Here is a 66,352-nt window from a genome sequence, read left to right on the forward strand (position 1 = left end):
TTTTCTTTACTGTACGGAACTGTGCTGTCCAAACTTGTGAACCCAACTGTGGTTTGTGACTACTATTTCAAGGCACAAGGTAATGTTTCTTAAACTTACAGAAGGCAGAAACATTTCTCCAAAACGAAATTTAAGTATTGATATTAGTTGGCAGGGGTCTTTACTTCAACATTATTGTGTTTTGATGTATTTCTAATACCTTTTAAGACTTTTTCTGGTAGATGTTTTCTAAGCCTCCTTTTCCAGAAAATCAAAGCACTTGCTTATTCCTCATTTCTAGGATGGAAAATGGTTGAAAAAAAAGATAGACTTCACTTTCATTTGACACCCAATTTGACATGCTCCTATGAACTTTACATGTTGGTGTTCATGGGTTCTTTTACATGGAAATTACCTTATTCTTCTCATGGATGCCAGTCTACACAAGGAAAAATGAATGGTACAACAAGCAAAAATGTATACGAAACATAAATGAACAATTTATAAATGCCTTATCTTGTGTTTTGAGTGTGAATGACCCACAAAGATCAAATCATCTCTTTAATCTGTTCTGTTTAGCAGCTGTAAAGTTGATATTTATCCTATTAAAGGTGCTTCATTCATCTCTGAATGTTCTCTGAACATTATACAGTACCAGTCAAAAGTTTGGACACACACTCATTCAAGGGTTTTTCTTAATTTTTATGTAGAATAATAGTGAAGACATCAAACTATGACATAACACATATGGAATCATGTAGTAACCAAAAAAGTGTTAAACAAATCAAAATATATTTGAGATTCTTCAAATAGCCAACCTTTGCCTTTATGACAGCTTTGCACATTCTTGCCATTCTCTCAACCAGCTTCACTTGGAATGCTTTTCCAACAGTCTTGAATGAGTTCCCACATATGCTGAGCACTTGCTGGTTGCTTTTCCTTCACTCTGCCGTCCAACTCATCCCAAACCATCTCAATTGTGTTGAGGTCGGGGGATTGTGGAGGCCAGGTCATCTGATGCAGCACTCCATCACTCTCCTTCTTGGTAAAATAGCCCTTACACAGCATGGAGGTGTGTTGGGTCATTGTCCTGTTGAAAAACAAATGAGAGTCCCACTAAGCGCAAACCAGATGAGATGGCGTATCACTGCAAATGCTGTGGTAGCCATGCTGGTTAAGTGTGCCTTGAATTCTAAATAAATCACAGACAGTGTCACCAGAAAGCACCCCCACACCATAACACCTCCTGCTTTACGGTGGGAAATACACATGCGGAGATCATCCGTTCACCCACATCGCGTCTCACAAAGACACGGCAGTTGGAACCAAAAATCTCCAATTTGGACTCCAGACCAAAGGACAAATTTCCACAGGTGTCTTCTTCTTATTGGTGTCCTTTAGTAGTGGTTTCTTTGCAGCAATTCGACCATGAAGGCCTGATTCACACAGTTCCCTCTGAACAGTTGATGTTGAGATGTGTCTGTGACTTGAACTCTGTGAAGTATTTATTTGGGCTGCAATGTCTGAGGCTGGTAACTCTAATGAACTTATCCTCTGCAGCAGAGGTAACTCTGGGTCTTCAATTCCTGTTGCGGTCCTCATGAGAGCCAGTTTCATCATAGTGCTTGATGGTTTTTGCGACTGCACTTGAAGAAGCTTTCAAAGTTCTTGAAATGTTCCGTATTTACTGACCTTCATGTCTTAAAGTAATGATGGACTGTCGTTTCTCTTTGCTTATTTGAGCTGTCCTTGCCATAATTTACCAAATAGGGCTATCTTCTGTATACCCCCCTACCTTGTCACAACACAACTGATTGGCTCAAATGCATTAAGAAGGAAAGAAATTCCTCAAAATAACTTTTAAGAAGGAACAACTGTTAATTGAAATGCATTCCAGGTGACTACCTCATGAAGCTGGTTGAGAGAATGCCAAGAATGTGCAAAGCTGTCATAAAGGCAAAGGTTGGCTATTTGAAGAATCTCAAATATAAAATATTTGGTTTGTTTAACACTTTTTTGGTTACTACATGATTCCATATGTGTTATTTCATAGTTTTGATGTCTTCACTATTATTCTACAATGTAGAAAATAGTAAAAATAAAGAAAAAACCTTGAATGAGTAGGTGTGTCCAAACTTTTGATTGGTAGTGTATGTTGAGTATAACATTATTATTATTCAGGGAAAAACATGCTTAAGATATTTACAGCACTCATACAATGTTGATCGAATAAATGCTAATCAATGTATTTAAATTCAAATAATATCTAGCTCAAAATTACATGACTTAAAGTAAACCTGCAAATAAACATTTTGTAGCATTTTCAATAAACATCACCCAAAGAAATCAAGATAATTTCCATATGACCTGTACTAAAAAGCTGTTTTGGTACATTTTGTCACAATGACAATGATGATATATCATGAAAAATAAAATATCTGTTTTGAAATATTTTACAAGCTTAGAGACTTTGTACATAAACCAATGTGAACATTGCTGTGTCAATATTTAAACACTGTACAGAACATTATCAGTATTGCATTATTCATTATATGATGATCTCAGATTTTGTAATAAATGCATTTGGAAACACTTCATTTGTGAGTTGAATGGTGTTCACTCATGAGATTAATGTGTTCAGACAGTACCAAATGTCTTTCAGGCCTCTGCTCTAAAATTCACAGTCTCAGCAGTTACACAAGCTACACTAGAACCAACCATTTTGTGGCCCCATCAGGATCAAACTTCCTTCCATTTGAGAAACGTTAGTGGAGAAGGGAACACCCTGCAAGCTGTAGACAACAAGCCACTGGATGCCTCAAGAGTTCTGACAATGTCTACAATGTGATCTCTCACACAAATCCTTATGAGTGATATGTCAAAAAAATATATATATAATAGATTTTTATCTACCATCACTATTTATGTACGACCATGCCATCCCAGAATATGTGTTATTTTACTGAAAACAGATCACCAAATGGTAGACCTAGTATATGTGCATATAATCAGGAAGCTACTCCTTACTCCCATGTGCTGGCGGGGGTTGTTTGGATATCACATTCCCTCCTCAAAATTAGAGAAATCTGGATATGCTGCGAGGAAGCATTAGATGGAAATGGATGGGGAGAGGCTGATGTAATGTTAGAGCAGAGGTCTGGCTGGCAGAGATGTGATAAAAGCATATTCCTCCTGCAGCGCTACCATGACATAAATGATCTGACACATGGCTGGTCATGTGACACAAGGCAAGCCTCAGGAGAACACTGGACTGTCAAGAGAACCGCTTACTGGGAGAGAGAGAGAGATGGGGAGGAGGGAGAAGAGAGAGAGAGAGAAGCATGATTAAAATATGCTGCTGTGTGTTGTTCATTTCACAATCTAAAAGTGGACCTATAATTTGGGCTGTATCATTATGGCACAACTAACAGTCTGACAACAGTGTTTGTATGTCTCTGTTTGCATACTGTATGTACCCAGCGCTTTGACTCCGTGGCCACCAGAATGACAGCACTGTTCATTTCCCCAGGCACTCTGGACATTGACAGCCCATCTGTGGTTCATCTAATTATGTGTTGAGATGAAAACAGGAACTCCTTTTTGTGTTAAGGAAAGCTCTACAGCTACTGGCTAATTGCATCCTTAAACTGCCCCTGCAGACATCTCTGCCACCCAACCAGCTCTAAACCATTTTTTCCCTTTCAGCTGAAAGGTAGTCATTAATGAGAGGGTGTTCTCAGCTCATGGTTAAAGTTCCTACTGCCTAATTGCAAATCTCAAATAGTTGGCACCAAGTATGCTGCCGGATAAAGATGAGAAATCCAATTATGGTAATATTTTTCAGTTGAGGCACTGTCGTGGGGTAACTTGACAGGTTGTATATTTTTCCAGTAACAACGAGCAACTCCATGGTAAACAAGGTGCTACTTTAAATGTTTTTTAACCTGCCAAGTGATTCACAGACAACTTTTAGGCTTAAAAGAAATACACACATGGGAATATTTATATCTTTGGTAGCAAAAGCTATTATGTTTTGGTTCCTTTTGATGTTTTTCATTTTCATGGTATATTGGTGTGCTGGTGAGGGACAGAAACACAGAGTCCTTGTAGACATCTTAGCAACACTGTGTTTGGTGAGGTGGCTACACTTTTATGGAAAAAGAGATGATGTAGCCTGCTTGCTCTCGCTGTGTGACTAGCCAGTCTGAGGTTAGTGAACTTACCCATTCACAACGCTTACATAAATAAAAAATGTTTGACCATCTTGAAATTGTATTAGGCATTGGATATGATTTTAAGCTTGTCTTCTACCAAAAGACAAAGGTTGAAAAGCAGATTGACTATAGCAAGTGCTTAAAAAGTGCATTACTCCATTGCAATTGTCATGTTTATAGCAACTCTGGCGATTAGGCAGGCTGGCATTAATCCCGCCTGTTACTCTCTAGAGCGAAGGTTTCTGATGCAAGGTGCCTGAGGGAAGCTCCTTTCACTACCACCCAGGTAAATAGGACCCAAACAATTAACAGGAAGAACAGTGTCAGCTACTGATAACGCTCTTGGAACAACCTCAACAAAACAACCTCCCTGTCAAATATCACCATTCATTCCTTTATTTACTTTTAAAATGACACAAAGAAAGATGCTTTGCTTTAAACAAACACATTTACATTTTCCAGTAAACAAAAGGAGAGACCTTCATGCATTTGTTATTCACAGAGAGATTTGAAGATGTTTACGACACGTGCATGGAGCCAGCCAGTGTTCTTCAGTCACAGTTTGGAGAGCTGTCATGGGTTTGTTCTCTATACAGGTGGGCAGTGTCTGTCTGAAGATGGGGTGATTCACCATACAGGCCATTCAACAATCAGAGGCTCCATTGATAAAGACAAAGATCGATTCACTATAAGAAAAATATTCATCCACCCTCAGCATAACATACAAAACTGCACAATGGATTTGAGGGAGAACCTTTAAACAATCACTGTATTCTATGAATACTGAAGCATTGCCTTCCCACTGGGCACAAACTAGTTGAATCAACGTTGTTTCAATGTAATTTGTCAACGCATTGTGATGTGGAATCTACGTCAAAAATACATAGGATTTGAAAAAAGGTAATCAACGTAAACGGTTGTTTTGAGGGTGAAATTTCAACCACAGGATTATGTCATCATGGTAACCAAATTCCAACATAGACAAACCTTGTATAAAATATGTTGAATTTGCACCTTTAAAACAATGTCAGATCTTCAACTTTAAATCCAGTATCAGATTATTTTTTTTGCTGGGCAGCACCCTTTACTGGAGAACGGACCTATCTACAGCAACCCTTTGGTCTCCCATCCAGGGTTTTAACCAAGCCCAGCCCATGACATTAGTCACTGACTATTACCAATATGCTATCGTGAGAATGATTCTTGAGAGATCTTCAATTTAAAACTAAATAGATTAAATGTTGCTATCGAAGTCATTCCTAAAGGTAGGTTTAACAGAGACAAATTCAATATACAATATATAAAATATAAAAATATATATAAAAAATATATAAAATATACAAAAAAAATACTTTACCACTCATATAACATCCATGATGCTATTGAGGCTCATATAGCATTTGCAAAGTCATCAACAGCTATTGTTTCAATTCAACCCAGAATTCAACTAACAATAGACAATACAATAGGCCTAGGGTTTCAACCCCTGATTTCAAATGTAATGATATTTAGTGACATTGAATTGTGTTTGGTTGTCAACGCAACCAAATATCAACATTTGAAGGAGATAGGTCTTCTTAAAGCCAGACTAAGTCAGTGGCACAGATGGAACTATCCAAGCAGAAGGTCCATCTTCTTCAAATGTTGATATTGGGTTGCATTGACAACCAAACACAATTCAATATCACTTTTGAAAAACAATAAATAGCCTATTAACTTGTCGACAACTTAACAAATTATATGTTGTATTCACGTCTCCAACTCAACCAAAAAGAAAAGCCTTCTAATATTAATCTCTCACTCAGTGGCCACTTTCCCCCAGACATTCCTTAAGCCAATGTCCATTAGTGTACTATGGGATCAAAGCCTATGGTTCAACTTCATTTATGTAACTACTTCTCACAACAACTTGGCTCACAATGGATGGCCGTCAATATAAATACGTCCTAACGCAGCAGTATAGTGTATTGGTTCCTGGTTCCTATCTCTGTCTCCAGGTACCTAACTGGCTCTTGGTGTGTGATCTCAGTCTGGGTCACAACAGGGCAGTATTGTTCTCTTGATCTCAGACCTCTGCTCCACTCACACACCCCTCCACTCTCATATGAACACAACATGGAAATCAGGTCTTTGAAAACAAGGCCGCCAGCGAGGTGATTTTCTAGGGCACACTGAGAACCTTACCATCGTTACGTGAAGTCTGCTATGTTTTCCCCCTCTATGTTTATGGTGCTTATGAATTGTTAATTGGTCATAAACAATGTCCACTTGTGGCCCGGGTCTCTTTTTGGCCCTGGCAGGAGTACAGAGAACAGAGTCAGAGATCGCTCAGGGGGAACACTCTCAAACAATACCAAACAGGTCTTGTTGGGGTAAAATACATCTCTCTCAAGGTTTAGAAACAGAACATCAGGAGGTGTAAACTCATATGCCCTCAATGGGCATTAATATTTCACCAAGATGCTGAGGTAAAAATGCTGCTCTGCTACTGATGTCTGAAAGCTATGCCATAAAATATGTTTCTGAAAAAATGACCTGCTGACATTCTTCTCCATGTACGTATTGTATGTGGATTGATGATGAGGCTAGGGAACAGAAATATATGCACTTGAGCTAATTATCTAGCTTATTTTGGTTGTGATCCATTTTATATTTCTGAACCATCAATTCGTTTTTACTGACACAAGAATCATTGTTTGAGTGAGAAAAAGTGATGAGCATTGATTGCTGCTTAAATTCGGAAAGTAGCCAATAGCATTCATATATAGAAGACACAGAAGGGAAAGATGGTATTGGTCTACAGTAGCAAAGTCTGAAAATATATATATACAGTGAGGGAAAAAAGTATTTGATCCCCTGCTGATTTTGTACGTTTGCCCACTGACAAAGAAATGATCAGTCTATAATTTTAATGGTAGGTTTATTTGAACAGTGAGAGACAGAATAACAACAAAAAAATCCAGAAAAACGCATGTCAAAAATTTTATAAACTGATTTGCATTTTAATGAGGGAAATAAGTATTTGACCCCCTCTCAATCAGAAAAATGTCTGGCTCCCAGGTGTCTTTTATACAGGTAACGAGCTGAGATTAGGAGCACACTCTTAAAGGGAGTGCTCCTAATCGCAGCTTGTTACCTGTATAAAAGACACCTGTCCACAGAAGCAATCAATCAATCAGATTCCAAACTCTCCACCATGGCCAAGACCAAAGAGCTCTCCAAGGATGTCAGGGACAAGATTGTAGACCTACACAAGGCTGTAATGGGCTACAAGACCATCACCAAGCAGCTTGGTGAGAAGGTGACAACAGTTGGTGCGATTTTTCGCAAATGGAAGAAACACAAAAGAACTGTCAATCTCCCTCGGCCTGGGGCTCACCTCGTGGAGTTGCAATGATCATGAGAATGGTGAGGAATCAGCCCAGAACTACACGGGAGGATCTTGTCAATGATCTCAAGGCAGCTGGGACCATAGTCACCAAGAAAACAATTGGTAACACACTACGCCGTGAAGGACTGAAATCCTGCAGCGCCCGCAAGGTCCCCCTGCTCAAGAAAGCACATATACAGGCCCGTCTGAAGTTTGCCAATGAACATCTGAATGATTCAGAGGAGAACTGGGTGAAAGTGTTGTGGTCAGATGAGACCAAAATCGAGCTCTTTGGCATCAACTCAACTCGCCGTGTTTGGAGGAGGAGGAATGCTGCCTATGACCCCATGAACACCATCCCCACCGTCAAACATGGAGGTGGAAACATTATGCTTTGGGGATGTTTTTCTGCTAAGGGGACAGGACAACTTCACCGCATCAAAAGGACGATGGACGGGGCCATGTACCGTCAAATCTTGGGTGAGAACCTCCTTCCCTCAGCCAGGGCATTGAAAATGGGTCGTGGATGGGTATTCCAGCATGACAATGACCCAAAACACACGGCCAAGGCAACAAAGGAGTGGCTCAAGAAGAAGCACATTAAGGTCCTGGAGTGGCCTAGCCAGTCTACAGACCTTAATCCCATAGAAAATCTGTGGAGGGAGTTGAAGGTTCGAGTTGCCAGACTTCAGCCTCGAAACCTTAATGACTTGGAGAAGATCTGCAAAGAGGAGGGGAAAAAAATCCCTCCTGAGATTTGTGCAAACCTGGTGGCCAACTACAAGAAACGTCTGACCTCTGTGATTGCCAACAAGGGTTTTGCCACCAAGTACTAAGTCATGGGGTTAAATACTTATTTCCCTCATTAAAATGCAAATCAATTTGTAACATTTTTGACATGCGTTTTTCTGGATTTTTTTGTTGTTATTCTGTCTCTCACTGTTCAAATAAACCTACCATTAAAATTATAGACTGATCATGTCTTTGTCAGTGGGCAAACGTACAAAATCAGCAGGGGATCAAATACTTTTTTCCCTCACTGTATATATATTTTGTACCTTTATTTAACTAGGCAAGTCAGTTAAGAACAAATTCTTATTTTCAATGACGGCCTACACCGGCCAAACCCAGACGACGCTGGGCCAATTGTGCGCCGCCCTATGGGACTCCCAATCACGGCCGGATTGTGATACAGCCTGGAATCGAACCAGGGTCTGTAATGACGCCTATAGCACTGGGAGGCAGTGCCTTAGACCGCTGCGCCACTCGGGAGCTCAATATATAAAAATCGAAATAATTTGAAGACAGTTTTTCCCCATTATCCAGCAAATAGTAAAAGTGGGTCAGGGACTTGATGTTTTGTTATTGTGTGTGTCAGCAAAGAGTTTCTAGTTCATACTCTCCTCTCAGACTAATAGATCAATACATTCATACCCATTATTTGCCTTGAAATCAGCTACATTCATAGTTAATACTTATTACTTTTCCTCCTCACTCCAACAATGACTCAAGTGTCACTCAAAACTCAGACAGAAATGTAGAGTGAATCCCAAACAATCAGCTAGACAATAAACTCAAGGACACACATTTCTGTCCCCTGGCAACGATTGGAATTAACAATAGAGATGCAGTATAATTTCAACCTGAAGGATAATTGAGTTTCCAATATGGATGTCATATGAGGATGCCTGCATCATACGATCACAGCAGAGCAAGGACAGGACAGTGTGTCCTCGGCGAGACCAGGTAGGCTACGCCTCCCACCCCCTCCCTTCCACCTCCCCTCCCCCAGCTAACCGCCATGTCAACTTGATTATTCACACAGCCTCCTAGTCATAACGGCACATAATCTAGGGGGAAATTGTATCGAAATAACTATGAAAGACTGGTTGTCTTCTTTGGAAAAGCATAAAAACACAGAATAATACATCCTCCACTCACAGCTCCAGATTTTTACAGACCCACCATCCTACTGCAAGTGTGATGAAGAGAGAGCGTGATAGATGGATAAAGAGATTGTCAAAGTCTGAGATGGCTGTTTTTCCCCATAGTTAACTTTAGATATAGCAAGGAAGAACTCACTTGATAACGAAACAGCAGTCTACCCTGTCAGCCACTGGACCACCATTAGTACTATTGTCTCCCATGTTCTACTAGCCTGTTTGTTTCACACTCTCCTGAGCTGATAAGAGCAGCTGAAGTCCCATATGGTTTTCCTGCATGGCTCTGTACTGTGTGTTTTCTTGGGTTATCAGCAGCTGTGTTGTTATATAAAACACCCAAATATCTACAGGACATAGCTAAATAAAGATCAAATAGAACCTAAATATTAGTACAGGACCCACAATAGCATTTTACAACCTTGTCCGTTGCTTTTATTGCATACATTCAGAGCTGTTGTGTGTGTGTGTTTGTGTGTAATTCTATCAAGAGAGTAGCTGATAATGGGCAGGGAAGAATGGATTGCACAGCCCTCAAATCTCACACCTGTGACTGCAAGGACCAAGACACAGTCTCCACTGGCATTCACACTCTAACACACTCTACACACACATTATTATTCTTTGGTTGTATTGTTTTTTTTGTTTTTTTAAGTCTGTCTTTAGTTGTAGTTAATATATATAAGTCTGGAATGTCTACATGTTAATGTTTTTTAAATGTATATAAATTGCCAAGTCTTCTGTCTGTAATGTCTTTTTCGTTATGTGTCGGACCCCAGTAAGACTAGCTGTCGCCATTGCCGCTGGTTTATGGGGATCCTGAATTAAACCAAAAATTCACAACTGCCATCTGGGATAAGACACCAGGCTATAGCAACCACTTCAATCAAACTACATTCCAACATGCGGTCGTGTAATCTGCTCAACTGTATGCTGTGAACTGCTTGATGATGCCATAGGTTCCTTGTATCATGGCATAGCAGCAGAACCGTTCTGACCCTCTTGAACACTGAGCACAGAGGCACACTCACAGAGCACCAGGTGAGGTGGGTGACCTGAAAGGATAACAGCTGTCATTCCTGCCTCAGGTACTCTGTTTATGTCATCCTATCTGTCTGACCTATTCCTACTTTACAACCCAATTGTAAAACATGAGAGAAAAACTCTGTATTTAAGGCCAGGAGTAAACCCAGGCCTACAATACATCTCTGGGGCTTTCTCACTAGGAATCTACAGTAAAGTTACAACACTGGTACCTACCTGTCTACTCAAAGCCAAGGCATCTTAACTCTCACTGAACGCCAGGGAACTGGATGTTTCTCATCGAGCCAAAGATCAGCTAGGGTAGATGTAAAACTTCCATTGATATGGTGATGATACCTCTCCACCCTACAGAGTCGATATGGATACAGTAGCTGATCTCCAGAAGTGTTGCAGAAGAAGGAGGGAGGAAAATACCCATAGCCTTATTATAGCCTTCTGTATTGTATTGCAACCTATTCTGAATTTGTACATGTTCAATGCACACTGGGTTTACTACTGTAAGTACATTCTACTAAAGGGAATGTATCGAAATCATACATTTTCAAAATCTTTTGACCAATCAGATCAGCTCTGAAAAGATCAGAATTGGGCTGCTTGTGTAAACACAGCCATTGAGAAACAGTATAAAAAATACCACCTTACGTGACTACAGTTTCTACTGTATTCTCCATATATCCACTATCGGATCAACCTTCAAGGTTGATTAGTTTAATAAAGACCAACGATCCAAAAGACTCAGCTCTACTCAATTCTAATGTATCTTATGAGTGGAGCTTTTGAAACAACTAGATAAGAGTCCATTTGAGTTAAACAATGGTTTATTGACTTTGCTGTTCAATGCACATCAAGAAAACACAAATATCACATTTAAGTAAACCTCATCATCTATAAAAGAAAAGAGAGAACCATCATTGGACTGGACCAAGAGAGCGGAGGGAGGGGACATCAGTACAAAATTAGACCAGCAATTTGAATATTATAGCCACACAGGCAGTGTATTCTGCCAGCAGCGAGTAGTACATATGGGGCTATGTGACGCAGTCTTCTAATTCGTTCAGGGGAAAGTCAAAGAGTCAGGACCCAAAAATAAATTAGGGTAGTTAATTTTTCTTTTGCATGCTCCAGGAACAGAGAGCAGCTGTTAAGTTTGGTCAACATGTCTCCCGAGTGGCGCAGTGGTCTAAGGCTGTGCCACTAGAGATCCTGGTTCGAATCCAGGCTCTGTCGTAGCCGGCCGCGACCGGGAGACCCATGGGGCGGCGCACAATTGGCACAGTGTCGTCCAGGGTAGGGGAGGGAATGGCCGGCAGGGATGTAGCTCAGTTGGTAGAGCATGGCGTTTGCAACGCCAGGGTTGTGGGTTCGATTCCCACGGGGGGCCAGTATAAAAATAAAAATAAATGAAGAAAAAAAATTATGTATGCACTCAATAACTGTAAGTCGCTCTGGATAAGAGCGTCTGCTAAAATGACCAGATTCTGGGCAAGAGTCTATGTGTATTCGTATCCACATGTTGGTGGACTGACTCACTGTAGTGTGTTTTCTCTGAACGAATGAGGATGCCTAAATCGAAGAAGGTAAGTACTTAGAGGCATTCAGTGCTATTACTGGGGCCTGAGGTTAGCTGTCAAGACATGTCTCCACACAGCTGCTACTGCTCACAAGGAGCTGAATCACACCATCTGGGAGCAGGGGTGACTATGAACCACTGCTGACAGCAGGCAAAGATTCACACTTACAGCACACCTGATGACTGTAGACAAGTACAGATATTGTCATATATAATGACACCCTTAAACGATACACCATTTATTTTTAAATAAGTTTAAAAAAAGAAAAATGTGTTCACACATGTATTTGTTTGATTAACAACTGCACAGGCCCCCCCTCCCCTAAAAAAATCCTAACTGAAATTGAGATTTTTCACTTCAAAGTCAAAAAATGGCCTGTTTGTTTGAAGGCAAGTTCTTGTTTACTGTGTCATTTATCTCACGTGGTAATTTGCAGGTGCATAAACGGTAAAAATTCCTTTGGGTGGTGGACCATTCTTCATACACTCCTGCAGTGTTGCAGTTCTTGACACAAACCGGTGCTCCTGGCACCTACTACCATACCACATTCAAAGGCACTTCCATCTTTTGTCTTGCCCATTCACCCTCTGAATGGCACACATACACAATCCATGTCTCAATTGTCTCAAGGCTTAAAAATCCTTCTTTAACCCGTCTCATCCCCTTCATCTACACTGATTAAAGTGAATTTAACAAGTGACATCAATAAGGGATCATAGCTTTCACCTGGATTCACCTGGTCAGTCTGTCATGTTTTGTATACACAGAGCATCATCTATAAACTGTATGTCTGACAAGTGGTCTCTCCTCAGATTATCAGATGGGTCTGTTTTGTTTATGTGCCAGTCTTCTCCGTCAACACACTCATTTTCTGACAAATCCAGCTTTTGGGGAGTAAGTCTGTCTGGACTCTCTGGAGGAAGGGAAGGATCACTCCACAGGTGGTCCATTCTGACCCACATGTATTCTGAGATCAGCAGCAGTGGCCAATAGATCGTCAGCAGTCAGGGTCAGGGAGACCCTCCAGGAAATGTGTTAGCGTGTGAGCATACTAAGAATAACATTTATTTACCCACAATGCTACAGTACAGTGCCTCTGAGTTAAGCCAGGCTGATATCTAATCACGAGCCATGGGTTGTTGCCGATGCCCACAGCCTATATACTGCAGAGATGCAGTTCAGTTAAGGAGAAGACAAAGGCCATTTTTATAAGCATTACAATTCCCCTATATCAATCCTCTCTTATCAAAACCCAGCAGTCAGACCAGACATTCAGTCAACATGGATATCAGAGGAAGTAAGATTGCTTTTGTGCCTGCTTGAATTCTCATGATCCCTTTGGAAGGACTCAACATAAAGAACAGTAACTTCTTTACCCTAGGAATATATCAAAATCACTCAGGAGAGTAGTGGTGAGAGGATATTCTGACATGGGAAAATATGTACAATGGACAAACTGGCAGAAACATTTGCTCAGGGGGTGGTGAGTGAGTAACCTCTACTGAAGGAGAGCTATAATGCCATACAGGGTTTACACAAGGCCTTAAGGGCCATGAAGTGGATAATCTCTAAAGAGGTCAACTGCCAAGACACCAGATGTTGGCAGGGGAGAAGAAGTACAAGCGAGGTTCTGAGAATGACAGGAGTACCAACAGGTTCTGATAGACTCTCAATAAGACCGACCAGGATTATGATGATCAATTACAGCATTTCCCGTACCACCCAAAAACATGCACAGTCAAGACATAAGAATTGAAATGGACATTTATTATTGCCTGAGGCGTGTGCTCGAAGGTTCATGTATATGGTTTAATGTATATGACTTAACATACATAAAGTACCCCCTTGACATTACACTCATAACAGGAGGCATTACAATTCAATTCAGCGTACGCAACAGGTCAGGAATTGGACAAAGAACCATCAGTGCAACCTCTTGGACTTGGCTCTCTTTGTCACTGACCTCTGAAGCTTATTCTGGTACACTTCTCATCAGTTACACTGCTATACTGCTGAGAGTTAAGGCAGTTTTTACCATCTTACAGTGTGATCATGTGTATTTAAAGCCTTCTGACACTAAGCCAGTAATTGTGCTATTGCCCTTTCTTTAAATGTCAAAGCTGTTATATTTCCTCAGTGTTTAACTGACTACTGCCGCAAGGTTAAATGGTAATTGTCAGGTAATTGTCATTCTGCTCATTGCTAGGTGATTTCTAATTTCAGATGAGGTCTCCATTATGTGGGTAGCAGTTCAGCGATTTACAAGGGACTTGCAGTTAAGCACTTTGAATGGAAACCAAGTTCTTTGTGAACAAATGTTCAATTTCTATATTCACATAGTTACATAAATAGCAGCACACAGTATTTCTAAATAGAGCACACATTATATTAACATCATTTTAAAAACATTCGATTTTTTATTTTACATACATTACACATGACAATGTGACTGCTAGTGTCAAAATACTGTCAGCACTTTGGTGTCGTTTGGTACTTAACCATTCTTACGGTTACATTGCCCAATAACCAACAGATCCAGTAAGAACCGTGAAATGGGGCAGGTTCCCAATACTGCTGTTACTGCCATACTATTTGAGTGCAAAGATATCATTCTAGCCAGTCGTTACAAGCAACTTCATGTACTATAGACTTCAAGTAAAGGCAGGAAGTTGACAAAGGCATCAGTCTGTATGGTAGTCAATCTAACCTGTAGAGCCGACTGATCCTGATCATTGTCCCTCTCTAGACTGTTGTTGAAATCTCCCGTCAGCACCTCTATGGTCAGCTCCAACAGCATCCGATATGCTTGCAAATCCTTGTTCTCTGTAAAACATAGGATAACGTCAGAATACGACAAATACAAGCAATTTGACTAGATGAAACTACATATTAAGTCACGCAGTAAAAAAACACATGCAAGTTCACACTTACTTTAAAAGCTGTTCTAGTTCCCTTTTGATTTTGGTGACAACTGGTGGACCCTGATAGGTTAAAGCGGTGTACAACTGGACCAATGAGGCTCCAGCACAGATCTTGTCCAGGGCATCTTGTCCACTGGCTACACCCCCAACTCCAATGATTGGCACCTTACCTTCAATGAGAAAGAGCAATACTGGGTGAATAAAGAGAACATTCTATACACCCCAGCCCACAATCAATCAATCAATCAGGCCAGTATCAGCTGCAGCAGTGTTATGATGATCCTTCACGGAGCCTACCTACCTTTTGTCAAGCTGTACATCTCTCTCACAGTGCGTGTAGAGAGCTCCTTGATGGGCTGGCCGCTCAACCCTCCCACCTCTTTACTCTGGGGGTCCTGTAGGGTCTCAGGCCTGGATACTGTGGTGTTGGACACCAACAGCCCATCCACACCAAGCTAAAACACAAACCATGATTACCTATTTGACATTACCCCATAACACCACATCAAACAAATTTAGGCAATCCAATCATTGAGAATTAAGATGAACAAATCCTAACTTTCTTTTTCATGATACAGACACTTGTAATCTGTTTAAAAGTGAGTCCTGTATTCTATTGGAGTTAGTGTAGCATTTGTGACGTCACGAGAGGCTACACAGCTTTCAGCGGGATTGTGTAGTCCACGTTGCAGCTAGTGGCCAACCCAGCAAAAAGTCCTTCCAAATGTCTCTCACGTATTTCCACAGGTGCATATATCCAAAGGTGAGTATTTCCCAAAGGTAAGTATCTCGCAAATCCTTATATTCCTCATGGAAGTGGGACGTGCAGCACTCTTGTCCTCCAGAGAGCCCAGGTTGAGACTGTGTCTCTTCCCTTCCCAAACCTTCAGCTCATCAGCTCCTCATTTGTTCCAGCTGCGTGGGAAGATTGGCCATAGAGGGGTGGAGTTCCCGACCATACCAGCAGATGGAGCCATAGCTGTCTGGGTTTGCAGCCACCTCAGGGGGATGTAACGTCCCTCCAGGACACAGCCTCTCGTGACATCACACATTCTAATTGTTCCAGGCACACTTGAACGAATACACTCAGGCTGCGTTAAGATAGGCAGCCCAATTCTGATATTTTTTTCACTAATTGGTCTTTTTGACCAATCAGATTAGCTCTGAAAAAGATTGGATGTGAAAAGATCGGATGTGATTGGTCAAAAGACCAATTAGTGGGAAAAATATCAACATTTGGCCATCGATGTTGGGACACAGCTCACCAATGGACTGTCTGACACAGATTTACCGTAACGTATCTAATACTCTTCAAATATTTGCTGTGCTTTCTATCGGTCTCCCTTTTCCCATTTGGAGTCTGTCCCTTCCATGAACACAGAAAAACAGAAACACTCCCTCCAGTCCCCTTAACATAGAGAGTGGAGAGGAGGCAACACTAATGCATTCAAATCAATTTGGTGATATGTCCTCTGCTGGCTAAGACCCACGGCAGCAGGACTGCTCTGATGACGCCTACAGAACACAAGCTGACTACGTGAGTGGGGTGAGAAGTGTGGCAAGGAAGATGAGCAAACAGGAGAAACACGGATGACCAAGTAAGCAGCCCCAAGTCATTGGGGGGCTATATACTGTAGGTTAAGGCTTGGTGAGTAGGCTACATAGAGAGGCCCACAGGATCACACTGACCCCTGTGTGGCTGGGCCTCTGACCTGACCCCCTGTGTGGCTAGGCCTCTGACTGACCCCTGTGTGGCTAGGCCTCTGACTGACCCCTGTGTGGCTAGGGCCTCCTGACTGACCTCTGTGACCACATCAGCAATGTCCTGCTTATCCTGGGCGGTGAGGTCAGGGGCGATCTTTACCAGTACAGGTGGCCTGCTCCCCCTGTAGGGCATCACGCTCCTTCAGCACCTGGATGGGAGGGAGGGAGAACAGGGGAAGACAGGGAGGGTACAGGGATATATACATGAGCCACCACAGACACACAATCAATTATAACCATCACATCCACACAGGTCAATGAGATGTGACAATGTACAGCACAACATGAAGACCAAACAACGGCAAAACACCTAAGCAGTTTTCTCTAAGGTTATTCGTGTTCAATCCAAACAGTGCTGTGCTTGCTTGCTTGTGTGATGTGTATGTTGTCTAAATGGGAAGTCAATTATCTTTTGACATAGAAATCCATATTAAAACATCACCAGCTATGTCAATAAAGTTGAACTGAACAGAAACACCAGACTTCAATAAAGGAAAAGTTGCAACAACATGCTCTCTGGAAAGCCAATGATACATACACTACAAACATAAAATAAATACAATTTATGATATCACATTTGAGTGTGACATCCTGGTTAAATAAAATATAAATAAATCATATCTAGGTCAGTCAAACATTGCCAGCCACTGACCTTGTACAGCAGTTTTCGCAGTTCCCCTTTCCCCTGCAGGTCCCTGAGGCCTGGGGTGTTGGGGCTGCTCACGTTCACCACCAGGTAATCAGCCAGCGGGCCCAGCGCCCGCACCCCCTCCTGGTAGTCTGCCACTGCATCCTGGGACAGCTTGTTCTTTCCCAGGTTGATGCCCAGGGGCAGGCCAGCTAAAAACACACAGACAGCAGGATATATTCCAGTTGAGTCCCTGGGAGAGGTTAAGGTCAGAACGTAAATAGAATGCATGGGAGTGAATTAAGAGAAAACAGACAGGCCGCAAGCGTCAACTGCGTCACGAGCGTATAGCGCATCAAATTACGCCTTGATCACATCGACATTGCGTTTTGGTACGCAGAAGTCCATTAATTTCCAATGGAACACTGTGTTCGCCTTGCAGCATTGAGTTGCAGAGGCAGTTGCAGTACGTTCTGTGTGGTGCATAAGTTGGATTTATCGAACGTATGCATCAAACTGTATGTGTAGACGGCTTGACAGAAATGGTAGCAGAAGGTGAATGTTGAACTTTTGTTGCACACATATCCAGATGATGCTGCGTACCATTGTGCGCAATAACGCTGTCGGTGTGATCGAGACGTTAGGAAGCAAGAACATTTTTCTCGCGTCTACGCAGAACAATGCTGGTAAAATGAGCTGATAAATTGTCAAAAAATAGACTGTTGGTGCATTGTTACCTCTGGAATTGTGAAATGTATAGTTAAAAAGTGTCTATTTAGTGTTCATAAGTTGAACTGCAAGCCAACATTATGTAGGCCTATAGGCTAGTCCTTATGAAAAACAGTGTAGCAATGCATGAACGCAATGACATTCTACATTTATAAACTGGATTGTGTTTCTGAATTATATATCTCGTTGTCAATGTCATATCTTGACAGTATCACCGTTGTTGCTTACAGCTGATTGGATTGAAATACAGTTCAAACAATGTGCATGGTTAGTGAGTGCCTTAGTTCAAATTAATTAAATCTGTTCGTTTGTAGAAAGGGAATTCTAGGTATTGTTATGATCTTCCCTACTTTGCTAAGTAAAGTTGTATGGTTAAAAAGTAAATTGGTTGTAGGCTATGGTTTATCTGACAAATAGACTACCTATTTGAAAACAATACAGCAGTCTACCTGTTTTGATTTAGATCATGGGCATATAGTCCAGGCTACTATGGCTGGAAAACTTGAGAAATGAGGTAACTAAGATTTCAAGAGAGTATACAACTGTTTATAATCGCTTTCCATGACAAATACGGCTTAATAACTGGTTTACGGTACGTGGTCTATGTGAATTAATGCTTGCTGTTCTCGCACGCGCAAATTCACGCCGTTGACGGACATCACCCCGTGTGATTTTGGCTTAATGTCACAATCTAAATCAGTGGGGACATTTTGTTACTAATGCTCTATTTTACTGAAAATATGGCAAATTGAATTAAATCAAACTTGAAACTTGAACCAAATGCTCTTCATTAAAGATATAAAGCAATGTTTTAAAAATACAACAGTCAAAATGTTTTGTCGATAACACTTGACAAAAACATTTCAGTTGTTTGCTTTTTGTCTGTCAATACAAGACTGTATAGGCTAGTACTGTTCCGACTTGGATAATCATTTGTAAGCGTTTACTAGCTCCTCTGCTAGAGTGTGATTGGTATTAGGAACGTCTCTGAGCCTGGGGAAAGATAATGTCCATATAAAATAGGGGCAGAGGATTAGTGTAGTGTAATTGGCTGTGTGCCCCTGAGACATTTATCAGCGCGCTGTCAAACCTATCAGTCTGACAGACAGGACAGAAACATGAGTTGTCTCTCTAGTACCTTTAGTCAGCTCTACCTGGGTGCCTTCTCTTGCCTTTAGTCTCTCCTGTGCTGCTGCAAGACCAAAGCTGTTGAACCCATATCTGAAACATACCCACAACATAATCAAGAGGTTAAGTTTATGTAATACACAAAATGCCATACATGTCAAAAAAGCAACTATCAGCAATTTAGGATCCATTCCTTTATCATGCCATTATGATACAGTATGTGTTTATCCCTGACTGTCAAGAGTGCATATTCAATTCATTTGATTACTAAAATCCATGATACATGAAATCCAGATGTGTTTTTTTGGCAAAATAATTTCAGTCAGTGGAGTAAAACTTTAATAAACAACACCATAATGAAATGAGGCCTTTATTTCATGCTCTTCTTATGCACTCTTTTTTGACTTTAACTTCTGGGAAGCTGTGTTGTTGTACACCCGAGTAGTCAAAGAAGAACTCTGGCATATTAATATATGAGAGGTTTGTTAGTCTGAGCACCTCACATACCTGCATATGGTCCATGCTAAATTGAATTAATCATATTGATTCTAGCCTAATATACGAATGCTTATTCTCATTTACTGACTACATGACATCAAAGAAAAACAACGTGGATACATCCACAGTGAGCTCCAAAAGTATTAGGACAGTGACAAATGTGTTGCTGTATTGGCTCAGTACTCCTGCACTTTTGATTTGAAATGATACAATGACAATGATGTTAAAGTGCAGACTCAGCTTTAGTTTGAGGGTATTTTCATCCATATCGGGTGAACCATTTAGAAATTACAGCACTTTTTGTACAAAAGTATTGGGACAAATTCACTTATATGTGTATTAAAGTAGTAAAGAGTTAAGTATTTGGTCCCATATTCATAGCACGCAATGACTACATCAAGCTTGTGACTCCACAAATTTGTTGGATGCATTTGCTGTTCAGATGATTCTTTGCCCAATAGAAATGAATGGTAAATAATGTATTGTGTCATTTGAGTCACTTTTATTGTAAATAAGAATATAATATGTTTTTAAACACTTCTACATTAATGTGGATGCTACCATGATTACGGGAAAATCCTGAATGAATTGTGAATAATGATGAGTGATTCATATCATACCGCCAAGACATGCTATTCTCTCACCATTACAATAACAGGGGAGGTTAGCATTTAGTTTTTGGTGGTGGGGGGATATGATACTGTATTTGTGCGTCTAACTTTCTCACTCATCATTATTCACAATTCATTCAGGATTATTGTTAGATTAATTTGGATTTTAAGAATAATGACTAAAGGATTTCACCCCAAATACAGTATAAATGTTAGAATTATCATGTAGTGTCAACCCACTAACAGAGGGGGCGGTACTAAACATTCAAGGGTGAAGGGGAAGGCGGAAACTGTTTAGAAAAGCCACCTAAAGGTGGGAGGAGTCAAGTTCAGGAGGTATAAAATCGTATGTTTGTGTTTTTGGCGTCAGAGCTCTCCATGAATAAATATACAGATAATACCTTGAATCATTGATGATTAAAACCAGAGCCTTACAACCTCTGGTAATGATTCAAGCTTAGGTTGAATTAGAGATAGAAATTCACATGACAGATTGGTCCTTTGAGCGGAGCTTAAATACGTCTTTATCGTTCTAAGGACACCGAATCCGTGCCGGCCGGGTGATTGCATCCATGGAGAATAGTCCTGGCCTTCGACGTTAAGGTTATAAACAGGCCGGTGATTACTCTTATGAACGATAAAGACGTTAACGAGTTTGAAAAAGCATTTAAATCCAAACTGCAAGGAAAAGGTCAGTAATTTTTATTCATGGATTTTGGTGAAATGATTTGAACTTGTATGAGAATAGTAATTCTTGTGGAGGGCAGAGAATAGTTACCAAAATCTCAAAGGAAGTAATAATTATTACGAAACAGGGGAGGGTCCGCAATTGACCCTAGGTAAATAGCTATTACCAGAATAATCTAGTCCGAAATGACAAGGGGTGAAAGGCCATCACCAATGTAAACTAGTTTTTTATTGAGACTGTACTGGGTACGGTGCTACGATAAACAGGGAAAGGGATGATTTTTGTCGTGTGCTATGGATACATAAAACAGGTCAAAAGTCGCGTATCCGACTGGGGATTTGCTAGAACTCTGTGTGTTTCATGAAACTAGAGCAGTTCCGACCTCTAGGTTACAAATAGGTTTAGCAAATGACTGTATAATGTTGTGTACGTGTGAGACTTGAGAATCCATCAGTATACGTGATAATTGTTTCAAGGAAGGAGCTAAAAAAAAATTTGGTCGGCGTGAGAAAAAAATGGTTATCGACCTTTCATGAAACCGGAGTTTTAAATAAAAAACTCTGGGTTAGGGGGTTAAATAATTTTAAATGGTTAATTACAAAAAGCAGATCATACATTGGCTCAAGAGACGCACTAAAATAATAGCTCCTAGAAGAATAATTCTGGGAATTATTACTAAAGGGGGGATTTTTATTTTTCCACCATGGGAAATACATCTTCTAAAGAGGTCCGAGAATTAACGGGGGATGAAAGATATATGTTAGGAAGAGATCGAAGAAATATGTTTTATGGATCCATTTGGGAGAAGAGGTATGAATGTATTGGGCATCTACGAAGTAAAAAGTTAGAAGTTATATGATTAGGCAGATGCATATAAAATGAATTTGAAAAACAGCGAAAGGAGGGGCTAGAGAGTAGCGTGTTTTTTTAAGCGCGAAAGTGCTTTTAACGGTAACAAAGGAATATTTAACCATCAGTGACTGCAGGGGTAAAGAAAGAATAGGACAGTCAATTTTTTTGGTTCAACGGGTAAAATGTTTCAAAAAAATGATTGGTGTCAATTAAGAATTGGCTAAAAAACACCAAAAGCGATTATTTGAGGAGGTACCTATAAAATTCCAACGATGCATAGAGTGTAGTGAACTTTCACACTCAAACGTAGACGTACGTCATGAGTAGAAAGTAGAGAATATTTACATTTGCATTTTTGGTCATTTGGCAGACGCTCTGGTCGGGCGACTTGCAGAACCAATAGAGGTTGCATTGAACTATTATGTTGTGTTGGGCATTTGAATGGCATAAGGTGAATATGTGTGTATGAGGGAATTCAACGGCTGGGATGAATGGTAACCGGATACTACTTAGTATTTGGTTGGTTAATGCTAAAGGGAAGATTTGGAGCTACAGTAGTTGGGGTTAAAAACTCACTTCGTTCAATAGGAATGGGTGGAGAGAGAAGAGTTTTACGTGTTAAAGTTGCATAGATAGCTTTAGTAGTATTCTAGATAGGTCTATGAAACATGTTACATGGTACGAGATGACATTATGGAATATCATCCTTAAGTGTATGCTTATCAACGATATCAAGTATTTGTTTTATTGATTAGGGCCGAATCAGAGAGAACAGTTGAAGAAATTGGATGAAGCGAACTGAAGTGAAGCGATAGAGCTGTGAGGTTGAGTTGAGGACAAGGAGAATGATTTGTGGCTCTGGTTGGCGGGAAAAGTGAGAGAATCGGGAGACTTTACTGGAGAGGAAGTGCTTTTGATGAATTCTGGTTAGTTACTGTATTGCATAGGTTGAGTAACACCAGTAGTGGATGAAATAAATGGTGGATTCTAAAAAGAATTTGGTTTCGTTATGCGAACAATGGGATATCGTTTTTACTATTAGGATGATGGATTGAAAAAAACATTGGTTATAGGTACACAGTTTAAGGAGGAGAGAATAAAATAAATGGAGAGAAGGCAACTGTTTAGGGTTGAAAAACAAGCAAAGAAGATGAGACAACAAGCAGTTTTACAGAAGGAAATATTACAGAACTCGGGACAGTGAGAAGGTACACAGTTTGGGGACAACTAGTACCCTTTGATAGCCTTGCGAACCCAAGGGCTGGGGAGGGAGCAAGCACCAGACACACTGGATGTATATAGGGCGTGGACACAGCCAGATGTAGTTGAGCTATAGAGGGTGTAGTACACCTAAAAACAGGAATAAAGGGGTTCAGGAGGACGTTTGGAGAGCTCCAGCAGCAAGCTTTAAGCTAAACACAGGGGGAAATTGAGGGCAGTCAGAACCCTGGTTGGGAAAGATTGGGCAGGCGTTGTTCGGGGCAGTGGGTTGCTAGGGGATGTCAATGGAGCAGTCCTACCATGGGCAAATGATGGGCAATATGTTGGGGAAATAACTGAGTTGTGTTAATAATTTAGCAACATTACCAAATGCGTGACTTCTCCAAAGTACATGAATGTAAACAGGAAGACAGTGGCCAGTGGCAATACCTGAGCCTCCTCAGGACACAGGGAAATATATAATATAATAATGATGTGCCATTTAGCAGATGCTTTTATCCAAAGCGACTTACGGTCATGCGTGCATTAAAAATGTTTTTGTGTGTGGGTGGTCGGGATCGAGCCCACTGCCTTGCTGTTACAAGCAAGCCGTGCTCTCAGCATGAGCTACAGAGGACCACGAAATGACCGAAATAAGCGGAATATTAAGAGGGACTTTAGTGGGATGGGAACTACTTCGTTGCGAGGTCAGAGATGCAATCCATCATGAGCGGAATAGTAGACAGGATAGAGAGGTAAGAAAGAACATACGGGAGCTGAGTATTTAATGGCCACTAGGGAAATAGCTGGTAGAGAGTAGAACTCCCAGAATAGAAGGAGAGAGATTTTCTTAGGGGGGTGGATCAAATAATTGATAATGGATCATTTGAAATGAGATCACATGTAGCAGATTTAGGTAATCAATTAAATAATCATTGTTACTCGAGGAATTTTGGGAGTGATTTTATGGATTAGTTATAAGGAATTAAATTGATACAAACATTATTCATGGGTTAGAACGGGGGATATCTGTATCATGTTTTGTGTTGTACTAACATCTTTAGATTGCGGATGGTGAATTTCGAAGGTTAAAAAAATGTATAACCAGGAGAAAGAGATTAGCTTATCTCATTGGAATATTGCTCAGGGCAAGGGAACGCAGTAGTGAAGTTAGGCAGTATTTAGGTCACGAAGAGGGAGCTACCAAATTAGTTGACTAACTATTTTGACTGTTATTTTTCAATTGGGTTTTTCAAAATAAAAAAAAACACCCAGCATGATGTTTAAGGTAAAGGTTTGTTATGTTGAATTTAGGATTTTCAAAGCAGTTCATGGAACGGTTTTTGGGGGATATTTGAACCTAAATTAATGGGAATAAGCTGCAGAATCGAGGAATGTAAGCAATCTAAGGTGAGACAACTATTGCCTTGATCATTGATTAGAGCAATAGGATCAGGTAGATAGGGACTAGAGAAAAAATTAGATGAAGAATTTGATGCAGGCTTTTTGTAAGGATAGACTGCTGTGAAAGCTTGGGTACTCCTAATATGTACTGCATAACGGGTGAAATTAAGTGATCTTATCTATGGGGAAGGCAATGGCGGCCCATGGTAAAATCATTGGGAACTCTAGGAGTGGCATACATTCAGGGATGTTACCCAAATGTAGAGAGAGTAAAGAGGGATAAGTGACATTGGTCGGATTGTAAAGATGATGTGGGGTTTTTTTGGTGGGCTATTAGAGATAACTGGGTTAATCACGGACAATTAGAGGTTTTTATTCTTTGTTGCTAAAAGGCAAAGACTTAGGTGACCTAAATATGGACTTGTCATGTCCAACAATCAGTCTTCAGGTCAAGCCCGGGAGAGCCGGGGGTAGAACAGAGGTTGAACTAAACATACAGTGTTTTGTAAGATAAGAGATTGATTGATTGGATTTACTAATTTTCGATTCTAAACTGAATGAAAGTCCAATTCCAGCCATAAAAGACAAAGGAAGTGGGAGGAGCAATAATCTTGAAGCTAAAAGACAATCTCAAAAATGAAAGGCTTGGCAATTGGTTGATAAATTATCCAAGGGGGAGGTTAGGTAGGTGGAAATTGACACATGAGCAGAACTATGTGTCAAGAGGGGGAAGAGGCTAATTGGCAAGATTAAATAATATACGAAGGAGAGGACAAAATACTTTAAAAAAAAATAATGTTTTTAGATAGTCTAAAGAGAATGCAGTCTAAGAAATTGTTAGATTAATCTGAACATGTGTAGAAGATAGTTTAATAACCACAACCGTAGAGTGTCAGAGGTTTTTGTGCCCAAGAGGTGAACTAAAGGAGAAGGTAACCAATATCACTCAGGTGACTAGTGACATCCAATAGAAGGAAAACTGGAAGCAGGCCTGTTGGGAAGGGGCCCTATCAGGTTATGTTAATTCACCACCTTTGGCCAGTTTTACAGGGAATAGCAGAAAGAGAGGAACCTGGTCCACATGTTACCCACTGCAAGAAAGGTAAGACCACATACAAGCAACAATTTAGCACCACGAGAGGTGGCGAGGCAGAGACTGGGCCACAGGGTCCGGGTCACCTCCGTCAACGAAGATCTCCTACCCAGACCTATCATCACTGTAGTGTGTTCCTAGGGTGTGAGTATGGGGTGGTGATGCCGAGCAGAAGGACTCAAGACAGGAGAGAGGTTGGCGGTTTTGGGGGAAGGTCCGACCCTGAGCCGAACTCACGTGAGTCTGGGCAATAGTCTTGGTATGTCGAAGATCCACCACCACCTCGCACCAATTACGGTATGCTTACCATTATTAAGAAATAAAAGGGAAGCAACCCGAATATCTGACTCGTCAAGGGACGAGATCTAAGCAAAAAGGGGTCAGAGAAGGGTGGGAGTAAGATTCAAAATTAGGATCAAGGGATCTTATCAGGGCAGAGAACAAGCAAGGTGGGATTTTGAAAATCCCATTATAATTCTATGTTCAGCTCTCGGCGATTGAGATTCCTGGGCTCAGGAATTGTTAGACATACTGGGGGACAGAGATATGAGGAGGGGGGCTGGATTCGTCAGATGGAGTGATAAGAAGGCATAACGACATCCCCACGGAGATAGTAGTACCGATGGAAAAGGTCACTAAAGAGGACATGAAAATAACTTACTTTTGGCGCTTGCACGGACAAAATACGGATGGGATACTTGTACAAAGATTACATTTGATGGAGTCAAAAGATATGGAAAGCACAGGTACTGTCATTAATCCACTAACAGCATTAGACCGAGGTAAATCAGAGGATGGATTCAATTTACACACTAACTTTCCGTCCACTATGAAAGATTTTCTCCTCCAAGAATGGAACCAAGGGGAAGTGGAGGGGTCCTGATGTGAGAATCTGGTTAAAGGGATGAAGTACACCGCCATAGGGCCTTGGGAGACCAATTGTTATGCATATGCTCCATTGGGCGACCGACAATGTTGACCGCCCAATGCCGGCAATGTTTCCCTGTGTATTAGACCTGGGGTCCAATCAAAAAGAGCCAAATTACAACAGGGGATTGGGCTGGCAAAATTGACATACTGGGCCAATGCCCTAGATTCACTTTTTAACTCCTAAGGACAGACCAGCAGTTACAGACATAGAAATGAAACCAACGAACTAAAGTGATTTTGATGGCTGTAAGGAGATAATGAATGACTGGGATTTGGGGGATAGTTGAAGGGAGGGAAAAAAGAGGCTTCAACCATCCCTTTCCTGACTGATGGTGAGAAAAAGAATATAGGTTTAAGGAGGAAATACCCAATTTAGATAGATAGTATAGGCATCCCCGGAGGTGTTTAAGACGAAACAAGCGTTTATGAATCAAATGAGAGAGTTTTGCCATGTACTTCTGGGGTGACAGTTAAACAAAAAATGGGATTGGATAAATTATAGAATTACAACCAACAACCGATTGGTTTATTCAGACTAGAGATGCAGAGGGGATCTCTGTTTACTATCCGCCATCCACTCATAACTTGTAGAGGTTGGTTCTAGATCAGCAAGAAAGGCCAGGTGTCTATAGAGAGATAAGCCATTGTTGCACTTGTCCCCTAAAACACCACCTGGATGGGACAGTCACCCAGAGCTTCTGCCAGAAATTAACTGCACTAAGGAAGATGAACTGAACTCTTAGTACATTGTGGATAGGGTGGTTTGATGAAATATTTGGTAAATGGAAAACCCTAGCAGCCACCATCTTAGGAGCGGTCAGTGTTTGTATGGAAGTATTCTTGTATATTCGGTTCTTGTTCTTGTTCCCTGTGTCCGAAGATTGTGAGTCAGGTGTTGGTGAAATGCAGTATCTAAACAATGATGAGAGATGGACTGACTCCGGAATCTCACCAGGGAATTGGAAAACTATCCTCCAGGCTTGGTGGTGACGGGATTTGGACAACCTGAAAAGACCGCGAATTTCGGATAAATGGTTATTTAGTTCTGAGTGATCTCTGAGATTTAATCATGCTTGTAAAATACATTTATCCTGAATGTGAATATTGAGTCATAAGATTGCATGTAGATAATTTGGATTTTAAGAATAATGACTAAAAGGATTTCCACCCCAAATACAAGTATAAATGTTCAAGAATTATCATGTAGTGTCAACCCACTAACAGAGGTACTGTTCAACGGTGAAAGGGAAGGAAACTGTTTAGGAGCAGCTAAAGAGTGGGAGGAGTCAAGTTCAGATATAAAATCAGAGTTTAGTTGGTATTGGCGAGCTCCCTGCAATAAATTACAGATACTTGTGGGTGTGAACCTTGAATCATTGATGATTAAAGCAGAGCCTTTACAACCTCTGGGTAATGATTCAAGCTTAGGTTGAATTAGAGATAGAATTCACACATATTATCCGTGATCAATGGTAGGATCCACATTATAGAAGTGTTTAGAAACATATCTATTCTTATTTACAATAAAATTTACCAAAATGAGACAATACATTATTACCATTAATTTCTATTGGGCACAAAATGATCGAAACAACCAAAACAAAACAGCAAATGGATCCAAACAAATTTGTAGAGTCAAGCATATGTCATTGTGTGCTATGAATGATGGGATCACATAAACTTTACTTTAATATACATACTGTAAGTGAATTTGTCCCAACTCGTTTGATCCCCTAAAATGGGAAACAACAGAAAAAGATTTTCTAAACGGTTCACCTGTTGTATCGAAATACCCTCAAATTGAAAACTGACAGTCTGCAGATTTAACCATTGATAGTTGTCCAAATATCAAAGCCTAAACAACAACACAATTGCTTACATTGTCCTTAATACTTTTGGAGCTCAATGCATTAAAACGCAACTCAATATCGGTCAAAGGTTTGGAGAAACCTACTCATTCAAGGGGTTCTTGTTTACCTATTTTCTACATTTTAATAACAATAGAAGACATCAAAAACATGACATAATGATATATGGAATCATAACCAAAAAAGTGTTAAACAAATCCAAATATATTTTTAAATTTGAGATTCTTCAAATAGCCACCCTTTACTTTGGTGACAGCTTTGCACACTCTGGCATTCTCTCAACCAGCTTCATGAGGTAGTCACCTGGAGCATTTCAATTAACAGGTGGCCTTCTTAATGCGTTGGAGTCAATCAGTTGTGTTGTGACAAGGTAGGGGGTATAAAGAAGATATCCCCATTTCTCGTAAAAGAGCAAGTCCATATTATGGCAAGAACAAAGCTCAAATAAGCAGAGGGAAAACGACAGTCCATCATTACTTTAAGACATGAAGGTCAAACAATACACTGGGAAAATGTCAAAAACGTTTAATGTTTCTTCAGTGATTTTCCTGGCTCTCCCCGGAAGTGGCGAGCAGTCTGGCGGCACTGCATCTTAGTGCTAGAGGCGTCACTACGACCCTGGTTCGATTCCGAGGCTGTATCACAATCCGGCTGTGATTGAGTCCCATAGGGCAGCGAAAAAGTTGTCCGGGGTAGGCCATCATTGTAATTAAGTATTTGTTCTTAACTTCACTTGCATAGTTAAATAAAGGTTAAAAATAATAAAAATGCAGTCACAAAAGCCATCAAGCATATGATGAAACTTAGCTCTCATGAGGACCAGGCAGAATGGAAACACCCAGTTACCTCTGCTGCTGAGGATAAGTTCATTAGAGTTACCAGCCTCCAATTGCAGCCCAAATAAATGCTTCAAGTTCAAGTAACAGACACATCTCAACATCAACTGTTTAGAGGAGAGTGTGAATCAGGCCTTCCATGGTTGAAGCTGCAAAGAAACCACTATTGAAGAATTACCAAGAAGGAAGAGAACTTGCGGCCAAGAAACACCAGCAATGGGAAATTTGTCCCTTTGGTCTGGAGTCCAAATTGGAGATTTTTGATTCCAACCGCCGGGTGTCTTTGTGAGAACCGCGGTGTGACGATGATCTCCAGCATGTGTATTTCCCACCCCACCATAAAGCAAGGAGGAGGTGTTATGGTGTGGGGGTGCGGCTGGTGACACTGTCTGTGACGTTATCTAGAATTCCAGGCACACTTAACTAAAGCATGGCTACTCACAGTATTCTGCAGCGTCACATCACCCCATCTGGTTTGGGCTTAGTGAGACTATCATTTGTTTTTCACGGACAATGACCAACACACCTCCAGGCTGTGTAAGGGCTATTTTTACTCAAGAAGGAGAGTGGATGGAGTGCTGCATCAGGATGACCTGGCTCTCCCATTAATCCCCCCGACCTCAACCCAATTGAGATGGTTTGGGATGAAGTCGGACGGCAGAGTCAAGGAAAAGCAGCCAACAAAGTGCTCAGCTATATGGGAACTCCTTCAGACTGTTGGAAAAGTGCATTCCAGGAGTAGAAGCTGGTTGAGAATACAAGAGTATGCAAAGCTGTCATCAAGGCAAACGGTGGCTTTAAGAATCTCAGAAATATAAAATATTGTTTGCTAACTTTAATTCTACAAATGTAGAAAATAGAAAATAAAGAGAAAACCCTTGAATGTGAGGTAGGTGTTCTAAAACTTTTGAACCCGGAGTGTATGTTGTTAAAAGAAAGGTGTCAACGTCGTCAGCCTGTTTAGAATTTGCTATTCAAAACACTTGAAAATTACAGAAAATTATCGCTCCCATCCCTTGAAAATGGGATGGTTCAGATTTTTCCCCAGTGGTTTTGCTCTTAAATGTTTAGAGCGATGTCAAGCAAGCATAGACAGCCATGACAACATGCAGACTTCTTTACTGTGTAACAATTATTTACAAATACCTGATTTACGTTTGGATCTGGGCTGCTTTTGCCAGGCTTAGGATGAACTTCTCTGACAACCAATATGTCCTTTCATATACGCAAAGTACTGTGTTAACTCATGAATATGTATAACCATGCCTGCAACATCTCATTTCACAGCACCTTTCAGAGGTGAAAACGGCGCAAGGTGGCAGTGTAACACCTGATAACTCTTTAAATTCACAAGCTAAAAACATTTGTCTATAATGAATGACAGTCAGCCATGCCATGGTTCAGTAGCCATGTCTTATTCATTCAGCCGTACCAGTTGATGACCGCCTGGTCAGTGGTCAGTCTGAACACACACGTGGTTTGGGTTCCCCTCCTTGGGTTTGGGGTGATGGTCCCCACCTCCACGAAACCAAAGCCTAGTCTATGCAACCCGTCAACAGCCTCCCATGCTTGTCAAATCCTGCTGCTATCCCTATGGGGTTCTTGAACTTAAGGCCCATGACGTTCACTTCCTGGAGATAAGAATTAACAACACCAGGCATAAATGCGCGCCTAAATTCCATGGTACACAGTGACCAAAACAGTCACAACTTAGATTAAAAAGGTTTAAAATTAGATTTGACTAGCTAGTTGGGGTTATGAGACAGTGGAGTGAAGAGTAATCTCAAACAAAGCATACCATTCCGTTCTAATCTTACACCAGCACAAAGGCAATTCAGTGTAAGTGAGAGTCAAAACAGGAATGAACCTAGCCAGAGTCAAACCAGCCCGAACATAGCAAAATCCCAGTTTTTGCCAGGCTGAGGACACCTCCTTCCACACTAACCAGTGATGCTGGGTCCTGGTAGTGGTTCTGGGGCAAAGGCTGGGCCAAAGGCCGATGAACCTCACAGCCATGACATAGGCTGTCTCTGCTCCCATAATCCTCTGCAGCAAGGGCATGAGCTGGTTGGCGTAGAAGCGCTCATCTCCCACAGCGTGGTAGGGAGACAAACAGGACGCTGCGGACCCTATGATCTTCACTGCGTCCTTCAGACGCTGCAAACAAAATTAAACAATGTGATGGGAATAAACTAAATATGATGTTTAATAATTGGCATACTGTTGTTGAAGCACATCAGGTGAAATTGCAATAATTGTTCAATCACTAGATGAGGAGAGTGAACCAGAATACTGAAAGGGCTACCAGCTTTTAACAACCCATGCATTACAACCCAGTGGAGTATAATTCAGCATGCCTGAGTCACCATTCCTAGTCATTCAGCATCCAGCAAACAGTTAACTGACTTATCACTTAGCTTAAGACTAGTTTGCATGAACAATAACTAGCCACAGGGTAGCAAAACAGGATCGCCATCACTTCATTCAACAACACTCGGTTTGCAGTAGCTAACGTGAAGTGGCTACTATCTAGTTTCGCTTACCAAATAGTCAAAACATTGTTCCATGACAAATACAAACGATTAAAACATCACTATTTTATCAATGATGTTACCTTCAGCTGTCCCGCCATGGATGTTATATCACTTTGAAAATGTCTGGAAGCATTTCTCTCCACATTGCCGAATCTTTGCCCCTGAATGTAATCTCGCGATAGTTCAAAGCGGCTCTGAAAATGTCAAATAAGAGTTAAATAATAATAATATGCCATTTAGCAGACGCTTTTATCCAAAGCGACTTGATCATGTGTGAATACATTTTTACGTATGGGTGGTCGGGGATCGAACCCACTACTCTGGCGTTACAGCGTCATGCTCTGCCAATTGAGCTACAGAGGACCACAATGATGAGTTCAATGATGATTCTGCATAATATAAACATTACAATTTTGTTGTATTAGATATAACAAATTAATATGAATATGACAAAGGACTCATTAGTAACTCTAGTAATTCTCTGCATAAATGTGCACAAATAAGATAAAATAAAATGGACGATTAAAATTAAAGGATAGCGTATGAGCCTAAATTAATTTCATAAACCAATTGAAAACCAAAGATGTATTATTACAACCCTGTTCCAATGTCAATAGGCTACATCAAATTGACTTGTAAAGTGGAGTGGAATTGGGAAAGGTTTCTTCAACATTTCTGCCCTTGAGTGACGTAAAAGGCACTTTTTCCTTGCATGTTGTTTGAGTGTCTGCAGTGATTTTCTAATGTAGTGGAGTGTATTCACCGTTTCTAAAGAAAGCTTTCTAATTTCCATAAGATGGGCAGTCATGCCTTTCTTCTGAGAGCAGTACTTGTTGCAGTTTGTAGGCTACCATTATGCTTTACCTTAGTGACAGTTTTGCAAAGGATTAATTTATCTGTGTTTCTGTACTAGTACTCAGAAAAGGCAATTACATCAACCCAACTCTCAGTATTGATCAAGGGTTTTACAGAGAGAGAAGTAAGTAGTATCTAAAGTGACTGTCATAGAGAGAGTCAAAGAAAAATGGTTTTATGTCCACACCTACTCTCATGCAGATATACAACAACTTGATATGAATGTATTTCTGTCAAACTATTGAAAACCTGTCTATTCTGCACAATTAATAGTATATGCACAGTGGAGAAAGAGCTGTAAGTCTGGTTTACTTCTGGAAGGGTAAGGAGAAGCATAGTATTTTGGTAGAGTTTGCTGCTATTTTGCTATTCTGCAAAATAGAATTGTAATATCAATGAGACTAACCTACAAAATAAAGGTAAAAATTTAAAAAATATAAAATCCGTAAGTAGTATGTACACCATGACATTGTGCCTGAGAGGCCTCAAGCAGGCATTTCTCCTGTTCTGTTTGAGCCTCCTCTGAGATGTTGAAAAGAAAAGTCCTTACAAAAGGCCTGCCATCTTATCTGTTTTACAGAACAACGGAGATGTGTAAATTGTGACTTTACAGGAGATAACTGAGGAAACACAATTTAGTTGACATGTTAGAGATCAATGGGGCTGGGCGATGCCCTCATGTAAAACAGACATCCTCTGGCTCGCCAGCACTGACTATCAATGTGGCAAATTGAGAATATATGAAGTTATTTGAAAATACAGTTATAATGTTTTAGCTGAATACTTGTTAATCTATTTATAAGAATGTATAAAGCAATAATATGTATGAATGTATTAAATATAACCATTGTATCATTGAAAGTAATATTTATTAAGTTGATAGTTAGAAACGATTTGGTTGTATGAATCCTATCAATGGGATGGAATTACTCAATATATTATTTTATACAAACTGCACATAGTTTCACACTGTTCATTTATAATTACTTTTTAAGTAACACCTCCAAAATCATTGTCCCAAGACTGAATAACATAAATAATACAAAACCTGAGCTATATTGAATGTTTTATGAGATTAAATTTAACACATTGGGAAGGAACTAGATATTTCATAATAATCTTTCAGATCCTCTGATATCCTCTCAGTCTGAGATTATGGACTACCCTCTTCAGTTCAAACCTCTGTAGCAAATGGGAAGTCTAAGTCGGGACTGAGATGTTATTATTGCAAACCAATGTTTGGTAAAATAATCATTTTTTTGTGGATAGGGGGGTATTGTTCTGTTGGAAGATCCAAGTGGACAATAACGTCATTCTGTAAGGAACATGATACTATACTATTGACCTTAACAAGTTTAGGATAATGGGGCAAAACCGGCCTCATAAAATCAAACCGCCTTTCTCACCGTGAGTAGGAAAAGATACACTTGGGCTTTAGAATCACTCACTGCTCCAGTGGTTTTTAAACTATTAAACCATAATAGTTGTTAGTGGTATATGTATATATATATATATAGAGTGGGAATTTAGGTAGCCACCAATTGTGCAAGTTTCCCACTTAAAAAGATGAGAGAGGCCTGTAATTTCTGATTATAGGTACACGCTAACTATGACAGACAAATTGAGAGAAAATCAGAAAATCACATTGTAGGATTTTTAATGAATTTATTTGCAAATTATGGTGGGAAATAAGTATTTGGTACCTACAAACAAGCAAGATTTCTGGCTCACAGACCTGGGATTCTTCTTTGGGAGGCTCCTCTGTCCTCCACATATCGTATTAATGGCAGCAATCAGTTTGAACTTTGTTATCAGTATAAAAGACACTCCATTCACAACCTGTAACAGTCACACTCCAAACCACTTATGGCCAAGACCAAAGAGCTGCCGTTATCACCAGAAACAAAATTGTGTGACCTGCACCAGTCAAAAGACTGAATCTGCAATAGGTAAGCAGCTTGGCTTGAAGAACCAATCAAGTGGAGCAATTATTAGGAAATGGAAGACATAATATCACTGATAAACTCCCCGATGGGGGTTAGAAGATTACCCGCGGGTAAAATGATCACAAGAACGTGTGAGCAAAAATCCCAGAACCACACGGGGGACTAGAATAACAGAGAGCTGTAACTTTAAAGTAACAAAGCCTACTAACGCACACACTACCAGGACTCAAATCCTGCATGTGCCAGATTTAGTACGCTAACACGCCACAGGCCCATCTGAAGACCTACAGAGGATTGGACGATCCAGAAGAGGATTGGGAGAATGTATATGGTAGATGAAACCAAAACAGAACGTTTTGGTAAAAATAACTAATGGGAGGACAGCAACGTGAGTTGCACCCAAAGAACAAATTACACCTACTGTGAAGCATGGGGGTGGGAAACATCATGCTTTGGGGCTGGGTTTTTCTGCAAAGGGGACCAGGACGCATTTGATCATGTAAAGGAAAGAATGAATGGGGCCAAAATGCGAGATTTTGAGGATCCTCTTCCATCAGCAAGGGCATTGAAGCATGAAACGGGTTTTTCAGCATGACAATGATCCCAAATACACCGCCTGGCAACGAAGGAGATTCTGTGGTTAAAAGGGTTTTCTGCTGTCCTGGAGTGGCCTAGCCAGTTTCAGATCTCTAAAATACAGAAAATATTTGGAGGAGTAAAGTCTATGGGTTACCCAGCCACAGCCCCAAAAACATCACTGCTCTAGAGGAGATTCGGCATGAAGAATGGGAATAAAATACCAGCAACGATATGTGAAAACCTTTAGAAGACTTTACAGAAAACGCTTTGACCTGTGTCATTGCCAACAAAGGGTATATGTTATAACAAAGTATTGGTGAAACGTTTTGTTATTGATCAAATACTTATTTTCCACCATAATTTGCGAATAAATTATTAAAAATTAAATGTGATTTTTGGATTTTTTTCTTCTGATTTTGTTGATGAAAAAATTACAGGCCTATCTTTTTTAAGTGGGAGAACTTGCACAATAAGGCTGATAAATATTTTCCACTAATATATATATATAACATATATATTGTGTAACCATTCGATTTATAAGGTTAAGCCATTTGTTCTCTTCATTTGTGAGTGCTTTGCTTTCCAATGGTGATGGATGACAAAGGATTTACATGGTGTTACTATTTTTATACTACTGAAACAGGAAGATGGAAGATACAGTCCTTAAACTGAGATTAAATTTTTTTTAAGTAGAATGTTAATGCAGATTTTTTATTTTGTTTGATTTTATTTATAAGAACCCCGGTGCTTGGTAGTGGTGCCAATAATTGGGAAGTACGATCTGAGAAGAAGGCCAAGGCGCAGTGTGATATGCGTAATGTTAATATTTGTGAATGTAAATACAACGAACAAAACAACAACGATATGAAACGTGAAGTTTACGGTTACACAAACCAAACGGAACAAGATAATACATCAAAAACAATGCCAACGGGTTACTTTAGTCGGAGTATAAATCAGAGACAACAGAAGCAAAATTCTGATTGGGAAAAAAAAAAAACCCACCCTGGCCAACATAGAAATACCAAACTAGAACACAAAACAATGACAAAACTCACACCCTGAAAATCAACATACAAGAGTCCCAGAGCTTTTAGGGCGTGACAGACACTCTCGCAGCATCTTTTTGAGATTTTGTTTTACTTGGTAACCCTTTTCCATGCAGTGAAATGACCTGTAGTGGTCATGGGTGGAATGTATAATATTTTTCATAATTTCATAATGAATCAACATAATAAACATCCAGTGTTTGTAAACGGTTTTGTTAATTTGGTTTCTGGTGATGTATATAAAGTGTAATAATGGGATAAAACTCAAAATGTAATAATTTGAACTCAATATCGTTTTTATTAAAAAAAGGAGGAAGTAAAGTAGATTAATTTAAGACTACTACCAAGAAACACTGTGTGACCCTGATTTAGCCCACACAGTAAAAGGTTCAACAAAATCTCTTTCACAGTATTAGTATAAAATAAAGTTTAAAAAATCTGAGCATACAAGTAGACTCTCAGTATTTGTATTTATTTATTTTATAGTCTTGTTTGCTCATCTTTGTCAAGGGCGCTAATAATTTGGGAGGTGATTGTATCTGTGGATTCAATTAGTATTATGTATTTATTTATTGGAATACATTTACAAAATTATTAAAACAAGGCATGTCTTTGAGACTGTTTTTCCCTAAATAAGGTTATATTCAGTGATCCATCCCCATCACAACATGAGTCCTACTTTCACTGTGCTCAGCAGATTGTTATGAAAGAAGGTGTAACACCCAATAGTAATACACTCATATCACCCCAGAAAGTTATCTTACTTCCTGTCTGAGATTGTCAAGCAACTCCTCTGACTCATGTTCGTAACTCTGGCCAATGTGTCACTGCAAGCTATGGAGTTAATGGATTGCCCAGCAAAAGCACACACGTGAATAAAACAGCTCTATCCAAGTCAGTTTTAAATTGTTACGTCTCTAACTTTCTGGTACAAACTCAAGGTGGACACAGGAAGAAGGCTCAAACTAGATTTATTACACCCAATAGGCCTTTTCACGATGACGTCATCTAATTCCGCCTTTCCACGTAGCAGGTTAACATTCACTTCCGTTAGCCCGTAACCTAGAGACTTCTCAACGAAAAATACAACTGTTGACCACTAACTAGCAAGTAGCTACTTGAAGAAATTCCAAAAGGTGCGTTTTAAGTTAAATTAGTAAAGTTAAGAGTAATAATGTTTACGTATATGCAATGGTTTGTAACTTGCTAACGTTATTGTTAATTCATAATTGTTCACGCTGTAGTTACTTAAAGTGGGCTAACGTTAGCTAACAACAACTTAGTACCAGATACCGATAACGTTAAAGGTAGCGTTACATTGCTGCCTGGCTGTAATGTAACAAGTTTACTTAGCTAAGCTATCTAACCCTTTGTTAGCAGTTAGTTTATTCATGAATGTATAGTAACTCCCTACCTATTCAAATACTGTTGTGCATGATAGCTAGATAAATATTGATTCCTGGTCAAAGCTGAATGTTAATTTAGCTGTTTCTTTTCTCTGGTGTCTGTATCGCAACAGTATCCCATCCAACACCGAAGCATTGGAACAATCTTTCGAGAAGATGCTATTGCAGTGTACCATTTTTTGTTCAAACAACAAACAGAAATTCCCGCTATCTGAGTTTTCACGATTTCCCTGTTGATGGAGAAATACGTGCCCGTTGGGTGAGGGCGATCAGAGAGGGACCAAGTTTTAGAGATTCTTCTTGGGAGCACCTTTGTTTGCAGCGCACTTTCCCCCTGAGGATAGATACACATCGGCCAGTGGACGGATCCGTATTAAACAGGGATCAGTGCCGTCTAGATTCCACTGGAATGATTGGGGTAAGGGATAGGTAGACAGCGTTAAACGTAATACTACTGTAATCCAATAATATATTACTTGTACAAATGTTTAATAATTTAATCCTGATGCATTATGAAGCTATTACATTTGTCATTTTAGGGACTGAAAAGTGATTCACCAAAATGTATCATGACAAGCATATGGTTAATTTCACACATATAGGAGGCGGCTCACAAGCTCGGGAGTCAGTTTAACCAGCGAGCAAGAAAGCCGGTCTTGGTGTTGCTGTCCTGGATGATTCTGATCATGAGATGCCTGACAGCACAGAGGGTGCTTTGTCTGCAGTGACAAACGATCACGACTATCAGCCGTCCTTCTCCTGGTTAGTATTACAAATAAGAGTAACCATGTATCTGTTTAAAAAAGACAAAGTATATGGCAGTTAAGTAAAATACTATTTTATACTACGATTTGGAGTAACTGGTCTCTCTGAAAAGACTTGGCGTTTAAACCTCATCCATCTTAGAAGCTTCTTCAGTTTTAAACTTACTGAAAATGGGATGGGAGTAGATGAGTAATAACTAACCTACCAACATGTATGCTTTTTTCTTCCCCCTCAAGGTGCAAACTGACAGTGCTACTCAAAAGAATTCGAGAGTTGGAGCTGCAGAGTGTTGTCCCTAGAAATTGAGATCCAGCACCTGACAGTTAAGTAAGCAGCATCCACTCCCTTTTTAATTTTTGTGTCACAGATAGACTATCGCTACTACACAACGATTCAGCTCAAAGGAGGTCTCTTTTTATTGTTTTGGGATTCTGTTTATCCTCTCTGCTTCACGAGCTTGTATATGGTCTAAGGCACAGCAAACGGCACATGTGACACCTAGCCCTCACCGAAAACTTCCCGCCATTGATGAACTATTTATGTTTTCTGTGTCGTGTTGCAGCTGGGCTTCAGGAGAAAACCTTGTCTACCATCTTTGAGGTCAGCCTGTCCACATTTAGCCGCATCATTTTAACATGGACCAGCTACCTTTACCAGGTTCTTGGCTCACTGCCGGTGTGGATGACAAGAGAGCAGGTGCAGGGCCACAATGCCTGATAAGTTCAAGCTCTACTGTGCCCCTCAGGGGTGAGAGTATATAGTAGACTGCACCGAGATCCGCTTTAGAAACACCATCCTCCCTCTCACTACACAGTCAGAAACCTTTTCGAGCCACCAAAAATCCACACCACCTTTAAAGGGCTGATTGGGTAGCTCCATGTGGTGTTATCACATTTGTAGTCAAAGCTCTACACAGGCTCCATCCGAAGCATGGAAATAACACGGAAATGTCAGATCTTGCATTTACTTCAGCCCGGAGATGAATTAATGGCGGACAAGGGTTTCCTGATCGAGAGGAGTGTTGTCAGAAGTGGGGGCAACACCGTCATCCCTCCACTGAAAAAATCTCTCAGCTCAGCAGGGAGGACACTCTTAAGACCCAGGCCAGCCCGCCCGGGCGAGGATTTTAGTCGAGAGGGCCATACGGAGGTGTGAAGGGAGTACCATATCTGGGATGGGCTTGTTCCTCTTTCCACAGTGGGTTCAGTGAATCAGCTGTGGGCCATCTGGTACCTCATGTCGAACTATCAGGGACTCTTCCCGACATTGAAGTTTAGGAGACAAACCAGTCTGATGTTTTTGTCAACTGGAAGTTGTATAGCTTTCTGGAGTAAGCTAGATGGGCTGTAAATAGAAGTACTTTTTATATTACGTATTGTATGTACAAAAAAATGTAATATGAATTAACCTTTGTTGGTAATTTAATTGATCTTAATGTTATACTGTATGTTTTTGTTAAGGGAATAATCTTTTTCATAGCGCTTATTAATGAACCTAATGTGATATATTGTAAAATATCCAACTATTAACCATGTTATGTGCTTATGTGTCATTGGCACTGATGGAACTATTAAATATATGTTTGCAAGCAACTGCTTCAATCCTTTTGATTTTGGTAAGAAAGCATTTACAACATCGCAATCCTCAAAATTTGTATTTCAATACATAGAATACCAGTATATAACACAATTAAGAAAGGGCGGGGCATTAGCCATTAATACATTACTGACTCTTATCTTACAGTTGATACAAAAAAGTAATATTAAAGAAAAGAGGCTGCAAAACAGAAACTTCGTCAGCTCATAACCTTCGCTAGCATAGGGCTAATTTAAGCTAAATAAAGATAAACACGTACCTTCACCAATCAAACAGGTAACCTTCAACGAACAACCAGAGCCTTTATCAAGCTTCCCGATCTTGAAGTCAAGGGACCACTTGTCAGCAAGGTTCTAAGTCAGCTGTTAAGTTGTATGGTGGCAGATTGAAAGGGACTGGTGGGAACTCCATAATGATGTGCTACTAGCTAAGCGTTCTAAGCGACACCGGATGCTAAACACCAACCTGCATCGTGGGCAGAACGGAAGTTGTCTGATCGTCACGTGAAAAGGGCCTATTGATGCTTCAGCTGAATAACATAGATGATACAGAGTCACACAGTCTTTAACTACAGTACTGTACATGAGGTAAATACACAGTAGGATGATCCAGGCTGGGTCAGATGGCGGTCTGGCTCTGTCCTCCTTCTGTGAGATACGATTCCGCTTATCTGCATCCGTGTTATCTTCACTCCACTCCCCAGCTACAGCACATTGAAAGCCATCTCCTCACTTCCCACAGAAACTAAACAGTTGGACAGTAACTTAACCGGCGACCTTATCATAACCCAGACAGGTGGTTTCTATTAATTTCTGCAAAACATGTTCGTAACCCCAGAGTAAATGGCTTCTATCCGACCCTATGGAATCATTCTTGCACTCAGAGACCGGCCCTTTGACTTTCCCTATGCCTAAATACAGACACACATAGATTATTCGCAACCTAACCCATAACAGAATAATTACTACTGAAGTACAACCACTAACAAGAAAGGGTGCTCCAGGTCATAACGGTCTCCAACAAAACTCACTGGGCAAATACATCAGACTAACGTCCAATTTAAATCGATATTAGACGTTGGAGTTGTCAACAAATGGGTGTTCAGTTTGTGAAATCAATCTGTTGATTTTTGGATAACAATTCTTTGATGTTGGTATTGATAATGGTAACCGTTGACTGGACCAGTTGAGTCACTCACTCCTCATGTTCTGACATTAGCACTGACAGATGATAGGAGCCTGAAAAGGAAGTGACAGTTTAACATGCAGTCTGATGTGACAAATAACTGGTCTAATGAACTGAACTCTCCTCTCCTCATCAGAAACCTATTAGAAGAGTCTGTATACAGTGGCTTGCGAAAGTATTCACCCCCCTTGGCATTTTTTCCTATTTTTGTTGCCTTACAACCTGGAATTAGAGAATTAGATTTTTGGGGGTTTGTATCATTTGATTGACAATAACATGCCCTACCACTTTGAAGATGCCAAATATTTTTTATTGTGAAACAAACAAGAAATAAGACCAAAACAGAAAACCGAGCCGGTGTATAACTATTCACCCCAAAGTCAATACTTTTGTAGAGCTACCTTTTGCAGCAATTACAGCTGCAAGTCTCTTGGGGTATGTCTCTATAAGCTTTTGCCCATTCTTCAAGGCAAAACTGCTCCAGCTCCTTTAAGTTGATGGGTTACGCATAGTGTACAGCAATCTTTAAGTCACTACAGATTCTCAATTGGATTGAGGTCTGGGCTTCGACTAAGCACATTCCAAGACATTTAAATGTTTCCTTAAACCACTCAAGTGTTGATTTTAGCTCCAATATGCTTAGGGTCATTGTCCTGCTGGAAGGTGAACCTCCGTCCCAGTCTCAAATATCTGGAGAAGACTGAAACAGGTAATTCCTCAAGAATCTCCACACGTATTTAGCGCCATCCATCATTCCTTCAATTCTGTTGACCAGTTTTCCAGTCCCCGGTTTGCCGATTCGAAAAAAATCCCGAGCAGCATGATGCTGCCACCACCATGCTTCACTGTGGGGATGGTGTTCTCGGGTGATGAGAATGTGATTTGGTTTTGCGCCAGACATAGCGTTTTCTTGATGGCCAGAAAAGCTCAATTTTAGTCTCATCTGACCAGAGACCTTCTTCCATATGTTTGGGGAGTCTCCCACATGGCACCCGGCGATCACCAAACGTGTTTGCTTATTTTTTTCTTTAAGCAATGGCTTTTTTCAAGCCACATCTTCTGTAAAGCCCACCTCTGTGGAGTGTACGGCTTAAAGTGGTCCATGGACAAGATACTCCAATCTCTCGCTGTGTAGCCCCTTGCAGCTCCTTCAGGGTTGCTCTTTGGTCTCTTGTTCGCCTCTCTGATTAATGCCCTCCTTGCCTGGTCCGGGTGAGGTTTGGTGGGCGGCCCTATCTTGGCGAGGTTTGTTGTGGTGCCATATTCTTTCAATTTTTTAATAATGGATTTAATGGTGCTTCGTGCCGGATGTTCAAAGTTTCGGATTATTTTTTATAAACTCCAACTCTGATCTGTACTTCCTCACACAACTCCTGACCTGTTTGTAGAGCTCCTTGGTCTTCATGGTGCCACTTGCTTGGTGGTGTTCAGAGCGTCAGTGGAATGCGGAGGCGAAAGTCAAAACGCCCTAGGAGATAGAGAGCTTACTGTAAACGTACTTTACTCGAAAGTAACCAGAGTATACTCAACAACCTCCACACAGGGAGGAAAATAACCGAACTACTGCCGATGACGAATAAGCAATCACACACAAACACACTGAAAGACAGAGGGTTATATAGGGAAGACAATACAACCTAATAGGGAAACAGAGTGTTCACATAAAGACCAAACAAGTCAAACACAGAAACATTAGATCGGCAGTAGCTAGTACTCCGGGGACAATGAACGCCGAAGCCTGCCCCGAGCAAGGAGGGAGGGGCAGCCTTGGCTGAATCCGTGACAGGTGGTGCCCCTTGCTCCCAGTAAATGTTGCACTCTGGGGCCTTTCAGAACAGGTGTATATATCACTGAGATCATGTGGTACAGATCATGTGACACTTAGATTGCACACAGTGGGTGGACTTTATTTAACTTAATTATGTGACTTCGAAGGTAATTGGTTGTACCAAATCTTGTTTTTAGGGGCTTCATAGCAAAGGGTGAATACATATGCACACCACTTTGCCTCCGTTTATTTATTTTTTAGAATTTTTTGAAACAAGTAATGTTTTTCATTTCACTTCACCAATTTTGGACTATTTTGTGTATGTCCATTACAGAAATCCAAATAAAAATCCATTTAAATTACAGGTTGTAATGCAACAAAATAGGAAAAACGCCAAGGGGGATGAATACTTCGTTTACAGTGTAGAGTGCCCAAACCCCCTGCTAGGAAAGTATGCAAAGTCCACATGATTTCTAAGACTAAGAATGTGTTTGATAAATAAAAACAACAATCTAAGACCTTGCATTCATCCCTTGGGTAATGAGAAAAACTGGCAGCTCCACTGCAAACATCTATTTCTTCTGAGGGCTTTGAGATCCATTATACAGTACCATGCTGAGTTGATCATGTATTCATTCATTTGTGTGAGACTCCATAGAACTGAAGGCTGAACCTCGAGTAAATGTGTGTGTTTTGTGTAATCAATCATTTCGTCTCTGCAAGGCTTCAGTATCAATGGAGATTGCAATAGAGGTAAATCTCACTGCAGCAACAATGGACAGTGGTCAGACAGAACATTATCCATTCCAAACGAATATCTGACTCTCAGTTAAAATTAATCGGGCCCTCTGCAGAGTATGTTTTAATAAAAAGCAGAAATTAATCAATTCAAGTCAATGTGAGAAATTAATTTAGTGCATTTATTGGGGAATTGCCAAGCTAATAGAAATGTTGGAAGAGGGGATATTAATATTCTGTGAACCTAAATTGAGTCTGTCTATCTAGCGTATTGAAAAATAGAGAGTTTGGCCATGAGCAGAAAGGAAAGTGCTTCCGGGCTTTAACAACCTCCTGACTGGGTGACTCTGGCAGGGAAGCAGCCTTCTCCAATTGGTTGTTTTCTTTATTCTTGCTATTTTAAAACCCTCGTGAATTAAACTCTGTATACAGAGGAGGGTTGTCAGCTCGGTCAATGGTGTTGTCCTCCCGGGTAGAATGTAATAAGAATTATTTTTATATTATATTGTGTATAGTAATAACCTAATTGTCTTAGTTGATATTTGTTGTTAGGTCAAGCCAACCTGAGAAACCAGGACTTATGCTGCTTCATTTCCCCTATGCGCTTAAACTCAATACTCAAACAGTGGAAAAATCACTGAAAAGTCCCCATAATTAAACTTGGAAAGTGTTTTTTCGACGGTAACTCACACATCACCAGGTGCTGAACGTAATCGTCTGTGGCACCATAGGACCTTTTCACAAAATATTGTTAATAAGGAGCCGGTGGAGAACATTGGCAGAACCGGGGACAAACCCCACCTCCACCATCACTCCACTTTTGATCAGGTAGCTAGCCTTGTCACTGCCATTCTGCGGGACCCATCCAAATGTTCTCTCAAAAAGTACAAGCACTGAACAAATCCCAGTTCTCAAGATCGCAAAACCTGTCATCCTATGTAGTGAGCAGTTTGAGAAGTTTGAGCAACTTTTTACAGGCTTATGTTTACTGTGAACACTCAGGCTGCGACCCTGCACCCATTCCTACACCGCCAGACATGTGGGTGACCCCTGTCTCTCCATCTACTCTGCCACATACAAACTGCACTTGCCCCACGTCTGTGGGGAAACACCAGCACCATGCAGAGCTCGAACACAAGTGGACTCTTTCCAAGACTACAGGGTCTAGCACCCATCCTCTTGCCCTATCCCTACCTCAGAAGGGGGTAGCAGCCTGTCATTGCCACCAGGAAGAGAGGGAGAGCAGAGCTGTCAAACAGCTCATCATCGTCCCACAGTTCAGAGACGTTTTAGTGGCGCTGCACAGTGACTCACCTAGCTGGGTCAGCCTGGACACTCAGAATACAAACCAATTCATGCATACAGACACCTTTAGATTAGAACCTCTCAGACAGCCATCTGGACAGGACAGGACACTCTGTGATGTGACTATGAATTAAAAACTGGAGTGCCACAGATCAAAGACCACTCTGATGTAGCATCTCCTCTCTTTGAAGTTATAAGGTTACCCTGAGCACACAGCTTGAGGGCAGTGGCAACTTAATGAGGGGAGGACGGCTCATAGTAATGCCTGGAACGGAATCAATGGAATGGTATCGAACACATCGAATACATGGTGGTTTCCATGTGTTTGATACCACCATTCACTCCATTCCAGCCATTATGAGCCGTCCTCCTCAGACAGCTTCCTGTGACTCTGAGGGACTTATTCTGAACCACTTTAACCCAACCTGGCACAGAGAGTAGGCATTCCACATAGTAATAATGTCACATAGAGCTTTGTACTGTTGGGGCCAGTCCACTTCACACAGTCACCCCAACTCCTTACATCCACTGGCAAAACACATCAAGACAAAAAGTTATGCCAGAGATTGACCAAAAAGCCTCCAAGCTCCTGAGAGTTCCAGGAAAACATCCTCATTGCAATGCTACAGATCTACAAGACAACAGTGTCAAACAACGCATCCCTCTGCAGGAACCTGGGCCATGTTCTGCCAAAGCCCAAAACTTGGGAAACTTCCCTGAAACTGAGATTCCAACTTCAAACCTAGTTGAAGTACACTTATTTTTATTTATTTTCTGTTTGTTTCAAGGTATTTTTACAAGGTCGTTGAATTGAAACCCTGCTCCCCTTGGCAATGGGTCCTCAAGGCTTAGGGAGACTAGTTTCTGCTGGAGACAACAAACCCAGTTAACCTGTTAGAATGTTGAATGAGGATTATTGAGTGGGTTGAGACAGTTCTGTGTCTGTGTGTAACCCTTTACCTGCCTCATCCACTGGGAGGCATCCCATATCAGTCAAGCTTCACTGTTCATGTAGCTAATCTACCTCCTAGTGGCAGTACTAGCATTCTACACTGCACTACCAACTGAGTTCCTGATTACAGCAGCACTGCTTCACTCGACAAGATATGACAACACCAAAACAATTACATCTCTCGAAATTAGCCACACCAGGAACTTCAATTAGAAATATGTCCTTTATTAGGACAGAAAACATAGGCTATTATCTGTTTTATGTGACAAGATATACACTTGCTAATCAAAGTTAGTATCCAAACATTCTTCAAACAATCCTACAGCACACCTAAGAGGATGAGCAGTGAGCAGGTCACTGTAAAGTAGTGTTAAAGCCGAGTATTTTAGTATGGTGGAGTAGACAGGCCTAACTTTCCAGCATCCATTATAGATTGGTGAAAACAAGCTATAAGACAGGAACAGCAAATCCACCCCCTTTCTCTCGTTTATCAAAACGTCTTCCCATTCAGCCAAGATTCAATACATTTTCATCAAATTAAAAAAAACCTTGAACTAATTTTAACTAAAGACTATATAAATTGAGAAATAGGCATGTTATGTGTACATCGTCTGAATATACTTATAGAACGGGAAGGCCTCTGACGTAGTAATGCAGTGTGGTGCATACGGATACACATACATAGATAACATACTGAATCACAATAAAACCTCTCTTACACAAAGAGGAAGAAGAACCCATGACATTTTGAGGAGACGGATGTTACCGCCTCAAACTTCCATGGTCAAGTGGTTTTTCATAGACTATCATTTTCTGTCACCAGTCAAATCCTTGCATTCCCTTCGCCAATTCATTGCATGGATAGATTAACAACATGGAAAGTGCATGTATAGTGTTAGACTAAATCAGCTTTAAAACAATAAAAGTTAATTTTATTAGGAAAAAATACACCAAATTATTTCCAGGAGTCTGATTGAATCCCTCCACCGCATGTAAAGGGTAACAGATAGGTCATAGAACAGGTTTCAGACGTCACCAAAGGTTCAGAGCCAGGAGTAATGAGGGTAAAACCCGACATGGACAAGGTGCTGGGCCTTGAAACTGTCCTGGAGGCCTTATACTTTTCGACAACAATGGTGTGTAGTGCCAGAAAACAGGTTTTTCTACTATCGCGATTCAGTGACAGTTCAAAACCAGTTTCATGAAACTCACCAACTTAATGTAACGATTGGAGATTCTGTATCCACACTCGATCCAGTCTCTGGACGAGAGACACGATTAGTTAAGACTATTGATTATTAACCAAATATTGACTCATACTGTGAGTCAAGGGGATACGTGACAACCATAGCAGCAAAAGAACGCTCGAGAGGTTACAAGAATAGTAGTTACTATCAGGAAGGCATTTTATATCCAAAGTGCTCATATAAAGATAATGACTTTATCTATACGGTCCAGTTTTTGATTGGATGGCGTGGATAATAAAAATGTACTGTCAAATAGCTCTAAAGGGCCTTCAAACCTCAGATTGTGCCAGACAGACCACATGGTTGAAATTGAGGGTACAGTTAATGTTAACATGCAGTAAAAGACTACTACAGTGGAGAGTTTCACTGCAAAGGGTGCCAATAAAATATTTCAATATTTCCCCTGATACTGTAGCTGGGTCGGGACGACAACACAGAGGAGCATGATGGGATACTGGAGGGACTAGGTCTTCTTCTTCAGATCCTCAAAGCGTCGTGACAGGTCATCAAAGTCGGTGTCATCAGTGTTCGCAGTGTTCATCCAGCAACTCCAAAGGAGGAAGTGGGAAGCGATGTCGGGAACTGAGGGCAGCTCAGGAGGGCGTTGTTATCGATATTCTGGGATGTAAGGGGCCTTTGGAAAGAACAGAGGGTTTAGATTTACATTACAAATACACCCCAATGCAACTCGTTATGCAAAAGCAAGCAAATACTATCGTTGAAGAGATTGACGTGTAGGAAAGGATATATTCATTGAAAACAACTTACTAGAGACCTGGGATGGACCAGAAGGTTTAATTAGACAGCTCATCAATCTGAAAAAACACACGCATGTGTTAGACGTATCTCTACCCTGCCTGCGTTGACCAAATGTTAAAGTTCTATAGATACCTGAGAAGGCAGAGGAAAATAATATTTTGTATGTTAGTATGTGATTGGGGAGGAAAGAATCATTGAAGTAGTGCATTGCTGAGAAAGCCAACACCGCTGGGGTAAGAATGAGCAAAAAGCAAGAGCTAATAATATAATTCACCTCAAAAATTGCATTCTTCTACTGTGAAGAACTTTGCTTCCTATACATCCAGTAACATATTAGTTTGATAGCAAGCAGATCTTCTCTTTCAGCATATTATACTCACTCAGAGCATTCAAAGACAGTCGTATGCAGTTCAGCACAAGGTTAGTGATTAGCAGTTTCATACCAGCTATGGCCCGTTTCCACATTCTATCTGTTCTTATCCAATCCCTATCGTGTCGCTGTAGCATAGCACTGTGCTTGAAAAGAGATGGCACAAGCAAAGACTATAAGTGGAACTCCACTCTTCCCGAAGAGAGAGAACTGAAGCGTCTGTCCCATCTGTCTTTTGAGAAGCAGAAGGTGCAGGGGGGCTCCTGACACTTACAGACTCGTAGGTGGGGGCAGCTCAGCAGCTCAGGGGCCGCCCTCCTCTCATTGGAGGGTGGAAGTTGTTAAAGGCATCATAGAGTGCCAACAGAGGGGCCGATGAACCCTATGGGGCCGGGCATCTGGAAGAAAAAAATAGCGAATATAAATAAAAACATCCCATTCATATCAACATCTCATATTTTTCAGTCTTAAAGCTGGAATCCCATTAATGGTGAAATGAGCTATGTCTGTTAGCGAACATGATACAACGAGTTACAGCAAACAAGTAACACTGTTTTCTTCCCCTCTGACATCATTGCACGCGCGAGTAGAAAGAGCACACATAGGAAGCACTTTTTTTTACCCTGCGCACGAAGCACCTCGGGCAACAAAAACAATAACGTTCAGTGGTGTTTGTTTCCCCCTACCGCGGACTACGCCAAACAGAGTTAGGTGTCATTTATGCCACTATTGAAAAGAATGGTCTTACTGTCGCTTTGGGTGTTGGGTGGCTGAACGTGATGGGGCCCATGGGCATGGCTTCAGCGGTGGGCCGCCTCCACCACCTCCTCCACGCCTGGCTTCTTGAAGTCAGAGTCCACGTCGATGAGTCCCAGCCTCCTCGCCTGTACCCACACCCTCTGGCTGCGAGGCAAAATCCAATGTTATTCATCACGATTCGTAAACAAATTTGTAGACTAAAAGTTGGTGCATAGTCAATCAAGCGTCTGCATTAGCCATGCAGCATTTGTGGTGATACGGCCTCTGCAGAAGTCAGAGGCATTCATACTGCTTGCGGCGTGTGAGCAGCGCAGAGCTGATGTCAGGGAAGTGAGAGTTTGTGTTTATAAAGGACCTTCCGCCCCCACATACCGTCAAACAATCATGTGTGCAGGCCTCCCCCCCGGGAGCCCTCTGCAGCTGTTAAAAATTCCACGAGGCGCCTGGCGACCATGTGCAGAACTTGGTTGGCCTCTGCATGCCTCCGGAGGCTGCATGGGCCCAAATCCCCACACCCTCCACTCTGAAGCCTCCGACCACATTTTTGGATCAAGCATAAAATTGGCTTTAACAGTGAAATGTTTACGGACCCTTCCCAACAATGCAGAGAGAATAAAATAGAGAAAAAAACTGAAAAGTAATTAATAATGAATACACAATGAGTGCTGTGATAACGCTTATATTTGCGGGGTACCAGTACGAGAGTCGATGTGCGGAGGTACGGGAAAGTGGTGGGTAGAGATGTACACATATAACCAGGAATAAAGTTACTTGGCAACTTGGATGGGTAATGAACAGTGGCAGTGTATGCCTTGATGGAGTCAAAGGTTAGTGCAAAAAGGGTAAATACGAATGGTCTGGGTAGCTATTTTGTTATTTGTTGTGAACCTATTCAGCAGTCTTATGTGGCTTTGGGGAAGAAGCTGTTCCAGGGTGCTGTTGGTTTTCCAGACTTGGTAGTATATAAATAGTAGAGTCCAGTCAGGGTCCTTTTTGAGGAGACAGACACACAAGTGAATGGTGGGAGGTGAACTGGTTTCATCATCGAATGCTCACTCTGACCATAGCGTCTGACTCTGGGCACGTTGTAGTTCTTGGCAATCTCAATGAGGTAGCGCTTCACCAGGATGTAGGAGGAGCCTCTACCTCAGTTTATGCATGAGCTATGGGGTAAAAGTAGAAACAGAGGAAATATGTTTTAGGCACACAGAAACAAACCCATCAACATATATCTTCCAAGCAGGACATCTGAAAGTTCATACCCTATCGTGTGAGTCCCGATTTGGTTTGTCCTGGAAAGCTTGCCTGCTCCTTGCTGTATTTGGCACACAACTGGTCAGACACCTGTGGGAAGCACAGTATCAAGGATCATTATGCAACCCAAAAGTGTACAAGCTGCATTACATTTTTTTTACTGAGGACTAGTTTCAAGCTTTATTAGAGTAAGTATGTCTGAATTCGCATCAATGTGCATGAGTCCAGCAAGATCTTGTTTAGGTTCCTTCCTTGACAAGGCAACAACTTAATAAGAAATAATTAAAGATAAGAATTCAAACAAAGTATATGGCAGTACAATGGGAATAATGCATTGTATAAGTATATTACAGGAAAATGCAATTTCTAGTCCAATAGTTACATTGTATTTGTGAGAAGGGAGTGTATAAGTGTTTAAATTAGGCAGTATAATAGAATAGTCCAAGCAACTAGGCATGCTATCTCCCGGGAGTCCCCCAGCACATGGCACATTGCATACTACTCACAATTTTGAGCTCAAATTGACCTCAGACTGCAGACCGTAGAGGCTGCCCAGATGAAGCGTGGGCAGCCTCTTTCCAGACCAGGGTACAACTCCCTGTCCAAGAAATAGACAAATGAGTGTTGAGACGGGGCTTGACCAGATTTTTTTACTGTGTACAGGGCTTGACAAAATTTTTACTGTCTGAAAGTGAATGGAAAAATGAAAAATGTGAATGTCAAAAAATGAAAAATTCTCTGCTAGCACCATAGGCCCAAGGGGTGAGCTTAAAATGAGTATTGTATGAGTGCAACCGAACAACTTTACAAATACAATTCTCATTAGAATATGAAGAATCAGAAAAATGTAGGCCACCCCCTCTATATATTGACTTCTATGCATATTCAGATTGTCATAAAATAGAACACTGCCCTTAAAAAAATACAAATATGTCTTCTTGTCACATACACCCAGATAGGTGCAGTGAAGTAATGAATTTTACTGGGTCAGCCATGATAGTACTATGCCCCTGGAGCAAATTAGGGTTAGTAACTGTCGAAGAGACACGTTGACAGATTTCTGGGTATTGAACCAGCAACTTTTAGGTTGCTGAGCTCAACGCTCTAACCTCCTGGAAGCTGCACCTGCCGCCCTTTAAAGAACTCTCATGGAGGATGGTTGGCAATTCTTAAATAGCCTAAATAATATTTTTTGCATTACGTACAAGCAAATATGTATGTCTTTATTAAATATTTCCTTATTTAATAAATAAAGGGATCAAATGGCTTAGGCAGGCTACTTCAAATCAAGGCCCCTAAAATATTAAGGTTTTTGTGGGAATCTAACAATGAGATGAGAGAATTTCACAATTAGATACTCTCCAGGGCCGGAAAATGCAATATAGTGATACTCAATAGTATTGTGGCAAGAGAGCAAAACACTAGCGGATTTCACTATTTAGAAAACAGCCTTAATGTTGGAAACAAACATTATGTTGTCATCCAGAGTCATTTATGTATTTTCAAGCTTCCTGCTTTATATTTTACACAGCAGGATTTTAAAGGACCAAAGAGTTACTATAGTATAGTCTCAGCCCTAGCTATTCTAAGAATATTTTTAACACTGTCAGAATGACATGTCCAATGTTAATTGAGGAATAGAAGTCAACTCCCAATTTGGAGTACTTGACATGCGGTTTTTATAACTGGAGTAAGTTAACGCACCCGTTCATCAACAATAATAACCAGTCATTTATTCAAAATGCTGGACAACACTTTTTGGGATATAGGACATGACAATGACATTAAATTCATACTATTAAATAAATAACCAACTACCAAGATAACTTGCTTGAGCTGCGATATGTTTTGAACTTTGGCTAACTAGTCAGTCATTAGTCTAACATTATTTTTGTAGGCCATAGCCTACCTGCTGCAATATCTCTCCTCCAGGCCCAATCACATTGGCATAAATACATGGGGATGCCCATCGACTTTTTCAGAATTTTCTGTGGCTGTATGATCCTGTTTGCTAACCAAGAGTAGCCTTACGACTGAATAACTAACTAGCAAGGAATATCCCAACAAATATGCTCTGCGCTTTGATCATCTCGTGACATAAGACCATATATCAATGCAATAATTCTACTCACGATTCGCTCTGCAGAAATTTCAGAACGATCGCAACACATTGCTTGCGGAAGGACACTGGTTCAATTCTGATCCTGAGCAATTTTTTGGATATAGGGATTTTTATTTGACACACTTGTCCATACAGACAACACAGTAAAATCTATATTCTTCTTGTCCAACTATTTGTCAGACCCAGAGTAAAACAAGCGTTAATGTCAAACCCTGAAGGATAACCTCAAACAACCATAATAAGGCCAGGAGTTTTCCTTGACTAGGAGAATTCTGGCTCTTCTTTCAATTGTCTTTAATCGATTCCTTGCATCCGCTCTCATCGCTGTCTCAAAACGCACATGGAAGAGAAAGTCAGGCTCCTCCCCTCTCTAACCTCATCCAATGTGTTTTGAGGAGGCTGGGAGCAGTGCAGAGAAATAGCTAATTGAGAAGAAGGCCTTGTCCGAGTCTCTAGGCTGGCTCACTCACTTCATGGACTGGATGAGGCCAAAGCGGGTGACAGCAGGTCTGAGTACAGTTCTGAGATCTCATGGCCTCTACCAAGTAGTCCTCTCCTGATGATATGCCCCCTGCGGATCCTTGTAAGCTCATCCTTCCCTGTTGACAGATAGTCTGCAATCTCCTTCCGCTGCCTTCTGAGCTAAGCTCTGACTACAAAGAGACAGAAGATCCATTCTTTAAGCATGTATTTTAAAAAGCAACCCCGAGACTACAAACATTTCAATGAACAGAGACTAGGCTATAGCTTGCAGTGTTTGTGTGGTGTAGTTGCCAGGCTCACTTTTCTTTTTCTCCATGAGCTTCAGGCGATTGATCACCAGTCTGATTGACCCGGAGTCTTTCTGCTTTAGATCCTCCCCAAGCATGATGGCCAGCTAAGAAAACAAAATCGTTGGTATTGAAAGAACAATACATATGGCAAGTCTGACAAGTACTTTGCCACACTGACGTGCTGTCATCACCCTGTCTTGTTTTCACATCCTTTGTTCAGAGAACGTAGAAGATGACGCAGATGAGGAATAAGGAGAGGGAATAAGGAAAATTTCGACCCTAGTAGTCATCACCATCATTGAGCTGGTTAGTGGTCACACAGTAACTACAGCCAGAGTGGGACTGAAGCGGACATATAAACAGACAGCCATTGAGCCATATGGCTAATTTGGCTAGCTAACTAAACTGACAGTAGTATTCACCCTCTGGAAACCAATACCACTTTCTGTATGAAGTACAGAAATACACACGATACTTTGTTAGATTAACTAAATCCATGTTGATGGATCACATAGTAAAGGAATTGGTTGGCTAACTTCAATGGTTTGCACAACCGGGATGAAGAAATCTGGTTATTTAACTACTGGTAACGTTATGCTATTAACGTTAGCTAGTTTGATAAACAAAGCGGTGCTGTTCGATTAAAACCGTATCCAGTTAGCTACGGTAATGTTACCTGTGAAACGATCAACCAATAAGCCATGGTATATATTATTTACATTTTATATCTAATGAATATAATTTTTTGACATTACCTGTTACAGTGTCTTCGATAAACAGCAACTTGTCGGTGTTTGACTTCCGTGAATGTGATCACTTGCTTCTTCAATCACAAAAAGATTACTGAGTGACGTCACAGGAATCTTTGCCTGAAAACGTGGGCAGTTCACATCTGCTGTTTACACCACTTGAAGGCATTAGTGGTTGGAGGCCATGTTAGATTTTAAATAAATTAGACCCAATGCCAAAAATACTTACGTACATATCTCCATAATTGATGATGAAGCATGAGAAGACGACCACAATATATCTGTGGTCAAAGCTGCGAGAGCAGCAAAGCTGGACCTAAATAACAGCTAAAATTTTTAAAACCAGAAAAACATGTACCATGAAAAATAAGCTGCTGCAAGTAGTAAGTTTGAACCTTCAGCAATAATCACTAATTGAATCAACGATTTAGCTAATAATAATAATACATGTTTTTATCACGTAAACGGATGAATTTGCAGTAAAATGTGGATTTCTGGCATGGTCTACTCATTCCCACCCAGAGCCGAGTGTCTACGGGTTTCGCTCCTCCTTATGGATTGATAGTTAAAGATCACGGATTATTAAAAACTTCTCACCTGGTTGTCTGAGTCTTGATTTAAGCAGCAGCAGACACTGGACCTCCATGGAATGACTTTGGCACCCGTTTTGAGTCAGACATAATGAAATATCACAGGCCTAGACCAAATTATGGTTGAGTACACTTGCCCAAGGCATCAGCAGATTTTCACCCCTGCTGCCCCAGATCGATTAACTGAACAGATTAATGGTGTAGATCTAATTGGTCACAAAAGTCTGAATAAATTACATAATGACAAGTCTTGCTTTTTATTGTGAGTTACAAACTTACGGCTACTGGTTAACATAAATTACAGCTTTCTCGTTTGCTCAGCCTCAAAGAAATGTGCATCATCCCATAACACATACATCATCATAACAATCTAAATTCTGGGGCCAGTATGCGGCAAACCCGAGAAAAAAACATGTATGCACTAACTGTAAGTCGCTCTGGATAAGAGCGTCCTGCTATAAATGACTAAAATGTAAGTAAATATTATAACCAGGTTTGCTGGCTGAGACTTTATTTTGTGTTTCTTCTTCTTGGAGCCGGGTCTTGGCTCCTTTGATCTGGCTCTTCCCATGGTCTTGTAGTTGGAGAAGAAGGCAGAGGAGGAGCGGAAAACTTTATCCTTTCCTCATCCTTGAACAGAGAACAAATAAAAAAGGCTCAGCATCACTATTTTTAGAAACTATTTGCAAGTGTGACTGACAACAGATAAGCTATTGTAATACATACAAATGAAAATGTGTGGAAGCACTATTGGCCTTATCAGTCTATAGTGCTCACACAGAAATATAATGGAGGGCTTGTATTTGGGACAACGTTAACTAAAATATAAAAAACGGAACATGCAGAAAAGCACAGCCTTCCTTCAATGTTGCTTTGCCTCCTTTGTGAGTTTCTTGAGGTTTTCTGCCACCTCTGCCTTTGAAAGTTGTTTCTTATTCTCAGTTCCTGACAGCCTCCTTCCCAGTTTCTGTCTCTTCTCCTTCCCTCCTGGATCTTGATCCTTCACCTTCTTCTTCTTACGTCTGTCTCGTTTCTTGTCTGTGGAGGGTCTTTCCAAGTCACCCAGCACGTTATGTGTTCTTCTAAGATCAGAAAGGAAATGGTGTTACCCTGTATCCTCAAGCATCTACTAAAAATACTATGATGGACAGCACAGTGGTTCATTGGTTGTCTTCAACCTTGAATGCTTTTGTTGCGTCAGTGTCCTCTACTGGAATATGATTTCCCATAACGTATTGTGAAATGTTGTGGAAAGGTGTATGACAAAACCTTGACTTCCTCTGGAGCCAATAGAGTTAAGCATTACTAGCACTGACACAAGGAGCGACTTCCTCCATAGCAATAGAGAGGCAGATTGGAAACCTTTCACTTCAGGAACAGGCTGCACTATTTTAAAAAGCAACATCAATATTGTGCAAAAAGCGTTTCCACATTTGTTTAAAATCCTTCAATTATAAACTAGGTTGTTAGAATCCTGAATGCTGATTGTCTGAAAGGCCTGGTATATCAGACTGTATACCCGTGTATGACAAAACATTTATTTTTACTGTTCTAATTATGTTGGTAACCAGTTTATAATTTAACAGAGGTTTGTAGGTATGGCCAATAAACACATTAAGGGCTGTATCCAGCCATTCCACGTTGCGTCGTGCATAAGAACAGCCCTTAGCAGGTATGGTGGCCATATCTCCACACCCCCTTGTGCCCATATTAGCCCAAATATACCATCTTTAAAGACAATATAAATTCCGGTTGTCATGCAAATACTAGTGTTTAGTTAGGCGGCAGGTGGCTTAGTGGAGTAAGAGCGTTGTGCCGGTAACCGAAAGGTCGCTGGTTCCTGATCTGAGCCGTCTAGGTGGGCGTCCTCGATGTGTGCCTTAAGCAGGCACTTAATCCTAATTGCTCCTGTAAGTGAAAGCTCTCTGGATAAGAGCGTCTGCTAAATAACTAAAATGTAAATGTAGTTTAATGGGGATCCCCATTAGCTACTGCACGGCTATGCTTCTCTTCCTAAGGGTCCACATAAAACAATATAAATACATGACTTACAATATACAGAACAGTAATGAACAAGAAAATCATAAGATATTACATTAAAAATAAAATAAGAGTTATATATAGAAAGAGAAACGTAAAATACTACTTTAACACTATTCATATATACAGTTAAATTGGATCTTTAGAAAGGAAGTGCTGTGACACAGTATGGGTTTTTAAAAATAAACTTGCTTTTTGCCTGTGCCCAACCTCTGGTGGCAGAGGCATTCACGATGACATGGTTCTATACATAACTGAAGCGTTGTTTAAATCTGTTTTTTGGTTTGGGTACCGTGGCATATAGTGGTGTGTCTGGTGGAGTATGTCTGTTTGGAGAATGTGTAAAATGAATTATACAAGTGGTTAGAGCATTTTCAACACAACTGTTTCTTAAAGACTAGAAGTGAAGTAGTCAATTTCTCTCCCTCAACACGGAAGACTATACATGCATGTTGTTGATGTTAGTTCTGTGTCTGCAGTTTGGGGCAAGGGAGCAGAGCGTGCTGCTTTGTTTGGGGGCCAGCTGCAGTTTTGCAGTGTCCAGAGGCACACGAAACATTGAACTCACCGGTTTGGGTGTGAAGTGGGAAATTTCAAGAAAGCGTCAAGTTTAAGGAATAGAGAATCCATGAGCTTTTTAATTCTACATGGGCTGGGTTTCTTCTTCCCTCTGTCTTTTGCTTAATACAAAAGAAATAGATCGAAATAATAAAAATAATAAATTCAACAATAGAGTATTGCAATATAGAGAAAAATAGAGTATGTTCCTGCTAAAATATAATGGAATAACTACCTGATTCTGCTTAGAGTACTCTTGCTCACCAACCTCTGCCAAGACTCAGCTTACTCTTCTCATAGTCCAAAGTCAGCCTCTTCCTTTCACTCAAGCACCTATCTTCCTTGAGGCTTCTTTCTTTTACCTTTGTCATCCCACACCTTGGAAAAAAATACATGTCCCCAAATAAAAAATTGCCTTTGAAATGTGTTAATGCGGTTACATGAGACTAAATGGATAGACCTATATTTGTTTCCACCCATTTATGCACTCAGAATGAAACAGTGACACATTCAAAGCTGGATCCAACTGAGAATATTAGTTATTCAGTTTATTGTCAAGATCGGGTTAGCAGTATAAAAATGCGTTAGCTGACAAGCGTCACGAAAATGATCCATGCCGATTCAATGGTGCAGGCGTTGGTGTGTTGTTGAGATTATGAAGGGCCCCAGACTCTGTAGCAGTGACAAGAAGCTGTGTGGGAATCTTGGGTGACTCTTCTCAGCTAGTTTGATCTTGTTCTTGATACTATGTCTTGGTTTGGGTGTTTTGACTGATGTCATGTCTATGCTAAAATGGCTAGATTCACTAGCTAAAGCTAACCAACAGCTATGACGATGTACTTGAAAGACAAGTTCTCATTTGTGCCGTCTTATGTTTCAATAAACATTGGAGACATATAGTTTAAATATTGTCAGCAATCTAAACCAGCTTCGGTCTGTTTTGCCCCATAGTTAGTATGCGTTGGTTTTGTTGCTATACACTGACCTGGTCTTTAATTCTCTGTTTGATGATGTCCTCCCAGCTGCAAGTGGTTTCCTCTGTTGCTTGGGGGGCAGGAAAACAGGTAAATATTACCTGACTGAACAAACCTCTCTCTCACACACACCCACAGACTTCTGAAACTTGCAGTAAGTAAAAATATAAATAATCTTCAACAGGGCTAACTGGCTAAACTGAACAGACTGACAAGTATGTGAATGCTGCGTACCCATACTAGGCCGAGTCAAATGCCACATCCACCTCCAGAAGGCTGTTCTCTGGACAGATCTGAGCAGACACCTCTCACAGTTGCCATGGCTTCTCTCTCCCCGCAGCAGCCTTTTTCCCAAATCCTGGATCTTTCAGCCATCTGTGAGTAAATTTACCATTTCATTAATTATTATACATAAAGTTCTATATCTTGACCCAGATGAAACCAAATAAAATGAAATTACAACTGGTAGATATTCTAGAAGCAACCCTTGAGAAAAGAAGACTTGCCTTGTCTTATCGTTTCTCAAAAGGATGAAAGATTTGGATTCAAGGTTTTACAGCATTTTGAGACTTTCCTCAAGGAGTCTCAACCATCTCTTCTCCCTCACTGTAAATCATCTCCAGGTAAGGTTAAAAGAGTCCACCCCATTTCCAAGCCTCCTTGGCTTACATCTGCACTCTTCATCCTCCAACAGAAGTCCCTTAAACAACAAAGGAACAAACACAACACATTATCTTAAGTGCAAATGGTCTTCCCTTCCCTATGTTCCTATTGATGCAATTCCAACCATGACATTAATGAGACCTGTCAGCCACTTACTCATTTTCTTCATCATCATCTTCATCTTGCATACATCATACTGTTGTCCTCATCCTCTGCGTCTGATTGGTCAGCTGTTTGTGCGGAATCATCATCCACAGCGTCAAGAGAATGCTGTACTTCAGATTCCTGGAACTTTTCAGCTGCCAGAAAGAACATAACTAGTACATTCATCAGATTTAATCAGTGTGTTGGTCTACAGTAATGACCAGAAACACCAAAAACATGTAGCTGAACAGTAGCTAGGTCTGTGAAGAAAGAAAAGCAATATGATACATACTGCCTTGTCTTTTTTGTTTTTCTTTGGATAAAACATTTCTGAAAAGAGGTCTCTTCATCTTCACATCTCCAGAGGCAAGTCCTGGAAATAGTCTACATCATCATCCCCCCTCCTTTCCCTCTTTTGTCATATCGTCCCAAAGGACCTCATCTCTGAGAGCTTGAAGAACCTGTCATCAACCTCTGATGGGGACCTGATGATTTCAAACTCTCTCTCCCGCTGGGCATTTCTTCTGTTGCTTTGTTTTCTAATCGTCCCCATCCAAATCTACATCAAGTCCTCAAGTCTGTGTTATCCCCTCTCAAGGCATCCATAGCAGTTTTAAGCATGGGTGGTTCTTCTCCTTTGTATTTTAAATCCCCACTTCTCTCTCCTCTTCTATGTAAATCCCCTTATCTTGTTCATCCTGTGTCTGGCTCCTTATCAGCATCCTCTTCATTTAACAGGATACTCAGGCTGTATATCAAGGCAGCCTGACTCCTGCCGTCTCAAAGTGCTTCCAGCACTGGTATTCTGGGCTCAGCTCCTGCCATATCTGTTCCTCATCAAAGTTCTCAACCACCCAGCTGGTCCAGGGGCTTCCCTTTGGAGTCTTCTGAGCTCCTTGGGTTTTGTGTAAATCTGCAGGGTCTTGAGTAAGATGAGTCTGTTGCCTCATGCTGGGACTATACACACAAGAGAAAGATACCCAACTAGCAATGTTTGTTAACAGCATTCTTCCATTAATTACAGTAGATTTGTTGTGATCTTCTTCTCTTTGTGCAAGCTCCACAGGTGTGTTAATAGGGTTATTCGCTGATACCCACACCTGGCTCAACCTAATTGTGGGTATTCAAATTATTAGAATCAAGTTTATCGAGTGCTGGTGGGCTATCTTTAAAAATATTTGATGACGTGTTCTAACTAACAATTGTCCAAACAGGGAATGCTTGCTAGATGCTAGCTAGGCATAGCATTGTGTAACGATGCTTTGACAAGTGAGTGAATTGATTTTAAGTTAAACAGAATTGTATAAAGATGTGCACTTACCCAGAAAATGTTCTGAATCATGGTTTATATTTATTAACTTTAAACAGCTCTCCAACGTGTTACTTTCTTCCCCAGTAGCCATCGTTTTATATCCCCACATGGGATCATCATGTGTAATAAAAAGCCATGCTCCCCGAAGCAAACCTGTTGTGCTACAAAGATCCGGATAGCAGGTTCGGTTTGGAATTTAGCTAGCTGGATAGACAACATTCATATCCCAAATAACTGTATTTCTGTTCATCGTACGTTTTTAATTGGAAAGCAATATACGTGTGCTCTATTCCATTGTCTTGACACATTAGTGATTCGCTTTATCACCGTTGCACGAATCTTCAGCAATATGGCAGCGTCCGTGTTGAAGGTTGCACGTAAGTATAGATATCTAGTAACTAGCTGTTGTTTGTTAACCAGCTAACGTCAGGTTATTAATAGTGTTTCACATGTCTCAGAAACAGTCTCTTTAGACGTTTTTATCTCCAGGCTACACAACAAAATAAGCTAGATCTGTTGTTAGTGCCAGAATTACTTTTAGCAAGTGTTCCTGTTGCTTGTCATGATATCAGGTAGCATATTCAATCAAATATAGTCCATTATCGGAGGAAGAAATAAAACAGTTTGGCAGTATGGCGAGGCAAACCTCTATTTCTTTAGTTACAGGTCTCAAAGTGTGTTCGTCACACTTGTTCTCAATACTGAGGACACTTTCAACCTCAACACCACTCTGCCAAGGTATTCCAGGATGTCTGGAAACTGGGAAGGCTGAATACATTGCTAGCTGTACCAGACATGAAAGCCACTGCTCTTTACAGAGATGTGCTGGGGGCTCAGGTTCAGCCGATAGTTCACTACTTTCTGAGCATGGAGTCTACACTGTCTTTGTGGTTAGGTAACACCAAGCTGGAACTGCCACCCTCGAGAAGCCCCCATTACGGGCTTCCTACAGAGAGAACAAATCTAGGTGGGATGCACCATATCTGCGATGGTGAGTCAGTCTTAGCAATGCTGCATGTGCTGTTCCAGCCCACATGAATGGTGTATTCACTCACTCTATCCTTATCTCCTTGTAGGTTCTCATCTTAATCATAGTGTATGTTTGTTTTGTTATTTCCAGGTTGATGATATCAGTAAATGAGTGGATCTGAGCTAAGGACATTAGAGCCCTGTCATTTGAACCACGGATAGTGCTCATAAGGAAACCTGTCATATTCACTCCACCAAAAAGACATGGTGATACTAAATGGAGACTAGAACAACCTGAATACCACAGAGTCTCTTATAAACTCTATGAATTCTAATTAGCGGTTTGAAAATTGATTCCCGTGTTACTTTTTCACCAGTAATAATGATAGCAAATGTTGATTTTAAAATATATGTATATGCCAGGGTTTGAAAACTTGGAAATATAATACAGTGGGAGAACAAGTATTTGATACGATTTTGCAGGAGACGGAATCTAAAACAAAAAATCCAGAAAATCACATGGTGGTGCAGTAATTAATTTGCAATTTATTGCATGACATAGAAGTATTTGATACATCACAAAAGCAGAACTTAATATTTAATTTTTAGAAACCTTTGTTTGCAATTACAGAAATCACTCGTTTCCTGTAGGTCTTGACCAGTTTGCCTGCGGCAGGATTTGGCCCTCCTCCCATACAGACCTCCAGATCCTTCAGGTTTCAGGACTGTCGCTGTCGCACAGGCAATACGGACTTTCAAGCTCCCTCAAAAAGATTTTCTATTGGGTTCAGGTCTGCCGGAGACCTGGCTTGAGCTCACTCCAGGACCTTAGAGATGCCTCTTTCTGAGGCCACTCCCTTGGTGCCCTGGCTGTGTGTTTGGTCGTTGTCATGCTGGAAGACCCAGCCGGCCCATCTTCAATGCTCTTACTGAGGAAGAGGGGTTGGTGGCCAGATGCGATACATGGCCCCATCCATCCTCCTAAACTCTGATGCAGTTGTCCTGTTCACTTTGACATCCCCAAGAATGATGTTTACCACCTCCATGCTTCCATGGTTTGGGATGGTGTTCTTAGAGGTTGTACTCATCCTTCTTCTTCCCCTCCAAACACGGTGGAGTTTAGACCAAAAAGCTCGTGCATCTCATCAGACCACATGACTATCTCCCACATTTCCTGCTCTATGGATCATCCAGATGGTCATTATGCAAACTTCAGACCAGACCTGGACATTCGTGGCTTGAGCAGGGGACCTTGCGTGCGCTGCAGGATTCGTCCATGACGACATAATTATTATTACTGTGGTTTTCTTTGGGATTGTGGTCCCAGCTCTCTTCAGGTCATTGACCAGGTCCTGCCGTGTAGTTCTGGGCTCAGTCCCTCACCTTAACCTTTTAACCACAGGTAACGAAGTTCAAACAAGGTGCAATTAATACAGGTAGGTGGAGAACAGGAGGGCTTCTTAAAGAAAAACTATGAGTCTGTGAGCCGGAATTCTGGTTGGTAGGTGATCAAATGCTTATGTCATGCAATTAAATGCAAATGGTGCTTTTAAAATCATAGAATGTGATTTTCTGGAATTTTGTTTTAGATTCCGTCTCTCTGAATGAAGTGTACCTATGATAAAGTACAGACCTCTACATGCTTTATAAGCAGGAAAACCTGCAAAATCGGCAGTGTATCAAATACTTCATTCTCCCACTGTATATATTGGTTTGTTTTCCTATTTTAAGAAAAATATTTATCTTGTAGCCAAAGAGATTGGTGTCTCTTTGCCTCTTATCTGAAAAAAATGCAATGATTGACTCTCTACAAGCACTATGTAGTGTCTCAATTCACATTTATTAATTCATTTCACGTCACCAAGTCAAATGTAAGAATGTACATAGATAAATGTTTTTATGGGAAAATAACTCAGCATTTATTTTCAAACTGATTTAAGCTGAGATGATAGAGCTGCTGGGCAATGTTTGTGGGAGCGAATTCATTAATCATGCACCTTTCAGCTGGCTCTCAAAGATAGCCAGTCTCTCTCTCTCTCATTGTGAGAAAATAAAATGGCCTTATGATTTGCAGCTTATGAAATCTAATTTGAAGTGTTTATGCAACTGGACAAATATGTAATATAAAAATGTGAGCTAGTATGAAGTAAACATATGTTAGTGTAAGAGAGTTGTTTCAGTGTATAAAAGCATTAAGCAATTGCACAGTGACATCTAAACAGCCTGTCAGTCTTGTCTTTAGTGTTTGCAGCTTTTCTTATTTCCCTCCAGTGCCGTAGTTCTCCAGGCTGTTAGGAATTGGAGAATAACTGCAAAAGGAACTTCCTCACGGTTTCTGCATGAATATAAATTCATAGCCTTCAGCATGTATTCTAATTACATTAGTCAGGCTCTTGTTTTGGAACAACATTTCAGGCAATGTTTATGTCGCTGGTTTCTGCAGCGTTAAACATGTAATAGTTTAATTTAACAATGAAATATGCACATTCAGTAGCTTTGCCGTCGTCACCAACCTGGTGCTTAGATTAATCTTTTTTTACTGAACACAGAAAATAAATTCCATACTGTAAAATTGATACTTTCAAATGCTGGGTTAAAATATTTATTCCAATGTCACAATTACCTTATCACTGTAGGAATGATTGAAAAATAATTTGTTATGTCTGTTTTTAGGACATATGTCTGGGCAATCGTTCTGCTCAGCCATGCATCAACTAGACAAGGGAACAGGATCTTATCAGGACGGTTAAGCAGGTGGTTGTATTTCAATGCTTAACATTTCAACTGTTTGTGTTTGTCTGTCTGTCTGTTTCCTGTTAAAAGTTACTAAGATGGCAATCTTTGTTCAAATCACCCACCATGTATAATATTAACCATAAAAAGTGGTCCCTCTGTGCATAGTCTCCTTTATATACTGTGCAGTGCCTTCAGAAAGTATTCACACCTCTTAACATAAAGCATTCCTCATGAAGCTGGTTGAAGAGAATGCCAGAAGTGTGCTAAGCTATACATCAAAGAGGCAGCCAAAGGAGTGACTACTTTGGAAAGAATCTAAAATCTAAAATATATTTTGATTTGTTTAACACTTTTTTGATTACTACATGATTCCATGTATTTATTTCATAGTTTTGATGTACTTCACTATTATTCTACAATGTAGAAAATAGTTAAAATAAAGAAAAACCCTTGAATGATTAAGGTGTGTTCAAACTTTTGACTGATATAGCAAGTATTTTAGCCCCTGATGATTACAGCTGTAAGTCCTTCTGCGTGGGAGTCTCTAAGAACTTTGCACATCAGCATTGTACAATATTTTGTGATTCTTAAAAGTATTCTACATGCTCTGTGAACATTTTCAAGTGTCTGCCATAGACTTTCAAGCTGATTTAAAATCAAAACTGTAGGTAGGCCACTCGGAACATTCAATGTTGTCTTGATAACCCAACTCCCAGTGTATATTTGGCCTTGTGTTTTTGGTTTATTGTCCTGCTGAATGGTGAATTTGTCAGCAATTAATGTTGGAAAAGCATCACTGAACCAGGTTTTCCTACCAAGTGTTTTGCCTGGCTACTTAGCTCTCATTCTGTTTATTTTTATAAACAAAAAACTCCCTAGTCCTTGTCGATGCCACCACCATGCTTGAAAGTATGAAAGTGGTACTCAGTTGTGTGTTAGATTTGCCCCAAAACGCCCAATGCCCATATTCAAAACAAAGTTCATTTCTTTGCCACATTGTTTGCAGTTTTTACTTAAGATACCACTTAACATTACAAGCAGGATGCATGTTTTGGAATATTTTTTATTCTGTATAGGCTTCCTTCTTTTCACTCTGTCAATTAGGTTAGGAAGGACGCTGTATCTTTGGCAATGACTGGGTGTATTGATATGCCATCCAAAGTGTAATTATTCAATGTCTGCTATTTTGTATTTATATCCATCTTGCAATAGGTGCCCTTCTTTCACGAGAGCATTGGAAAACCTCCTGATGGTGTGGTTGAATCTGTTTTTGAAATTCACTGCTCGACGAGGAACCTTACAGAAATAAGGAGGTAGTCATGAAAAAAATCGTGGTAAATGCTATTATTGGACACAGTGAGTCCATGCAACTTTATTATGTGACTTGTTAAGCAAGAGTTTTGCTTCTGAACTTATTTAAGCCATGCCATAACAAATAGATGAATACTTATTGACTCAAGACATCTCACCTTTCATTTTTAATTAATCTGTAAAAATGTCTTATACCATAATTTCACTTTGACATTATAAATTATTGTGTGTGAGCCAGTGACACAAAATCTCAATTTAATCCGTTTTAAATTCAGGCTGTATCACAACAAATAATGTGGAAAAAGTCAAGGGGGTGTGAATACTTTCTGAAGGCATAATTCTTTCTGTAACTTGCCACTGGAGAGCCAAAGATTTGTGGATTTTATTGCATAATACCAAGTATGATGATTTTCAATCTCCTCCTCTTTCTGTTATGTAATGTCATTTAGCTGCACACTGATGCATTAGGAATAATTACTGGCTTATAGATCATTCCTCATTCAAAGTGAAATCTCTTTAAGATTGTTTTTAAACAGAAATGTCACCCTGTTATGCTTATTTGGTTATCTTAGGTTTAAAAAATATATAACCTCTCATATCCAATTCTAGCTTGTCTTGTTGTAGTCATTTTTTGTCACTACCATAAAGTGATTTGTAAATTGAAAAGTGCAGAAAATATAGTTCAGATGTTTTTCTCCCATCCAGCGTGATTTCTGTTAGGCTATGAATTGGCTATAGATTGCTATAACCTATTAATTAATGATCAAGCAAAAAATAAATAGGATGCCCAATTATAGGTGTTTTGTTTAGATCGCACTGTACTCTTTGTAAGGCTATTTTCTTTCTCTTCATTATCTTTTCCCGTCTCCCGGTGGTCGGTGGGGTTCAGGTCTATCGCCTCTGGTTGCCGCCTCCACGGTAACGACAGGAAGAGAACCACGGATATTCTTGAGCTGGCCAGGAGAACCCTTATCGGGGAGAACTGCCAGTAAGTCTTTATACACGTTCCGGGCAGCTTCAACTGGTACTTATATTTTGCAGATTCCGGGCTGGTCGCTTTCCTACTCTCGATGTAA

The 66,352-nt window shown here is 40.6% G+C and overlaps 2 pseudogenes; both read right to left on the reverse strand.

Moving 5' to 3' along the window:
• Positions 1 to 14,538: 14,538 nt before the first annotated feature.
• LOC123485883 lies at positions 14,539 to 31,900 on the reverse strand (annotated as a pseudogene).
• A 15,756-nt stretch (positions 31,901 to 47,656) lies between these two features.
• LOC123485884 lies at positions 47,657 to 59,898 on the reverse strand (annotated as a pseudogene).
• Positions 59,899 to 66,352: the final 6,454 nt, after the last annotated feature.

This window comes from Coregonus clupeaformis, unplaced genomic scaffold (assembly GCF_020615455.1).
Source record: "Coregonus clupeaformis isolate EN_2021a unplaced genomic scaffold, ASM2061545v1 scaf0892, whole genome shotgun sequence".
NCBI classification, from domain to species: domain Eukaryota; kingdom Metazoa; phylum Chordata; class Actinopteri; order Salmoniformes; family Salmonidae; genus Coregonus; species Coregonus clupeaformis.